Consider the following 72089-nt stretch of genomic DNA (forward strand, 5'->3'; position numbering starts at 1 on the left):
AACTGTGCAGCTTGCCACGAAACCTCAGCACGGTGAATAACGCGTGAAATAATATTACCCTTTGGTCCCTATCACGTTGATCTCTACCGACAGCCACCTAGCCCACCACGGGGGTTTGACGATCTGAGCCCTTAGGGGGACAATGAACTCAGCCACGTGCCTTTTATGTGCACGAAGTGAATGCTAGTTCAGTCCCTACTGCGAGCGACGTAGAGCACCGCACAACGAGAAGGCATTCAGTACCATTTATTAGCGCAAAAAAGGCGTTTATTATACGTCTATATTGGCATTGACTGACTGCTACATCCTCACGGTGAGCATGAGCCTAAGCTCCCGCCATACGACGGTCACACCAAAGACAGATACAGGGAGGGGAGGAAGGGTCATCAGCTCCTCCCCTTCGAGTTTCGTATAGATGTTTCGTTATTAATGGTAGGTCTTGCCCTGTTACAAAAATTAGTATATAAGAAGCCAACAAACACTGACACCAAGGACAACATAGGGGAAATTACTTGTGCTTAATAAATGAAATGAAGAAACGATAAGTTAATGGAAATTAAAGTGGATGAAAAAACAACTTGCCGCAGGTGGGAACCGAACCCACAACCTTCGCATCTCGCGTGCGATGCTCTACCAATTGAGCTACCGCGGCGCTGTTTCCCCGTTCACTTTCTTGGGTATTTATGTGTCCTAGTAGAACCCTGGGAGTGGGTTCGGTTCCCACCTGCGGCAAGTTGTTTTTTCATCCACTTTGATTTCCAATAATTTATCGTTTCTTCATTTCATTTATAAGCCCAAGTAATTTCCCCTATGTTGTCCTTGGTGTTAGTGTTTGTTGGCTTCTTATGATATGACTAATAAAAATCGGGCCCCTCGGTTAACCCCCTTTCTTCTCGTTTATATATATATATATATATATATATATATATATATATATTGTACGAATGCGCCTGCCCAAGCTGGTTATATATGTGTGATACTTGTGAAAATAAGTTATTTTTGGACGTAAAAACAGCGCTTCGTCTACGTATGTCAGCATCGTCTCTTTGTACTTGGTGAACTAAAGGCTGAAATATAAATTGCAGTTTCTAACTTTCAGTCGATAGCAATTAAATAAGCCAGCAATCAGGATTTTCCTCAGTGACCTCCCTTAGTTAAAATAAAAGCACGCGACGACATTTACGCTTCCGAAAAAAGCTTCTGGGGTGTTGCGTGCTTAAACCACATTATAATTATGATGCACGCTGCAGTGCGGAATTCTAGAATAGTTTTGACCACCTAGGGTTCTTTAACACATGCACCCAAATCTGCAGTATACGGGCGTTTGTCTTTGTTTCTTCTTCCATTTCGCGATCATCAAAATGTGGCTGCCATGGCCGGGATTTGATCCCGCATCCTAGAGCTCTGGCTTAGCAGCACAACGCTAAAGCCACTACGTCACCACGGCGGGCATGCTTCTGAACGATGAAGAAGGACAGTTTGTGCTAAACACCGCGACGATGTTTGTTACCTCTGTAGTGTTACGTCAAAGTATTCTGAATCGTTGGAAGAACACTTTGGAACTTATTTTCGGATGAATGTATAGCTGGGGGCCACACTACCCTCTCACAGTCGTTGGTACCCTGCTCAGAATGTCAAGATTTTTGCCATTTGAAGAGTGGTGACGTCACGGCATCTTTGGCAGGAAACTTTGGGGCTTGTTTTCGGACACTTCTCGCAGGTTCGGATGACGTATCAAGCGGTGCATGTAAAAGTAGGTATACTCTCGTCGAATATGAAAGGGAACACCTCATCTATGTTCGAACCGATATTTTTTCTAATGCTCAAGCCAGAACTTCACCCATTGCTATTTGTTCTGTTCTGCTGTTGAAGATTGCTGCTCATGGAACTTTTCCTCATTACAAGCGCGCACGTGGCTAATTCGTTGTCAGCTTTCATATTGAACGACCCTGTGCAAACGATAGAGAGCTGGCCCTCCCCCGCCTTATGACACAAGTCAAAATAGCTCAAAGGTTATGCAGTGTCCAGCCTGAAGCAACTCCTTAGCCAGCATGAACAGCTGCCAAAAACAACCTTTGTGATCTCAACAGAAAAAAACACAGATTGCAGTAACAAGAGAAAAATATTGAGACAGAAGCCGGCAAGTACAGTAACAAATATTTTACTGGCTCAGTCAACACAGCGTGCAAACATGAGTCGAAAGCACATTTTGCTCCCAGAGCCACCCGTGACGTTTCAAAAGAAACCACATTACACTATGGTGGGTTGGAAATGGGCCAAGGCTAACTCTCACTTACAAAATTCATTTGCTCGACCAAAGGCGCACTCCCCTGCATGCATTTCCTCGAGGCTGCTGCTTCGCTGCCTCTGAGATTTTCCGCTGCCTGTTGTTGCAGGCGGCCAGTGTTAGACTAATTCATGCAGCAACACGAGAGGGCCACGTGCCGCAACGCCCCATTTATAACAGAACGACGTCACATTCAGGGTGCACAGACCCTGCGTTACGCTCCAGATCTTTACTAGAAGTCCATACAAGTAAACAGCCGTGCCGACTTAAGGACCGGCGCCTTTTATCTTACCAAGTTCATGCTTTTGTCGCTCTGTGGATAGCAGAAGAAAAGGCTGCTTGCTCATTTGTGTGGTATCCCGGCTCGTAGCGCAAATGCCTTCTGTTACCTAGAGCCGGGCTTGGCAGCAACGCTTGCAGCGCTTGCAAAACGTTGCAGCGCTGAAACTTCGCACGCCAACGTCAGCGTCGTAACACGCAGCCTAGTGAGTGGAGGAAGCAGGTTTCTGATAGTACACCCGTGAGAAGAAGTATACGGACCGCACGGTCTCCGAAAAAAACTAAATTTATTTGCAATTCGCATGGATAAACTTAAATTTACCAGTAGACCGGAAAGTTCACCATGCCAAGCTTGGACTGCAGTCCTCAATATCAAGTTGCATTCACAGGCTCAGGGAAAAAAATCGGCTTTATCGCGCAATCCCTGGTCCGCATACTTTTTCTCACGGGTGTACATGGTGCGATTTCGTGTCATCAAGTTTACCACTCATCTTGAGGCGCATGTGTCCAGGTCCCGACCTGACTACAAGCACCGGTCATGCTAAGACATAGGAGCGCATGCGCTTCTTGCAGCTCGCGTGACCCTGGACAGAGCTTGACTCATGGAGGAATGAAATAAACGATAGGAGGGATAACCAGGACACTGTCAAATTCCGCCTTATTGTCAAATTATGCAATGGCGGCATTTTAAACCAATCAGAGAAGCCAAGAGGGCTGCTACGGCCTCTCTGATTGGTTCAAAATGCTGCCATTACCAAATTCGACAAGATGGCGGAATTTGGCTATGTCCAGAAAAGCACCTTCGGAAGGAGCATCACCTCAAGCAACCAGCGTTCGCAAGTCAACTCACCGTGAAGCCATTCCCTTTGCCTTTCCTTCTTCAAAAGGTAGGCCCAACATGTGACCCTCCTCACCGGACCCGGCCCAGTGTGCTTGGTTCTTGGCGGGATTTAATGCCCACCGATCTTTATAGTACATGCCACATGGGCCCACTCTGCGTATGTCATAAACAAAAACTTCAGTGTAACCTCCAAATGGATATTTTAGAGTAAATAAACCTGTCATTAATCCATTAAATAAAAGAACGTGTCATTATCGATTAGCCTGCGATTTTCTTGGACCCCTCCCCTCCTATTCCGCCGCCCAGTGCTGTGCACCGGGTCACTCTCCTCATTGTGGCAGGAAGCTTCCATGTCAGGCGTCGTGTTAAGGCACACAGAACACTAATATTTACTTGAGAATTCAAAGAGGCAAATGATATGCGTGTTCACAGCAGTTCAGCTTCCGTTGTTTGCGTGGTGTCGGCCGCGATAGCTTAGCGATGGCAGAGTAGGCCCAGGGTGCACGTACTGTAAATGTCTCTTTCCAGCGCCGCGGTGAAAGTCACGAAAACTTATCGCGACATGACCACGTGTTGGGCCGGCTTCCTTCCCCTCAATTGTGTTGCGCGTTGCTAGCTCCTAGACCCCTCTTTCCTCCATGGTTTCTCTAACGCATCGGGCTAAAGCAAACGTTAATACAGGAGCGATACTGTTATTGTTCGAAGAGTCGCACCATTTTCCTGGCATATTTTAGTTCCGCACTCAAACGGCCGTAGCGCCTTCTGGCCAGTGCTCTTTAATCATATACAGCTGTGAGACGCTACATAGGTTTTTCTTACCTTCGATTTTATTGATGAAGTTGAGAATGCGCTTTGATCCGTGCAATTAAACCGGTCGACGACACATTTCAGAGGAGTGACGCACTCGTAAACGTGCTGACACAGCATGAGCAGGGAAGGAATGGCTATTTTCATTGCTATGTATTGAAAAACATGAAAGAGTTGAGAGTGCTGCAGGACCCCTCCTTGGCGCTCTTAGTTGCTTGAGCGCTCGCTTGGGATGACAAAAATATTCGGCGACTCAGTATCAGTTACCGCACTGTACAACCAAGAAAAATATTCTTCTTGTTTTTAATTAGTACCTGTTGCTCATGCTTTTAGCCGCTCCGTGATCGCAACGGCCCGTCAGTCATGTTTTGTGCGTGTTCACACATGAGAAACGTACGTGTATGTGTGTGCATACGGTGGCTCGCCAGTCATGTTTGATAATTCGTATGTGTGTACGAGGGTCATCTACCACGCGAAGCTTTTCCACTGTGTGCTCTCACCGTAGCCTAATAACTTTAACCTGCTGGCTGATAAGTACCGGTACCGCATATAAGCGAACGCGGAATATATAATACTGCGTACACCGTGCAGTCTGTCGTGTCTCTTCTTCATCCCAATGTTCGTTGCTGCTCGCTGCGGAAGATCGGGGACCTCCGGCTTCATGGCCGCATCACGGCGTGTCTATTATCATTACGCAGCCGTAAAACATCCGGACAACTCGGTATCTAATCATTAAGCGCCGTCTCGGCGAGTGAAAACGCGATGTTCGATAAAGCGGCAACGACATGTATACGTTTCGGTCGCATTTTCCGGCGATGCATCTTCCTTATGCGATGCACTACGCTCGCACCGAAATCACTGTCGTCGAAATTAATTGCACGCAATTTTCGCTTTAAGGTACCATCCCACGAGGCCCATTTCGGCGGTACAAACTCGGGGAAGCATACTCTACGTGATCATCAGCACCTCAAGCGCAATCATCGCATCGTTTCCTTCATTTCTGTCTGCGTGAATCTCGAGTAGAAAGCCGGAACTTGACGCCCATCAGTTTGATTTCCCTAGAGACTTTCTGCCCGATAACCTCTCCCTCTCTCTTGGTCGTAATTCCGGCGAGGGAAGCGTACTGCGCAACGAGTCATAGAACTGAAAATGAGAAGCCGGCGTAGCGTTGATATATAGAAAGGCACGACAGTGTGTATTAGATAACAAAAGATCTCATGTGGTATCTTTGATGACATTAACTTTCCACCACTCGACACTTTGCCTCTACTACAGAAGTTATCATTAGTGACCTAAAGTGGTAACTACGGTTCTATAGTATTCTATGGCGATTCCCGAGTGAAAATTTTATAACCATGCACTCCTATCACCTGTTAGAAGAAAAAAACATGGTTTAAAGCGTCGCTCTCAAGTAGCTCCTCGTCGTCATTAGGAATTGCCAGGTAGCGTCGTTCAGGAGCAGTGTTTTCTTGAGTCGATGGGCAGCTTGTATTTCTAGCACACTGTAGCGCTGTGCTGCACTCGGTAACGTGCTACTTGGTAGGTTCGAAAAAAGCTTCGGAGTCGAGCACCGTTAGCGAATACGCGGCTAAGACGAACAATTGGGGTTAGGTAGGTCGAGCAGTGTGCATAACAGATAACTGGTGGTCGATTACAGTAAATGAAATGTGTGCCGAAGAAATGAAAACACAGTCGAGTGCGACGAATTGGATGGAAGCATGTGATTTGAAATGTTCAGCCATAGGATGGAGCCAGTCTGCGCAGGACAGAGAAAATTGGGGGTTGCTGCAGGGTACGGGCCAGCGTCCTACAGCGAATAATAAATATGGTTGCGGTGGTTGGCGGTGACTACGACGACGGCGACGACGATGATGATAATGAAGGCGATGACGACGGTGGTGGTCACAAAAAAAAAAAAACAACGCTAGAACACTGGACACGACAGAAAGGTACGCACAGTCACCGTGATGTTTCTGTATGTGAGGTGACGATGGTTACCTCGCGACGTAATGTAGACGCGGCCGAAAACACGGCCGAAAACACTCTCGACGGGTTTACAACGGGGCTACGCCTGCTCCTCATCGTCGAGCTCCTCGTCGACGGAGATCTTCTCCTCGCGTATGGTGCGGCACCCTCCTGCGTGGCTGCTCTCCTCGCTGCTGGGGATGGTGCCGCCCGATTGGCTGGCGCCGTCGGCGCGCGAGTCGGCAGCCGAGTTGCTCTCCGAGCCGGCGTCGTCGCCGGAGCTCGGCACAACGGCAGCGGCTGCGGGCGGCCGGGGCTTGAACGAACGCATCAGCTTCCGCAGCCTCTGCCGCAGCGTGAGGCCCTCGCTCTCGGCCAGGGAGTCCCAGGAACCACGACTCCGCTTGTCCTGCTCGTGCTCGTACAGGGCCTTCACTTTATCTAGGGCTGCAGGGTGGAAGTGGGGCGTGCTAGGATTGAAGGGACTTGGAGCCCGTGCGATATCATGTCTATAGTCAAAGCAAAAGAAGTTGTTCTTCAAATATATAGTTTTAGCACAAAGGCATTACAATAATTAATTTGCCCTTGAGTTAAGAAGAAAGTACACTTTCAACTTAAGGTCAATAAAGATTTTTATATCACACAAAGAGAGAGAAAGCAAGAAGAGGAAAAGTGGGAATGTCAATGAGACGTGTGTGCGGTTTGATACCGTGCACTAAAGGTAAGGAAAACGGACAACAGAAATTTTAAAACGTGGAGAGAGTCATCACTTGTCGCATACAACAGTAAGTACAGCAGAACTCCAGGCAGTCACTCAGGCCGGTGCGCTTCAAGAAACCACAAACTTGCACAGCCGGTTATCAGGGACACTGCAGAATAGAGCTAACGTTTTATTACTGTGTCTAAGTCTAACATTTAGTAGTTATCACGCCTTTGCAATTCGCAACCATAAGAATGCAGTCGAGGTACAGGTATACTAATGGCGGGGAAATGAGAAACACATTAAGTTTTGCTTCAGGTTCTCTCCGGTGTTCACCTTATCACACTCGTTTTAGGCTATTAAGTCTTTAGATTAAATCTATGGTATAGCTAAAAGCAACGTGCGTTGCTGGACATTATTTATGTACTGCACGTATTCAGCGCGACGTCAGAATTTCATCCTGATGTTAACACTTGACCGTTATACGTTTTAAAGGACACCTGCATTTGTTTCCCCGAAAAACTACACTAAATAAAACAAGAGTAGCATTTGATCGGCTTAAAGTCCTACCAGAAACGAACGGATGATAAACTTTCTAATGTCATCGCAAGAAAGGCGGACACGACGGATTTACTTCAAGTTGGATGTAAAGTAAGCGTCCAGCAACCCTATACACAAACTTCATGCTTCTAAATGTCAACATACATATCAATCAAGTTTACGAAAGGAAGGCTATGCTTACCTAGTTTAAATTCGACTTCTTCGACGGGAACTTTGTTCAGATGCTTCCTAAAGACTTGGGTGAGCTTCTTCCGATGGAAGTCTGCCTCTATTTCTTGCTTCGTTCTCGGAATACGGCATTTCATGAAGCAGCACATCACCACCACTGAAAGTAAAGAAAATGCATGGATGTCAGATGAGCGTATTGCCGTTCATTTCGAAATACCGGTTTCGATTACTATCCCCTGCAGAGTCTGATTTTTCATTTAGGCAGCAGAAACAAATGTTTGCGAAATATGCGACGTCTTGTCCATTATTCAAAAACATCCAGCCATAACAGCATTTCTACATTTTCAAAAGTAAACTTGGCCGTACTGATAAAACTTCTATTAACGAAGGGGCTTCTTCCTTGGCAGATAGATAAGCATATGCTAGCAGTACATCTGATGACGCCTTTTCTATCTCTTTTTTCTTTCGCCACTGCAGAGTCCCTCTCCATGAGCACGCACGATGCCAGTGTCGTCAGAGCATCATAGGGCACAGAAAACATTGACGCTGTGTGCTCCATGTAGTCTTAATGAAAACGTGTGAGACACCTAAAACCTTATCTCTGCGCAAAAGTAATATTCATAACCTTCTTTTTATTTTCTTTATTTGTACCACACTGCAACTTGAATGCCTAGCAAGAAGGTAGGGCTGATGATGAAACTGACAAAAATGCAAGAAACCAAATGGTATCTAGATATGGCATTGATGAAAAGTCAGTAGACTCGACCGAGTCCTCCACCTATGAACACGTTTACTGTGAGCAGCAGCTACTCCCTAGACTTCCCCAATCACATCGAGCTTTGTTAACAGCCCCTGCAAATGATTCCGTGGAAAATTCGTCGACTTTGTAAAACGACTAACACGGCGGAGATGACGGGGAAGACGACCGCGAATGAGCCTGACCCGGTGTACCTGTGACTATAGGGGTACATTTCTGAACACGAAGTAGCCAGTTCGATCCCAGACGCAACGGCTACATTCCGATAGGGCTGGAATGCAAAAACCATCGCGTACTTAGATTTATGTACGCATTAATGAACTACGACGCGTCGAAAGTAATCCGCAGCCTCTCCCCCCCCCCTTCCCTTCCTTACTACGGCGTCTCTCGCAAAACATCTGTTACTTCGACACGTTAAAACCCCGTAATTGCTTATATTTTCTCATTCCAGATCGGCCTTTCTCTTCAAAAAATATAAAAACTCAATTTGTGATCGGCAAGAGTGTTTCACTGCAGGCATACCCTTTAACAGGTGAAGCCACACAATATCTCGCAGGGGAAAGAGGTCCGCGTGCAGAGGTTATGAATGCTCGAAACTTCAAAAGCGACACTGCTCTGTCAACAATAAATAAGTCTGCCGCAGATCAGAAATTTCAAAGATTGTTTCGCGAAATGTGAAATTACACTGATCTTTATTATTGGCTACATCTTTTCCTCAAATCAGAATCCGAGCGCGTGTATCGTAACAATTTATTTCTGCTTGCTTGAGACAAAAGTGCACTGATGCTCTGAGCTACTGTCGCTGCTTCGTATGGTCGCTCCGCGGCTACTAAACACGCTTTAAGGTATTCGTTAATGTGCGATCCCGCTTGAGAGCTTCGTAACCAGTACTTCAAACGCAGTCAACAGCTACATTTCCTACATGAAAGCTACATGAAAGCGAACGTCACTGCCAATTAGGCGCGGTGGAAATGTTGAACAAAAATCCCCTTCGGTCGCACAGGGTAGCCTGATGACTCCAAGATAGCTTGAAATTTAAACCCGCGCATACAGTCGTTAAGTGCCGTTCTATTTTACTTTCGTGCAATGGCAGCCACGGTGTCCTTGTCTCCCATCTCGCTACCCACAGCAGGGACTTAAAGAAACAGCGCAAGAAGAGTCTTACTGACGACGATGAGGCCTCCGAGAGAGAGGAACATGAGCTGCCATACTCGGAAGCCGGCGATGACGTCTTGCTCCAGCCAGTCTGCCGTGTCCTCCACGTGCAGAGAGGGGACGCACTCCTGCGAAAGCGGAAATGCCATCGTACACGTTTGAGTCACCACAGATGCCACGAAAGACATAACACGACTGCTAACGATGAGTCGCGGTCAATGCATCTAGCAAGTCGCTCTTGCAGTATCTGCATGAAATGGGCATTCATGCTTACATACAGTTTCGTTCCAACATTATCCCGCGTGGCAGCACATGCGAATGAAAAGAACCTCATTCGATAACACTTAAAAGAAAAAAGACTGCCTCGCCCAGCTTGAGCAGAACCTGCAAAGGCGCGACGCCAGCGTGAAGTACATGTACCGAAAGACAATTTGTGCTGAACTTGGGACAAAAAGTGATTCTTCTGCGAAATGTTCCGCAGAAACAGCATGTCTTGCTTGCGACTCTCTTTTTCTTGATTTATCCCCTTCCCTAAGTGATGGTTATAAATCCAGATGTGTGTCTGGTGAACCCTTCTGCCTCTTCTTGCTTCTCTCTCTGTCTCTTTATCGGTGCATAAAAATGGCAAAGGCAGCACAGCGGACTTATTAAACTCACGAATTTAGTCCGATGTTATGACTAAGACCGCTCCGCAATGCGCGCTTTACGATTGCTAGGTGAGAAAACACGGGCCGAATACTTTGAATGTTTGAAGGCAAAACGGCGGCGGATGCGACGGGTTTCTTTATTGTCTGTTTCTTTGTTTCTATTTTTATATACGTTGGAATGTGCGAAATATTTTATCATTTTGATGGCATCAGTGTAGAGCAACGTGGCGTCCCGCCCTGTGCACAAAGTCAATTTTGTCGCAACGACGGCACCTGTTTGACGTCGCGTCGTTATCACAAGACCATTTGTCACATGACGCAAGGGAACTTAATCACTGTGAACAAACATCAAACTGTACGGACGAGGTCCTTTCTGCGCGTTTTTCGGCATTGTCTGTTTTCTTCTACTGACCTGTAATTTTATTGGGAATGACAGATGTGGTCTCAGATAGAAATCACAAGCGTATAAAATAGATATTTCGACAAGGTCGTGTTCCTTTCCTTAGCATTTTTTTCCTGTCTTTTTTTTTATCTATACCTTCGAGGCAAACGCGGGAACTCTTCGCAGATATGTAGATTCTTTTTCAAACATGCGTCGTTTCATGTAGCTTTTCCAAATCTGTCTGAAATTGACTATATGCCTTGTGAATCGTCTCAGGCCTGGGAATAATAAAAGCTAAAGTAAGACAAAGTAAGGCAAGGAAATCTTCACGTTGAAAAAAAAAGGACTCTCGATAAAGTGGTTCCAAAGTAAGCTTCGACAGAATGACAGAGTCTGACCGGAAGCAAAATGTGCAAGGCGCGATGTGGCCCGGGTGACAGCGAACGAGGCCGAGTCTCTGCAGGATGCCGCTGGGCGTTGGCCCTTGAGCGTGGCCATTTTTTTGTGCGTTATACGTAGCTGCCTCTATCCTTGATCAGCTCGACGGGACACAGTCGCGTTCATTCCTATTGTATGTGCCAAACCGCTCTTCCGGATGAAGCATGGGACAAGGGCCTGCGGTGGCGTCGTGCGCCGCCGAGCCAAAACCAGAGGTCAACAACAACAGCAGCTGCGTTGTTCCAGTGTGACTAGTTTCAGGGCCGACTGCGTCCTCGAAGGGCGTGGCACCGACGCGGTGTGCGCGAGTGCTACGGACGCGCGCGAAGTCTTCAGGCATACGCAGCGCGATAAGAGCGAAGAAACTACGCACGACAGCGAAAGAGATAAGGGTAATCGGCAGCGGTCTCGGCGGCTTAACGTTCGGGTGCTTGGAATTCACGGCTAAACGCGTAAAACTACTAGAGAACATGCGAGAGGTTCCCCGTTTCTCGTTAAAATTAATGCGGGAACAAGAAGCTGCAATTTCGCTTACGTGTATACAACCAAGTTGTAAACAGACGTAATTCTATAGGGATATGAAACAAGTGGTGGTTCGCCATCCGGTAAGCTAATGCTATAATAGCAAGGTTCGCCAGATGGTTTAATTTTTTTTAAATATATTTTCACTGGTCCGGCACTGTTCTGGGGTGATTGCTTGACCACGCAGGAGATGAAAAGTTGCGAGACCTGCTTGCGAGACCACTTTCACCGGACCGGACCAGGGAGCAAAGTCCCAAAAGCCGCCACGGGGACTGATGACAACTCCCAGGAATCTACCAGCTACGAACTAAGGGTTCGTCACCTCTAAGGGGAATTCTGCTACTCAAACGCCGATCCCTCGCCCAGAGGCTGCTGGCTCCCACTCGTCGGGATCTTCCTCCCCCGCCAGAGATTCTGTTATGATTGGCGTCTGGCACCACGTGCAGAAAGGGATTTCACCCGACCTTCTCTCACCATGCCTCGTCGAAATGAGGCGCGACTGCTCCTGCTACGGTTGGCGTCCCGCACCACGTGCAGAAAGAAATTTCTCTCACCCGACCTTCACAGACCTTGCCTTGTCGAAATGAAGCGTAAGTTCCTAATTCACCATGACCATTTCGAGTGTCTGCCGGTCTGGCGGAAGCCCCACAGTGTTTACATGCCTCTTTTGTGTGTGCGTGTGTGTGTGTGTGTGTGTGTGTGCGTGTGTGTGTGTGTCTACAGGAGAACTTCCACGAAACAGCAACGCGCAAAAGAGACGGACAAGCGTCAACAATTCCAGGAGGCGGGACGGCCTCCTCCTTGCAGCAGGCTTTCTGTGCCGGTCACGTGACGTCGACGGAAGCAGGATCCCTCCCACGATTGTAGAGAGCCTATTTAAGGGGCTCCGAAATGTACTTTTGAACACTTCATTCTCTTCATTTTTCACCAACCTTTGAATAAACCGCGCAAGTTTCGCACTAGAAATCGTCTCGCCCTTGCTTGGTCGCCATGGTCTACTGGAAGCCTGCAGCCCGCCGACAACGCCACGCTACCCAATAAGTAACTTCGGTCGAGCTTCGATAGGCAGGCGCCGCTACAACTCGGCAGCAGTACGCTACGCTACCCTTGTTAGGAATGGCCTGCCAAGGTGGCAACGTGAAAGTTATTTCAGCCCGCTGCACATGTTTCGATCCAACCGGGGTGGTGGCGCACTTCAGAGAGCGGCGGATAACCGGCAGCCACGCGGCGAGGGGTCAGCTCAGGGGAGTTCTCGAGGGGAGGTAATTGGCGGAACCTCCCCATGCTCTTTTCGAGACACCAGACAATGTGCAGCGGCGGAAGCCACTGTGCGAGGTCCGCTCTGGAATTTAGAGGCGACGGCTGTTCTGCAAAGGTCATCGGTCCTCAGAAAGCAGTGAAACCTGTGCGGCATGTGTGTGTGTAAACCCCCTACCCCCTTCTCTCAAAGGCTGCCACGAGGACTTTCTATGATGACGTCGAACGATGACGTCGAACGGAGTGGTTATAAGCGGCTGTTGTCGGCTGCTAGTGGGGTGCTCGTTGTCGTGCTCGAAATGTGCTCGTGAGCTGTGTGCTCATTTGCTGTATGCTTTGGCTTGCGGGCTCCATTTGGGAGTCACGCTAGACTGTCGGTGTATGTCTTGTTTAAACTGTAAATAATGTAAATAAATCCTGCTCGCCTAGTTCTTCCCAAGTTCCTCTCTACGACCTTCAACTCCTACACCTGGTTGACAGCGGTGGGGTCGTGCGACAAATCTAATAACTGAATGGCAGCAGAGGGATCGGCCTACGGCTCGTAGATCGGTCTACGACTCGGAGACAGCAACGGCAGCTGACGGACGTTGGCACATGGTGACCGACCGGTATCCTGATCAAGTTGGAGGCGACTTGAGGCCTCTTGCAACTGACTGAATACGGCGGAGAAGGACTGGTGATCTGGTGCTGCTTCAGTGGGTAAGCGTTTGGTTTTGGCTGTAAGATTTACCAGGCTTCAATTTCTCTGTGTTTTGGATTTGATTCGCTGGGGATCTTTTACTTGTATTTTGATTTACGTGGGTATCGCAGCAAGTACTGTGTGACAGCAGAGCCGAAGCCTAAAGTAGCGACCATGGTCCTAATGTGTTTAACGAGTGCAGACCTGTTGTGGTTGTGTGAAGAGATTGAGGTAAACGTAGAGGAGTACCTGACGGAATCAGAAATTCTTAAGGCCATTCTGCAAAGTGGCAATGATTTGAAATTAATCGAACATCTAGGTAAACGAATTCTAAGCAAAAGAAAGGAACAGGAATCAATTAGGCAAGAACGCCAAGAGCGCGAGCGAAAACGCCAAGAGCGTGAGCAAAAACAACAAGAGCTTGAAAAAGAAATGGCAGCAGTGAACAAAGAGATACAAGATTCGCAGCAGTTAAACGCAGGAAGTCAACAGCGGCTTGAGAAATCTGTAGGCTGGACGCAGCGAAAGTGGGAGGAAGTAGATAACAGATTTTGCTCAAAAGCCGAGAAAAGGAGTAGCACCTGCGAGATTAGCAGCACGTTCATAAGTAAACTCGAAGTGCTAGCAGCTAACGATGCCTTAGTGGCAACAGAGACCGTTAAAGGCCAGAGTGAGAGCGACGAGGTGCTGTGCCAACAGAGGACTGTAGAGACAGCTAGGCCAGCTGCGAAGAAATTGGCACAGTTACCGCGCGTGTGCGTCGCATCTAATGTTAACGAAGTCGTTAGCGAGGTACAGAGTACTGTTGACCCGACAGACGCGAGCACCCATGTCGAGTCATATCTGCGTGCCGAAGTGCAGTGCCAGCTGGACGATGCAGTTGAGGGCAGCTCTCAGGATTGCGAGCTGCATAGCTCAAGAGAAAACAACTGCATTGTTCAGGGGTCGGTGCAGCTCTCCGCCAGTCAAGGTAGCCAGGAGATGGATGATTTAGTTAAGAATCATTCGGACTGTGCGGATAAGAGACCGATCTTGGCCGAAGAGATGTGTACCGGCCAGCACGAGGCGCGAGAGAGCGGCATGAAAGCGAGTTCGAAGAGAAAGCGCGGTAAAAATCGGGAAGCCGTAAATAAGGTAGCGCAGCCAAACACGGCGACAGAGGCAAAAAGCCAAGGTGCGAGGAGAAGAAAGGTGCGGTCGTCGTTGACGACGTTGGCGCCTCAAACACGTTCGAGCCACCGGTCTAAAAGAGACCGAGAAGCATGTTCTAAACGGACGCGGACAAAGGGCACGGGGCAGTTATGTTCCTCGTCGTTCCGTCGTTGTTTTCGGAGTGCAGCATGTAGTGTGAACGAGCGCAAGGTGGCAAGACGAGACCAGGTGGTGAGGAGGCGCGACGCGGTCAGTCGAGTTCTTGAGGAAAGAGGGGCGCCAGGACGCAAATTGGCAGGAGACTATAACGTCTTGAAGGAGCTGATTGTGTGTCATCCCTTTTGTTGTTCCTCGGTAGCCAGAGCAGCTTTTAAACCGCGACCAGGTAAAGGAAGAAGAAGAAGTGTATCTGTTCGGTCGCTGTTTTTGTGCGGTGCTCTGAGTTTTCTGGTTTTTGGACATTTACTGTTACCATTGACGACGACTGATTAACAAGACGTCGGGCGAAGGTTCAATGAGCCAGGCGCCTTACAGGTACGACACTTCTTTTTCTAAGGACCTGGCCATTACCCTGCCGCTACGGTGGTCGGAAGCCGAGAACATCGTCACGAGCCTTATGCTCGTCCAAACGTGACAAGCCATGTGAATGATGCTACGGGCCGTAATGAAAAGCCTGGGGCCTTGCAAGCGTCACAAAGCTTCATAAAGCCAGCACGTTTGGTTCTCCACAACTCGGAATCAACTTCAGCGAATTCAGGAATAATGGCTGACGGTGAAGCCGAGAGCAAGAAGCCTCGCCTAGAAGACAGCAAGTACGATGACACAACATCGAATTATGAGCTAAGTGATGAAGAAGAGATGGGTGAAGATGCACCATTTACTTTGGTCACGTACAAGAAAAAGCGAGCCGAAGGCATTCCGGTTGTCTTTCGCCCAAGTGAAGGTACTACTTTTTGGCAAGTAAATCCAAACCGAGTGTCTGCCGAAATAGTTACCGCTGCCAAAGAAAAAGTACAGTCTTTCAGGACGAACAGAGATGGAAGTTTCAGTGTCAGCGTTGCTTCCTTAGCGTCGGCGAAACGCCTTTTGATGCTCTCAAGTGTAGGCGGCCTGGAAGTCAAGCCCTTCATCCCTGAGTCATACACGCGAAACGTTGGGAAAGTAAAACATGTGCCTCTGCAGTATACAGACGAACAACTCCTAGACTTCTTGAAAGACGCAGGAGTTATATCGGCACGCAGACAGATAAGGTATTCCCGCCAAGAAGATGGAGCAGTACAGTCTCATCCACTTCACACGGTAATTCTGACTTTCAGAGACGATCGCCCTATTCCAGGAAGAATTTACTTGGGTTTCACCAGTCACCCTGTCGAGGAATACCTAGGACTAGCACTTCGCTGCTATAACTGCCAGAGATTTGGGCACATGGCGAAAACCTGCCGCAGCACACGTCGATGCAAAATCTGCTCAGAAGATCATGACCACAAGGAGTGCAAGTCAGTTCTTCAACCTAAATGTGCAAACTGTGCGGGGAACCATGCTGCCTCCTTCTCAGGCTGCCCTCAGAAAAAAGCAGCTGCACAAATGCGTCGACATGAACTAATCCATGGAAGACAACCGCGACGCCATGAACCCGCCCCAAACCTTGAGATTGTCCATCCAGTGCCAGATCACCCACCTCAGCGGGCACCGGAACCACCACAGCCAAGAGCACCAACAAGCTATTCCTCCTCTAGAGAACAACCAACAGTGCAATCAAGAGACCAATCAAGAGGATCACAGTCAAGTGCGCAGTCTTACGCATCAGTGCTACGGAAACCCAGACGACAACAGGCAGAAAGTAACACACAAGAAAGCTCCAGTACTCGCACACATTTCTCTCAGCGACCTTACTCATCTACTGCAGAAGTAACACCAGCTAATAGCGAGCATACCACAGCATCGGTGACACAACTGATTTTGCCAATGCTTTTCGCAGCTCTTAAGGCAATCCTATCTGCTCTGCCGGAAGCAAACAACCTACCAGAAGTGAAAGCCTTGTTGCCTCTAGAAGCACTATTGTGTCAACAATCCGGGTCGAAACTGCGGCAGGCAGTACATGAATAACCGCTACAAAAATGTCTCCGTATTTCAGTGGAATGCCAACAGTCGTCGAAGGAAGTGTGCTGACTTTCGTAAACTGCTTGTGCAATACAACTTCCCAATACTTTGCATTCAAGAGGCGGGAATCAATGACGACTTTCGCCTCTCAAATTATGTGATATACAAGACTTCTCGTCAAGGTGCTGTTAGCAGAGTGCTCCTGTGCGTCAGAAAGGACCTACCATCGTATCAAATTCTGTCCAGTGATTCAGATTTCCCGGAATTCATCGCATGTAAAGGATCCTTTGGCAAGCTCTGTATAACAGTGATTAATTTATACCTACAACCTTCAAACCGGATTTCAGTAGAAGCGCTAGTGGATATCTTCAAAATAGCTCATTCTAATGTATTTATATGTGGCGACTTCAATGCACACAACACCATCTGGGGCAGTGATCATTGTGATGCACGGGGTAACGTTATTGAGTGCGCCATAGATAAATGCAACTTGACTGTTTTAAACGATGGGTCGCCAACATTCCTTCGTGGATATAATTACTCAAGCTGCATAGATGTTACCCTGTGTTCACATGATCTAGTGAATGGTGTGGGATGGACGACAGATATGGAAACGCGCGGAAGTGATCATTTTCCCATCCTTGTTAACCACCCTAGCATGCACTGTGATATCAGGCGTTACAGCAGACTAACCAACTGGCAAGCTTTTCGGTACCGCCTAACGGATCAAATTAATCAACATGCAACAGTGGAAAAATTTACAGAACTTTTGCAGGACAATATGAACATATGCACAAAGAGGGTCCCAATTCCAAAAAATTACGCTGCAGTTGACGGAGAATATGAACACCTAAGAGCCATCCGACGCCGATCCGAAAGAGCTTACCGACGGAGCGGAAGTTTAGAAGCATACAGAAACGCTCAGAAAATACACAATGTAATGCGTAGACGAATGGAAAATTTAGGCAAACGGCGCTGGCGCGATTTCTGCGGCACGCTGTCTCCTCACACGGCTGTCCCACGAATTTTTCTAGTAATTCGTTCTTTAAGTGGACCTGTAACACAGAGCTTCCTATTTCGTGCTCTCGCTGTAGCACGGGACACGTGTGAAATAATAGTTGCAGATGAATTTTGTGAGCTTATTTCCAGACCTGCTTTCTCATCGCAATGTGCAGAGTTTGATGTTTCAGTAGTGTTGGCTAAGCGAAAAATTACGGCTTGCTACTGGGCCCAACATCCTCAATTAGATCATACTTTCACATTAAGCGAGCTTCAATGTGCAATTGCATCATGTCGCCAAAAGTCCGCTGCTGGGCCGGACGGCATTACGTACAATATGCTAAGAAACCTCGGACCGACAGGTACAAATGCTCTCTTAGACATCTATAATAACTTATGGATAGAGGAAACGGTACCTGACTCTTGGAAAGTCGCTCGAATCATACCAATTTTAAAACCTGGTAAGACGCCCTTGTGCCTTGAATCCTTCCGCCCTGTTAGTTTGACAAGTTGTTTATGCAAAGTAATGGAGAAAATGATTGACGCGCGACTTCAGTGGTGGTGTAATGAAACGAATGTGCTGTCCAACTACTTAGTAGGTTTTAGAAAACATAGATGCACAATGGATGCAATATTAGATATAGTAACCTGTGTGGAGCACGAGCGTGCACGTGGGAACATGACTATAGCAGTATTCCTAGACATCAAGAGGGCATTTGACACTGTTAGTCACGTTCATGTTTTGCTAAGCATGTTGGAACTTGGTCTGTCTGGCAGGTCCTTGCGATGGATTTCTGAATTTCTATCAGGTCGCAAAATATTTGTTCAGACGGGTGAAGGAAAGAGTGCTGAACATCTAGTCAAGCAGGGAGTACCACAGGGAAGCGTACTCAGCCCCTTCCTTTTTAACTGCGTCATGGCTGATTTAACCAGAAGGCTGCCATCACAGTTAAAATTTTCACTGTATGCAGATGATGTGTGTATTTGGACATCTGGGTCTAATGCTCAACTACTTCAAACGGCATTGCAAGACGGCATAAATATAATCAACAAATTTTTGAGAGAGAGAGGAATGGTACTATCACACGCAAAGACAACTGTATTGCCCTTCACTCGAAGGCGGTTAAAAAATTTCACTCTTAGTCTGGAAGGACACCCTCTAATGATTGTCACACAACATCGATTTCTAGGCATAATACTTGATAGGCAGCTATCCTGGGCAGCCCACATAAAGAAACTCGAAAACGAGGTCAATGCCGTAGTGACTATACTTCGCAGACTTGCAGGCACATCATGGGGCGGATCAGTATCGTCCATGCTAACTGTATACAATGCATTAATACGACAAAAAGTAGCGTATTCCGCGCCCATCTTACATGGACTTTCCCACACGTCAGAAGAGCAACTTCAAAGACTTTTAGCTAGAGGACTACGCCTATGTCTAGGAGTTCCACGAGCGACTTCTAGTTCTCTTGTAATAGCTGAGGCTCGCCAATCACCATTTCCAGTTATGCGAACAACAGAAACATGCCGGCATTATTTCCGTCTTCAAACCCAGCATAAAAACCACCCATTGGCTCTAGACATAATGAAACGAGATAGAAGTTATGTTCATATAGAAATTAGAGAACATCTTCACATATTGCCAAGAAATGAATTTTGGAACTCAGACATCGAATATCCTCCATGGCTGCTTACAGTTCCAAAAATCGAATTGTCAGTAGATGGGATATTCAGAAAAAGAGATATGTTCATTCGAGCTGCTCAACAACTAGCGCTGTACCAGATATATATGCGGTATTCAGGATACACACACGTCTATACAGATGGCTCCAGTACAGCAACCTCTTCAACTTCATCATTCATTATACCGCACCTCAACAAACAAGAATCATTTAAATTATCTCGTGCGACTTCGTCTACAACGGCTGAACTGTTCGCAATCCTATGTGCGATAAAATTTATATTGTCAGTAAGAGATGCGCAAAAATGGGTAATTTTCAGCGATTCACAGGCGGCTCTAACATCACTCTGCAACACAAAGGGGAAAACATTCAGTGACAGTATAATATATGAAACACTTAATAACCTCACAAAGGCAAGCGAAGCGAAACATGCAATATCATTCCAGTGGATACCAGGGCAATGCGACATTCCTGGCAACACAGCAGCCGATGAAGCAGCACGACAAGCGCACCTAAAAGATGATACGGCTCCGCTCCCAATATCAAAGGATGAATTACGCTGCATTATAAGGACAACGTCTCTCAAATTATCTAGAAACACTTGGTTTGACCAGAATTCTAAGAGCTCGGACTTATACCATATTGATCCATTTATTGAATTCAAATTTTCATTGTCGTTAGATAGAACTATGGAAACCCTTATTCATCGATTAAGGCTAGGCACTGCTTACACAAAGCATTTCTTGCACAGAATTGGCCGTGCGGAAACCCCCGAATGTGATTGTGGATTTGTAGACGAAGATATATATCACCTCCTTCTAGATTGCCCACATCACGACACACCGAGAAGCCTACTTAAATCAGCGCTAATTAAATTAGACCGCAGACCTTTCAGTTTAAGGAAACTTTTGGGCCCTTGGCCAACAACGGCCTCGCAGAAGAGTGCTTTAAAAGCACTAAAGACTTTTCCTGAAGACAGCGGCATTGCTGGACGTTATTAGCGCTTTTATTTTTCCCTTCATTTCATTGTCACTGTATATATCCATCTGTTTGTGAATTATGTTATGTTGACTGTTCTGTTGAGACTGTATGTGATAATGCATTTACACGATGTATCTACCACCCGCTGACTAGACAATGTGTTTTTAGGCGACAATATCTTTTGTACTTTTGAGACTTTCATCTACATAAGTGTGGAGACATTTACATTATATATTGTATGTACCATGTGTTCCTTACGTCATAGTCTTCCTGTGGAAACGTTGCGTGATAAGTCCTGGTGCTTGTGTGAAAAGACTGTTTGATATGTAACCTTGAACCCTGTACGATGTATGACGGAACCACTCAAGAGATGAGGAGTAGCCGGCGCCTTAAATTGTGCGCCAACATCTCCTTATATCATATCAATAAAAAAAAAACCGCGACCACCTCGGGTACGGCTCAAAATTATGAGTCAGTCAAAAATGCTTGGAACGGGAGGCCAAGAGAGCTTCCATAGAAGTAAAGCATGTTGTTTTTTTTTCTTTTTTTTTTTGAGCAACGGAAAATTTTCGCGATTTAAGACTAAGATTTCTTTCAATAAGTAAGGTATGAGCTGTATGTTTTGTTCGAGAAGCTCGAAAATTTGAAAGAGGCGCTTCGTGTAAACTTTTAATTTCGCGAGGAGTTAATTAATGAGTAGATAGGCTTTCTTTTTTGTGCGCGTGAGTAACCTGAAGGTCAAGGTTATCGTTGAAAGGCCTATCGTAACGCGCGTGTGTATTAGTTAACCTTCTTTTTTATGTGTTTTTTATTTTCTAAGTTTAAGCGCGTAGGTTTTCAATAAGTGCGTAATTTGCATTGAAAAGCGTTTTTAGTTCCTTTAGCGCGTGTCCGTGCGGACGGAGGGAAGCAGATTGTTAACGACTGGGTTGCTCGTGTGTGTTGAGAGCAGCCGTATTCTGACTTCTCTAGTGAGCGTGCGTGGAACGAGTTATTGGCAGACGCATTTTTAAGGGTTCTGCAGAGTGCGTATGTTAGGCAAGCTTAGTTGTTCTTTTAAGTTACGTGTCCTGTAGGGACTAAAGGAAGAAACGTGAGTAAATGTAATGAAACGTTTGCGTGCGACGCAAGCACGTGTTCAGAATAGGGACCACAAGGCTTGCGCGATTGTGATTGCGTGCCTGTGGAGTTGGCCAGACGGTTCAGTGGCGACCGTACATGAGATAAGTACGCCACTGTGATATCATCAGAACAGACTGTTCGTGAAGCTAGGCTGCTTAAGTTCTGTTCGGGTATTGGTGGTTAAGAGCCTTCACTTTAATTCTGCGTAAACCTTTACTATTTTGCAGCGCGACGGTCGGGTTTAGTCGAACTCAAGAGGAACGTCAACGCTCGCTTTGGCGGCACAAATTTTTGGGGCAAAATTTGGGATTCCCAGTTGAGTGGCTTGCATTGAAATTTTGATAGGAAGCCTGGTGGGTTAACAGCTGATTACGGGCGTTTGCACGCTGAGTGGTATTGTGTTGCCGGGATCGACTCTTCTGTGCCAGTTGTTGTGAGATGGTTGAAGGCATTCCAAGTGCGCAGGGGTTGCAGAGAGCAACGCCATCTTCTTGCTCGCCAGCCATTCTCTTCCTGCCCAGCGGTTGCCAGCACTGGCCAGGCGAGATTTCCCGGGCCATGGAGGAGCTGTTAGGAATGGCCTGCCAAGGTGGCAACGTGCAAGTTATTTCAGCCCGGTGCACGTGTTTCGATCCAACCGGGGTGGTGGCGCACTTCAGAGAACGGCGGATAACCGGCAGCCACGCGGCGAGCGGTCAGCTCAGGGGAGTTCTCGAGGGGAGGTAATTGGCGGAACCTCCCCATGCGCTTTTCGAGACACCAGACAATGTGCAGCGGCGGAGGCCACTGTGCGAGGTCCGCTCTGGAATTTAGAGGCGACGGCTGTTCTGCAAAGGTCATCGGTCCTCGGAGAAAGCACTGAAACCTGTGCGGCATGTGTGTGTGTAAACCCCCTACCCCCTTCTCTCAAAGGCTGCCACGAGGACTTTTTACGATGACGTCGAACGATGACGTCGAACGGAGTGGTTATAAGCGGCTGTTGTCGGCTGCTAGTGGGGTGCTCGTTGTCGTGCTCGAAATGTACTCGTGAGCTGTGTGCTCGTTTGCTGTATGCTTTGTCTTGCGGGCTCCATTTGGGAGTCACGCTAGACTGTCGATGTATGTCTTGTTTAAACTGTACATAATGTAAATAAATCCTGCTCGCCTAGTCCTGTCGCCCCAAGTTCCTCCGATCGTCCTACAAGCCCGACTCCAAATCTAATACCCTGGAGTACGCAACACAGTGTGGTCGATCTATGTCGGCAGCGGACAAATAAGCCTGAGCGAGGAAGTAACGGGCGCATAAAGGCAGATTGTTACAATGCGGTCGGCTATTACGGGCGCTCCTACCGCGCTTCGCCGGAAAGCATGCAGGTACGTAGAATGGAACGGTTCCCAACGAGCTTCGACGAGGCGACCCGCCCACGTTTACGCCGATACAGCGAAGACATGAACGAAGACCACGTGTGCGGCGCAGCGCCACTGCACAGAGTGGATGCCGCGTCTAACGCTGATAGATGCGCGCGGGAATTTTCCCGACGTCCACATAATGGAAAGCGCATGCATGATTAACGAGGGCGGAGAATTTACGGGTCAGTCGTCGAGGCGTTCGGTGCGGGGGCCACCCTCGGATGTCGTCCAATTATATTAGTACATGTTGATTAATGTGTTCCAAATGGGGACCGTGGGTGAGTTTGGAAGAGAAAAAAGTAAAAAAGACAGCACGTACGTCCATTGATCGCCATTATCGTATTGTTCGACTTCGTCAAATTGCGCCGTAGGACCAGTCTGTCGCTGTTAGAAATATTAGAGATCTTCTCCCTCTGTTTCTTCTGGACTAGGTAGACAAAAGAAAGCGCGAACAGGGGACTCGAAATTTGACAGGGCACGCTCAGTGACCGTACTGTTCCTCGTGATGTAATGTCGCTATTCTTGATCCGGGAGCTGAATTGGCGAAGCTGTTAAATCGTAAGATTTGTTTGCCGTCGGTTTACCTGCCTTTTGTAATAATAAATTATACATACATACTAATACATACATCACTGTCGGGATTGAGCGGTGTCTGTTCTTACTAACCGTTTTCGCATACGAACGGCTTTGTGACTGTGGTCCACGACTGCTGATGTCATTGGTACGTAAAATGACATTCTGAGGATGAGTGCCAGTCAAGTGCGATAATGAACGAAATATCGGCGAGAACGTTAGCTGATGGCAGAGACGTTGAAGCCCTATCCAGTATGTTGCGACAGGTCATAATAATAATTGTAACACCAATTTGCCCCACTGTTTGTAACAAATAATTTGTAACAAGTAATTCGTTATAGGGTGGCAGCCTTGAGGCTGCCAGCCTGTTAGAAATTAATTGTTTCAAAGAAAATGGTTTATGGTAGCGCTTAAGCACTGACGCCAGGTGTTGATGTTTCGTATACGAAACATCATGGACACAACGCAATTCAGTCACTAAAGTCGTTCGTAAGAACAGACACGTAGGAAAGGCTAGAGTCTGTGGTAATCTTATTACTCAGTGGTTTTCTTATTGGCAAAGACAGAATTGTTTTTACGAAAGGAAACTATTGTAAATTCGGTCCCTGGTCAATATATTCAAAAGAATGCCGCTTCTGGCCTACTGGGAATGTCAGCTTGCTAGCTTGGCTTTTCATGAAAATAGGCAAAGCTTACAATGCAAGTTTGACGCACAACTTTCGGAGACAAGCCTTCGGCGGATCTAAGTGTCGCGCTAACTGTGATACCAAGTCAACAAGCAAAAAAATAAAATAAAGCAGTGTGGGTCACTATGTAACACACGCTCTGAAGTCATTGAATATTCCAGGCAACCCACGAGGACGTGTCAAATCAATAAAACAACTGCATTTAATTTTACAAAAAGAAAACACAAAAGGCTCTGGTCACGAGGAAATTGAAACATTACATATCTACAGCTGTGTCCACTGAAGTGAAAAAGTGCTTGTTTCTGTTGTTTGTTGCTCGCGGCTAGTCACTAGACATTGCTGCACATGTTGCAAATATCTGCACGTATTGACGAAGCTCTGCTCGAGCACTTCCCTCAAAACGATGACGTTGGACATTTGCTTGCCGTGCCTTTGTCACGTCTCTCTCTCTCTCTCTCTCTCTCTCTCTCTCTCTCTCTCTCTCTCTCTCTCTCTATATATATATATATATATATATATATATATATATATATATATATATATATATATATATATATATATATATATATATATATATATATATATATATATATATATATGGCATTTTGGTCGCGTGTTTTAGTGCTCAAACACCTTTTAGTAGTTCGCAAAAATGTTGCCAGGTGTGTCCGATTGATCTAGTAAGTTATTAGATACAATACTGACGTCTCGTGCAGGACTTAGGGAAAACTTTTTTTTTTTTTTACGCCCACGTCAGACGTTTCAAGTTCCAACGGTGAACCAGATACTTCGAAAGCGTAGAACTCTTCTCAAAAAGGCCTGTGCAACTTGTACGCTCCGCCATTAGCGGCCCCTTTCTGCGAAAAAAAAAGAAAGGTCGATAACCACTAAATCTGCCGCTTTTGCCGTTAAGGCACATGGCCTGCGCGAAACTACGCCCCTCACTCAATGGCTGTAATTCCCAGAACCACCACCAGGGCTCAGCTGTGAACTAGGCTTTTCAGGAAAACATGGCATCGCGTGCTCAAGGACGCGACACACTAAACAACCACAAGTGAGTCGCAGTGGCAATGAACTAGCAGCTATCGAGCAGCGACTGTTGTTGCTGCCGTTTACTCTGTGATTGCAAGACGGAGACGGCTGTAGGATACTTTAGCGCCGCATTCTGAGAGGCTTATCTCTAACGTGCAACAATGCGAACAAACGAAGTAGCGATCGATTAGATAGGCTACTTGTAAGTTGCAACACAAACGGTATACGATAAATCAAGCGGGCTCACTGGTGGATTGCTCTAAATCTTAGCTACCTTGTCAGCTTGAGCCAGCAGCTGAGATTTACGAGTGTGAGTGATTTACTTGGCTGACACTGGAAATGTTGGGAGCTATTGCGCCACCGACTTCTCCACAAACAATAAATTGTCCAGTTATTCAGGATGACAACACAAGGTGGCATGAAAAGAAAAAGAAAAGAACGTTCCAGTGAAGCTGTATTCAGAACGACGGGAGAGGAAGGCGGCATAGCCGAAACGGGGTCCAGAATTGTTGTTTCTAGCAATTCTTGACATTTTACATTAGCGCAGGAGTCAAACACTAACAAAATAATAAGAACAATAAAGATTACGGAACACGGCACTTCGCATGCATAGGACTTTACTCAATGCACGGCTGACTATTTGATTGCACAGCCTTGTATACACAAATGTATAACTTAACTCCTAAGCGTTATGTATAGAGAGAGAGAGAAGATAGGAAACGCAGGGAGGTTAGCCAGACAAACGTCCGTTTTGCTACCCAAACGTGCGTTATGTATATATACAACTTGGCTTCGGAGAATAAACAGCGCCTGCGTAACGCATAACGGCAAGCGTTGAGACGAAAAGTTGTGCTCAACGTATTTTTTTTCTTTCGCGCTTCTTTCCGACCCTGTCCAAACCGCGTGTGTTCGTTTTTTTCTTCTTCTCCTTTTCTTTTCTTGCCTTGTAATCACGATACACTTGCAGCGAAAAAGACATTTAGTGTTAAATGCTACAGTTAAATATTCTCTACTGAGCGCAAACGAAACTGTTCACACCTTACGGAAAGCGCCAACGAGCACGTCAGCACATGCAGCTGGCCGCTACCTGGGTTCTCCCCGTTCTCTATTTGGGGGGTCGCGCAACCAGCCAAGGCCATCGATCGATCTCGCGGATATCTGAAGCAAATGGGCCGCGAGGTACAGCGGTTAAAGCTATGGCAATTCACCTCGGCGGCCAACTATGCAGCGGTAGAGAGGGAGATTAAAGATGTACACCGTCCAGGTTACTCAGGAGCTGGCGCAAACGCTTTCACCGGACTACGTGTACAGGTAAAAAACGTAGTCCGGAGAACGCAATTTTTTTTTAGTTTACGACATATACAGTGTGTAGTGCTTTTCGTATTTTATTTTCACAGAGCTACGAGTGCTACTAAATTAAACCCTGCTTGCCTCATTCGCGCACACGATATATCACGTTCTCCTCGCGCCAACATTCTTGGTTCATTCGTGACATTCACTTCATGATATACTTTAGCTTAGTCGGGGAAGGGTCGGCGGTGCTTGCGGTAAGTTCTAGAACACTCATGTTAGTCGCCGGCTGATCCGAAATTTGCCTTGGTGCCGGGTCTAGGTGTAAGCTAATGTCTGCAGGTGCAAGCTATATGGCATATGGCGTTATGTGTAGCGGTCAGCGGTAAGAGCCTGCCGGCGGGCTCACCGCCGCCGACTTGTTTCTTTGTTAAGCTCGCACAAGTTACCTTCTCGGACAACATTTTTGAGACAGCATCATGGGAAATTGAGATAGCCGAGAGACCGCTAATAGTAGCACTTCGGTTGCTTTCTTTTATTTCTTTTTATGTCCCTCTCAATCTACGAACCTTAAATTGAATCCGGTGGTCAGAATGTTTTTTTTTATTTCCTTTACTGCCAGCCAAGTGGTCGGATATGTAGAGCACCGCGTCCTGTTTTTTCCAATACACGTGATATTGGCTAGACAAGAACACAGCATGCAATTAAGTGAACGCGAGACCTGTTTCAGGGAAACTCCGCTAGCTCTTCAGAGAGGACAAAACGCAGCGCGAAAAAAAAAAAGGGGGGGGGGGCGCAGACCACGACGCGCAGAGTGAAAGGAGGTCGCGGCCCCTCATTTCCCGCAGCCAAGTACGGGCGCCGCCTCGCTCCCTCCCCAATGCCGCAGCTGCATTATAAATGAGGAGAGTTCTCGCATCGCACAAATCCGAAGCGCTTGGCCTGTTGTGGGAGCTTCACCCTTATCATTATTATCCTCGTTCCTTCCTATACTCTGTCCTTTCTGTCTCTCTGTCTTTCTTTTTTCACCTAATACTCCCCTTTCCGCGAGACCTGTCAACCTGGTCTCGGGACTCGAAAACGAATGGGCATTCCCCATTACGGCTGCCAGCACGAGGCCGAGCTCAGAGCAGGGACGTCGGGTGGTGTGCGCGTCGTCGGCGTGTATCGCTCAGCAAGATAGATGTAAGCCCCAATGCACGTGTGGCGTGGCGCTCGTTGGCGGCTGGTCGCGGATAACGGCGAAAGGTTCGACCGGATTTTGCTTCGATTTCTTGCATTCTAAGTATCCCGGGCTTTTACGTTATTCCGACTTATAGCCGGTCTTTGCAGGGGCAAAGTGAGAGCGAGACAGCAGTGCTCGTTTTTTTTTTTTTTTTCTGAGCACGCTTATTTCGACACATCACTACGCATGTTCTGTATTGTAGGACATCCGTCTTTTGTTGAACTCTTTGTACATAGTCGCACGGAAAACGCCATCTTTGTCTCTACATCACAGAGCGAGGAGAGGACGATATTGGGTCTCTATTGTCCCACTTTCCTAGCTAACGCCGCTAAATCTACGTCCTCGTCACAACTAGCTCTTCGTTTTGTCCTTTATCGCAGGGCCTAACCCAATGGTTCAGGCGTAATACTTTGCTTCAAATCAAGTCTGTCTGTCTATCTATCTATCTATCTATCTATCTATCTATCTATCTATCTATCTATCTATCTATCTATCTATCTATCTATCTATCTATCTATCTATCTATCTATCTATCTATCTATCTATCTATCTATCTATCTATCTATCTATCTATCTATCTATCTATCTATCTATCTATATATGTATCTATCTATCTATCTATCTATCTATCTATCTATCTATCTATCTATCTATCTATCTATCTATCTATCTATCTATCTATCTATCTATCTATCTATCTATCTATCTATCTATCTATCTATTGCGACTAGCGAAGTTCTCACCTTTAGCATTTCTTCTTGCAGGGCACAAAAATCAGTACTGCCTTCAACATTCGAGTCTCTCTCTATGCACTACTTATAATTTAATTACAATGTCTCTTTGTTTTATACTTGCATCGCTATTCAGAGCACGTGTCTCCCAGTCCTTGCTTTCAAGGCCTTGCTGAAGATTCTACATATTTTACTGATCATCCCTATCTCGTGAAACATCTATTGTCATCGGAGAAACGATCAATAACTGTCATTTTTAATATGTAGATATTCTTATTTTACGCACTTTAGAGCGAATAAATTTTAGGTCGTTTTACATCTTCATTGCACCACATGCATATTTTGCACTTTTTAGTGAATATTTTAGGCCACTATACAGCCGTGTTTTATTACTCCTCGCAATTAACACTCACATATCATTGAGAAGCACTGATCTTCGACTTGGCGCTCTTTGGCCACATCTGGCCCTTGCGCCAATAAACATTACTAATCTATCTATCTTGCATCGCTATTCGCTGCTGTCGGCATATATCTGAGGAGGTTTAAACACCTGCCTGAATTTCGTCAGCGCAACTTCGCCCAGCTGAGATATCCCGCGTTAAAGACATGGAGCGTAGCAGGAACCTATTAGCACCCCCGAGCGCCGTGACTGAACAAGCACAGATTTAATGCCCTAATATTACTAATGGGCGCTGGCTGCTTCTTTCCGAATGAATCCGGGTCGACAAAACTACAGCGACGCCGTTGCTGTACCCTGTCTACGTCTGATGCCACGTCAGCGCACATACGTGTACGGACCAGACGTACCAGCGCGAGCAGTACGGTGACATACAAGCGCGCGTTCTTGTGTACGGGTGCATACAAGTGGTGAGCTAATCTGCGAGAGCACGTTCCGAGGAAAGAGCGCATATATTATGCACACCGAGCGGAATGCACAGAAGAGCTTGCTGGCAAAAATGAAAGCGTCGTATTAGTTGTTTGGTGGCCATCCTGCGTTTGCATGTATTTACCAGTGCCAGTTCTAATATTGCAATCTGGACTTTTGTAGTTCCTGTGTTGGATTAAAAGATGTGGTTTGTCGAAGAAGTAAGTCACATATTATGCGCCTTGCCTCAGTGGATATGGCATTGCATATGTTATGTGCATTATGTGGTGCGCGCGTGTGCATATGTATGTGTGTGTTCTTTCAAGGCGAAGTGGCTCGTCGCAATGGCCCCAACACACACAAAAAAAGCGGCGTCTAGGTTAAAAAAAAAATCTCATCACCAAGTCGAGTGATTTAAAACCAGTTGACGAGTGGTACAAAAAATATCATCATCAGCAATGACTCATACCCGAAAAAAATTACATAATCTGGAATGGCTCACACCCCAGTAAGCAAGCAAAGTTGCAATGGCTGCATATGAATGAATACACGAAAGAAAAGAAAAAACGAAGGAAAGAAAGGAAACATCAACATCAGGAATGGCTCATACTCCTGTAAGCAGTCAGATATTCACTGGTTCAATATGAAAGAAGAAACGAAGAAAAAAAAAGAACGAAAGAAGTAACGAAATAAATAAAGAACAAAGAAAGAACGAAAAAAAAGAAAGAGAGGAAGAGAAAAGACAGAAAGAAAGAACGAAAGAACCTCTATATAGGGCATTAGGTACTCGCATGCATCGTTAAGGAAGTCGACTCAAGCGCAATAAGTTTACTTCACCCTGCGGCTCGTTGTGTCTTGAAATAAGTATGACCCCTCCGATTGGATAACTTAATGCGTTACCACGCGTGCAGCAGGCTATCGCCTTCACGTGTTACAGGAGTCTAACATGCTGCCGGTTTTTACTTTTGCGCTTCTAGCGCTACATTTTCCTACAAAATAGCGGCAGGAAAGTTTGGGGATGCGACCGTACAGCCGTTATGACACGTCGAAAATTGTGGAATAATCTATGATTTGGCATGGATCCACCGATATAGTATGCTGCGGCTTTCCTCATTGTGTGGGTTTTCTTTTCTATTTTTGTTTCTTTTTTTCCCCTTTTTTTCAGTTCTATTGCGTGGCATGTTACGCTCTTATCGTTTCCTTAAAGCGAAGCTTTCTTGACAAACGATCCCGGAACGTTGCTGACTGTAGCTGCTCCTGCTGCTGCTGCTATAGTGCGGTCTAGCCGAACCACTCACGCACAAAAACATAAAAGAAATATACGTGTCTGATGTCGGTATGAAACCTCGGTGTCCAACAACAGTCCGATGCTCCAACCACTATGCCCGGAGCGAAGGCGTACTTCTCTCGTGCCAAAGCCATGAACCCCTTTGAGACGATTGACGCGTGCTCCAGGTCACGTAAAAAGGTGAGCGCAGAGAGCACGATCGTGCAGAAAATGCACGCGCCAGTTTTTATAAGACGCACGTTCTCTCGCGCGAGAGTTTTGTAGCGTACGAAAATTTAGCTTATCTCCTGCAGTCGGTTTGGACGCTATGTCTTCTTTTATCGCTACCCTGGCGGACGGTTGCGGTCACCGTTCATCGCGGAAGTCTGCTGCGTGTCCATTATCGAGATGCATGCTCCGTCTTAAAGCGACAGCGTTAAGAAGCCCGTGCGGCAGAAAATCCGGCATCCGGCGTCGGTTGTCGCATCGGCAAAAAAGAGTTGCGACCTCATTCCGACCCACGCATACCCAACGACTTCTCTGCCACCAAAGTTGCTCGTATCTTGTCTTTCATTCTTTACAAAGCCATTCCTCGGAATTTCGAGAACAGCGGCCTACAAACAAATGTAACGAAGAAAAAAAAACACCGACAGCGCATGTCCTTTATGTTAGCTCTTCTCAGAATGAAATATTCAAAGTGCGAAACAATAACGGGAGATCGACCCACGCAAGAGGCCGCGTTTCTACCAGAAAGCTCGTCTTCGTGCCTAGCGTTCGCAGCCAGCGTTCCCCGGTAAAAGTTGTGTGTGTATGTGTAAAAACATTTATTGTCCGTAAGGGGTGACAGCTGAGCTCCGGTACCGCTCGTAGGCGTCCAGGGAGCCCGATGTCACCCTAAGGGGCAGGGGTTAGTAGACGAAGTGGTTTGCCGCTTCGGCTGCCAGACGGACAATTTTGACCTGTGCCGCCGGGTCTTCGCTATGAATGAAGGACGAAGAAGCGCGTGCTTCTTCGTCCTTCAATAAATTATATCCCGGGGAGTAGTTGCACTCCCATAGGATATGTCTTAGAGTTCCTATTTTATCGCGGGATCTGCAGAATTGGTCCTCCGGATTTCCCGTTTGCGTAAGGTATCTCCATCTGGCAGACATGTAGTTCTTGGCTTGCAGGCGTCGCCATGTGGCTGCCTCTGTGGACGTGAGGGACCTATCCGGGAGTGGATATTTCCGGCGACCTAATCTTTAGTGCTCTATGACCTTGTGGTAGATCGTGAGCGCCTCGACCTTAAAGTTAGGTTGAAGCCGTCCTTCCCTCCCCCCCCCCCCCCCCTCGGGTAAAGAGCGCTCGGGCGAGGTCGTTGGCGGATTCGTTTCCTAGTATGATGGAGTGAGGGTAGCACCAGGTTAGAGTGATCCCTCTGTCTATGTTGCCTTTCGATATCATGCTGTACGCGTAGTCTGATATTTTGCCTTTGCAGAAATTTCTTACTGCCGATTTGCTGTAGCAAAAGATCACCCTCGCATCCGTGCTAACGCACGCTAGGGCGATCGCCGTTTCCTCCGCTGCCGTGGCGTCTACTCCACTTGTATATATCGCGCCCTGTTCTACTCTGGACCGGTCGACTACTACTGAGATGGAGCTTCCGTCTCCGCCAAGGGCGGCGTCTGTGAAGGCAACCGTATCGGGTGGCATTCTGCTTAGCTTTGTTGCCAAGTGTTTGGCTCTGTGCTGGCGTCTTTCCTGATCGTGTTGTGAGTGCATGTTCTTAGGTACCGGTGTGACTGTGAGGGCTTTTCTAATTTTGGACTCTATGTGGAATGTCTGGTATTTGGTTCCTCTGTTCCCTTGTAGTCCTAGCCAGTTTAGGATCTGCTGTCCTGTCTTGGTTAGACTCAGGCGTTCGAGTTGTGCCGTTCTCGTCGCTCCCGCTAACTCCTGCCATGTGTTATGCACCCCCATTCCCTCTAGTACCTCGGTTGAGGTCGAAATTGGTAGTCCCAGTGCATGTTTCATGCCTTTCCTTATAATTACATCTAAAAGTTGCGGTTACATAAGCTGCATTTGTCGGGAAGCATGAAAAGCATCAGTAAGGTGTCTTAGAACGCTAGCGCATTCCACTTTTAAAAGCGAAGCTTATGCGTCCTCCAAATTTTCGCCTTTCCGGTTTATCATATAATTTGGCTCACATCTATTCCCATGGTGTGCGTAATCTTCGTGATCTTTTTTACTGTAGTTTCGTGTTTAGGGACACAATTATTTCATTTCATCACGTAATTCTCAGCGCGTCTAAAGGGACAACTATAAGAAGAGGTTTAAATAAGGCTCCATTACATTCGCCTGCCAATTGTTCTGCCCTTGCCGTCATCGATCTGAGCAAAATTTTGTCCGTCACGTGAAGCAGTCACACAAGCACCTGGTAGTGCTCGCAAAAGGGGCTGGTGAGATGAACGTAGCGCCGGGCGAAAAGCAATGGTGAATCCTGTGCACTGAAGACGCCTGGCTCTGCGTGACATTTGAGGGTAGACTGAACTTGCCGTCTGAATCAAGGGCATGCTTGTTCAGTCATAATGAGCCATGTATGTCGCCGTAAAGACCCAGCACATTTTCTGAAGCGAAGGGCGCTGAACATTTTTTATAGGAAGTGTCGGCAGGCAGCCACTGTCGGAGGGCGCTGTCCTCGGCCTGTTACTAAAGCGGCGAAGAAAGCAATTCCTTTAAAGAACTTTTTTCCTGTCAAAAAAGGGGCAGACCTACAACATATGGTTTGGGCTTGTCCTCGGACACCCACACAGAATAAAATGAACAAGATCGGAGAGCAGTGGGAGACCGCTTTGCTCAGCTGTGCATCGGAAGACCAACTCAAGGCAATCCAGCAGGCCGAAGATGCCGCCAGGGCCCAAGGGCTCGAGGCAGTCATCTAGGTAGAGAGGCCTGGGTCTCAAATCTGCTGTCCACAAATAAAGTTTATTCTTCCTCCCCTTCCTCCTCCTCCTGTGCCGCCTAAAGAGCGCACGCTCGGGCAGTTCCCATGCATGACACGGAAACTAGAAGCGCGGATCCAGTAGGGCCATTGTGTAATAGGCATCCAATATATTCTAGTTCTTCACCATCATTTCTCATTGGCATTGCTGCGCACCTGCCGCAGCTAAGGTCGGCTCTCCGGCTTTCCGGTAAATAAAATATCTGTCTCTTGCCAGCCATTCACTCCGTGCGTTCCGCTCTTTTCGTTGCAGGCGAGCTTCTTTCACTTCGCCGTTTCTCTATCGTCGATCTACGGATAGTGACGCTCTTAAAAGCGACGCTTTCTTCGCCTCTTTCCTTTATTTTTCAATCGCCAGTAATCGCTCGTCACGTCTCTAGAGAAGCCCGTGGCGGAGAAACCACCGCATGCGGGCAGCGCATGTGCCGTTGATCCCGTGACAGCACGACGGCGCCGGTGGTGCGAGCGCATTTCGACTGTCCGTGTAATTGCTGTGGCAATGATACGCTCGTGCATTTCGATTTAGGTGCACTATAAACAACACCGGAATTAATACGGAGCCACCTGTAACTACGGCGTCCGTCGTAGCCCCACTGTGCATTTTCAGGACGTTATAGCCCCATTATTTAACGTTATTATTCCTTTTTTCGCGACACCCTTACGTAACTGCCGTTCCCGATTGGGCATCACCGCGCGTGTGTTTACGTTATCATGCCGGTCCATAGCATCAGTATCCCGCCGAGCGCCAGATAATGACGCTACGCTCCGAACGCCAATCAATTCTTGCTTAAAATATATTTTGCGAATACTAACCTTGAGATTAAAATTGTGACACCACCGGTGCACAAACCGCAGTTGGCGAAGAGTTTTTTTGTAAATTCAGATCGCGATGGACATTTAAGTATTTTTCCCCGGCGTATAACAAATTCGTCTGATAATTTGCAACACAACATGCCTTAACGCTGGCACGCATTTGAATGCATGGTCCTACTGCTTTGGATTGGCAAGCTACAATTTTCACAGAGTATTCCTCAACACAACGCTCAACAAGCACGTAACTATTTAAAGCGAAACTTTCTTCGCCTATTTGGCTCATACCGATCTATATAAAGCATGCAGAACTTTTAATAGGACAGCGCATGATATCCACCCGCTTCTTTGATTTTCTCAAATTTATTATTCTTGAAAACCTTCTTATTGGGCACTGGATACGTTCCTATATATATGCTTGACCAATCTTCCAGAATGAGCGCCTGCCAGTGTGACACAACGGGTACAGAATCCTTACATGCACTTACATGTGTGTTGTACTTTTCTGTACGTACACCTCTCGTCCCCATTCTGCCCTCGACAAGCCTCACACGTTGCCTACGTCCTCGTGACGTATCTGCGTCGCGTCGCGGTGCGTATCCACCTGCGCTGGAGTTTGCATTTCTGTGTAGCTGACACGTTAAAGAACCCCGGGTGGTCCAAATTATTCCGTAGTCCTCCACAGCGGCGTGCCTCATAACCAGATCATGGTTTTGGCACGTAAAACAACATAATTTAATTTTTTTTTTCTGTGTAGCTCGCCTAAATTTTTCTTTTTTGAAAATAAAGTTTCCTTTCCTTCCTTCCTTCCTTCCTTCCTTCCTTCCTTCCTTCCTTCCTTCCTTCCTTCCTTCCTTCCTTCCTTCCTTGTCTACGGTGCAGTGCATACATATAAACGTTGCATGAGGTTAACGCTGTGACACGTACTGTGTGTAAACATAACCGCTGCATGACATTACACGTTTCATTGGATGAAATTAAACACGATGGCAAGAATCGCGTTTACTTGTAAAGCATTTCCACTTCGCCGAAACTTCGTTTCACATGGATTCCAACATGTGCGTTGGAGCTGCATATTGTTTGTCCACCTATATGGATAATGATTCTTTTTTAAATACTGCCTACAGAAGTGCACGTGCAACTGACTCTTTACGACCATAAATGTTAAGGTAATAAACTTACGCATTGTAAAATGCATTGCTCGCCGCAGGAGCTGTAAAGGAGAACCGGCAGAAACGAGCCGCTGCCCCACTTGGATGCAACCTTCCTCTTGAAGAGTAGCGCTTATCTCGCACGTCCCCCCCCCCCCCTTCCCAACGACTGCTTCCTCGTACCTTCTTTATCTAATCATCGCGGGTTCTTACCCATGCCGTCCTGCTCGACGAAAAGTCACGAAGGTCGCGTTTACGGCATAGTTTTCCCGTGGTAAGCAATGTTGCACCTCTTACGCAGAAGTGTGCTAGTTGAAACCTGTTGCGCGGACCTATCATCATCAGCAGCAGCAGTAGCACCAACCTATTTTTATGCCCACTGCAGCATGAAGGCCTCCCCCAGCGATTACTAATTCACCCTGCCTTGCGCTAGGTGATTTCAACTTGCGCCTGCAAATTTCCTCATTTCATCACCCCACCTAATTAACTTTCTGCCGTCCTCGACTGCCCTTCCCTTCCGTTCGCACCCATTCTTTAACTGTAGTGGTCCAGCGGTTATCTACTCTACGCATTGCATGGCCTGCCCAGCTTCATGTTTTTTTTCTCTTAATGTCACAGTATCGACTATCCCCGTTTTCTCTCTCATCCCCAGCGCTCTCTTCCTGTCTCTTAACGTTACACCTAACATTTTTTTTTTCGTTGCATCGCTCTTTGCGCGCTCCTTAACTTATTCTCGAGGTTCTTTGTTAACCTCCAAGTTTCTGCCCCATATGTTAGCAGCGGTGGAATGCAATGATTGTACACTTTTTTTTTCAACGACACCGGCAAGCTCCGAGTCGAGATTTGGTAATGCCTGCTGTACGCACTCTAACAAATTTTTAATTATTGCATAAGTTTCTTTCTCACGATCCCGCAGACCTATGTGTTAATTTAAAGCTGCTACATTTCTGTGCGTCGCCACTGTTTATCATAAACTTAGCAAAAAAAAAGTCACGCTACAATTTTACCTGAATTTAGCATGAAGTATATCCCGCTCGCGCGCGGTGACAACGCGAGAGCGCAGATACATTATACGGATATTTCGCGCACGCGGGATGTTACAAACTTTTCTTTTTTTGTTGTTTTCGTCCCTTGCACAACAACCTCTCGCGCGCGGAGACGCCCCCTCTCCCCAAAGAAAAAAAAATCCGCCGCATTAACTCCCCCCATTAATCCCCCCCCCTCGGTGCCGCATGCATGTATCAACACGTTAAGACACCAGTGATCGCAATCACTGGTACAATCCGAGAAACTTGCCACAGTTGATCAGTTGAGTGCTAACATACACTGACTAAAGCGGGAGAGAAAAAAAAACTAAGAAAACAGGCAAACACTGCGGAACGTTTTAAGAAGCAGCTCACAAACAATGGCTGAGCCTAACGGGTGACGTCAGTGAGATAAATTAGCGTCAGTAATATTACCATTGAATAGGTACTTTAATATACGAAAAGACGAAAACATTACGTCACTGCTCCTTGTCCAGTGACTGTTGGCTTGCCTCTTAAAGAAGAAATGAGTGCGTTTCAGCGCCCACGAAGCCGGGGAAAACTAATAAAACCAACAAATGCGCCACACGGCGCCCGCGTGGGCGACCACACCGCACCGGGCCACGCACGGTCGGGCACTCCGCGCTGACTAGCACCGCATGGTCGCGGAGTCCGCGCGCGTGCTACCACCACTGGCGGCCGGCGACGTGGGGCTACATGTTCGGATTGCCGGTGGTGTGGTTGGCGCGTCCCGAGTAGTCGACCGTGTAGCCGTAAACGTCGAGTAGGTAGTAGGCGAGCCCGCCGATCGCGTAGAAGAACACGTACAGGCCGCCCACCACGAAAACGACGATCCAGCGGTCGTTCTGCTGCTGCGCGCTGAACGCAACGTCGGCGGCGGCCCCGTGGGGGTCTCGCTGCGCGCGGCGCAACCGCTCGAACATGTCACCGGTTTCGGAGCGGCCTACCTCGGGGCTCGCGTCGGACGTCCTGCCGAAGGCGCTTGAGGAGAGTTCTTCCTTGGAGACGCTCAGCAGCAGGGCATCGTCCGAGGGCCCGGTGCCACCGGCCGCGCTCTCGTCGGCGCCCTTGACGCCGAAACCGCCGCTCACACCGCCGCCTCCGTCACCAGTGACGTCGCCACCGAGATCGTCCGATCCTACAGGGCCACCTGCCGCATGCTGGCCGGGCGCGAGGCCTTCGTTGCCGCCGCCGCCGCCGCCGAGGTCGTCGACGTTGCGATCGTCCGCCATATTGAAGGCGCCGACGGTCTTCTGCTCGAGGGACCGACCGAGGTCTTCGCGGCGGCCTCGCTATTAGGAGCCCGACGACAGCGATCGAAGCGCACGTCCTGGGTGGCGATGGAGCGACAGGGAGTAATCGGTCCACTCGTGGTCGCGGTCGTCGTCACCCGGAGCAAGAAGGCTGAGAGCGACTGGGGACTGGCCTTGGCCGTGCTCCTGGCTGAGTGGGTTTCTGCCGCGGCTGTTACTGCTGCTGCTGGGGGTGGTGCACGTAGTAGAAGCGGAGCCGTTCGAACCACCGGTGCCACCGTCCGTCACGAGCTGCTCGAGCTCCTCGCGACCAGTTTCGTCTTCGCCTGACCTGAGCGAGATCGCGCGCCCGAGTCACGCGACATTCGCCACTGCTTTCTTCTTTCTTTTTTCTTTCGCATGAAAAATCTTGCTGATTGTTAAAATTAATCGTCCGTGTTGACGAGCCGGTCGAGTTCATCTGTATAGCTCCGAGGTTTCATGGACACGCAGATTTGCCTTCTTTGAGTCAAGGGTGAATGTGCTTCCCTCGCCTTGTAACACATCTTCCGATTGTGGCTCGAGACTAAGCAACGCGTCTGGTTAGATGCCCACATAGACTAACAGAACCATATCTCTTCTTTCTTTCTTTTTAAAGAGCAGAACAAACCTCTATATGTCACGTGACATTCACAGAAAATTGCGTTCATCGGGACTTGCCAGCCATCGTTGAGTTGACAACCAGCGGTCGCTGACTTTTTCACGTTCCCGACGGGGCACAACGAGCTTGTGTTCTACAAGGCTTCCCTGAGGTTCTATGCACGCTTTACGGTCGTACACAGGAGAGCCCCCGTCTTCGCGTACTGATAAAGAATACGACAAGGGGTCTGGCTCAAGAAAGAAAAGCAAGAGCTTCAAAAAAGAAAAAAAAAAGATAAGGCACTTGAGAACGCAGGTATAGCCTATATCGCTTCCTTTAGCTCTCGTTCTTTCTGTCAAAGATTTACTTCTGCATTGCGCCATGTGATAACTTATCACAGGAGATATATCTTACTGTACGGGTTGCCTGGAGTTGCCCTTGAAGCACGGCCTGTTTATGGTCATCACAGCGTGTTCGCACGCTCCGCAGTTTGTTTTGTTGTTTTGTTTTTGCCACGTACCATCTCAAAAAGGGAAATGGCGAAAAATTTCGTACTTCACGTATCCACGTCGAGTCGTCGCGGAAGAAAGTAAGCAGAGGTGTCGCCGTGGGCCCTTTAACGTCAGTCGACAACGGCTACTATTTCAGCCAGTGGGTACTGGCTGAAATAGTAAAATTAATTAAAGTGTGGGATTATACCTGCCATAACCAGGATTTGATTATGAGGCACGCCGTATTGGTGTCGCCTTGTTCTGCTAAGCAACCAAATCTTTACGTAGCACTTGAAGTGCCGGATCAAGTTACGGTCGGTGGACCAACCGGAATTGTTGGACAAAGATAACCGCCAAGTTGTCCTTCTCACCTTTCTGAATACGCTTGGTCCTCTGAAAAAAGAAAAAAAGATATATATATATATATATGTGTGTGTGTGTGTGTGTGTGCGTGCGTGCGTGCGCGTGCGTGCGTGCGTGCGTGTGTGTGTGCGTGCGTGCGCGTGCGTGCGTGCGTGCGTGTGTGCGTGTGTGTGTGCGTGTGCGTGTGCGTGTGCGTGCGTGTGCGTGTGCGTGTGCGTGCGTGTGCGTGTGCGTGTGCGTGCGTGTGCGTGCGCGTGCGCGTGTGCGTGCGCGTGCGCGTGCGCGTGTGTGTGCGCGTGCGCGTGTGTGCGTGTGTGTGCGCGTGTGTGCGCGTGCGTGCGCGTGCGTGCGCGTGCGTGCGCGTGCGTGCGCGTGCGCGTGTGTGTGCGTGCGTGTGCGTGCGTGTGCGTGCGTGCGTGTGCGTGCGTGCGTGCGTGTGCGTGTGCGTGTGCGTGCGCGTGCGTGTGCGCGTGCGTGTGTGTGTGTGTGTGTGTGTGTGTGTGTGTGTGTGTGTGTGTGTGTGTGTGTGTGTGTGTGTGTGTGTGTGTGTGTGTGTGTGTGTGTGTGTGTGTGTGTGCAACCCACGGTTTGCCTTCTCGTTCATTCTTTTTCTCGTTCTCATTTACTTATTAAACCATCATAGGGGCTAGAGGACATCACCCTGCAAATACGAGGGCGAATCAGACAGTCATTGCCCCTATTTATTCCAGCCAAATTACGGCTGCAAATGCGAAGTCAACATATCCATTCCCAGCCGTGGACCTTTCTTGGATCGCCCCGGCCTTATTTGCAGGTATCTCCGTGGCACAGCGCTGCTGTCAGTTGTTGAAGATGGCTGTTGTGCTTCACACGTCCAAGCCGTCCGAGTAACGAAGTGTGATTCGTTTTCTACATGGAGCAAGAGACGAACGTCCATCGACATTCACAGGGAAATGCAGCCCACGTATGGGGAAACGTGTCTCGCTTTGAGAAATGTGAGGTGGTGGTGTTTTGAGTTCGCAAAAGGCCGTGTTGCAAAAGGCCGTGTTCACAAAAGGCCGTTAATGCATGCGTCGCTGACTGACGACAGTTCCGGTCATTTCACTGGGAGAGTCTGGGCCGCGCACCATACCTCACCCCTAGCGATTTCTACGTTATCGGTCCGCTGAAGAAGGTCCTGGCAGGACAGCGACTCACGTGCAGGGACGAAGCCAAGACAGTAGTCCGACAGGACGGTGGTTCCACAGTCAACGTGACGAATTCTACCACAGGAATATCTCAAACTTAGTGCTCCGATGGGACAAATGTCTGAATCGGTGTGGGGACTATATATAAATATAGTGTAAGGTACGTGGAATAGTACGTATATTTGTAATTACATGTATGTAGCTTATTTTGGCTAATAAAAAATAGGGGCAAAGAGTTTCTGTTTCGCCCTCCTACAACGACAAAAAAGCAACATACTATTCAAACAAATTTCTAATGATGTTTGGATCTGTAGTAGAGGCGATGAGGTGAAGAAATGGTTGCAATCTTTACATGTTTGATGAATGAATGAGATAAAGCGTTGCTTTGCAGGACAACGAGAAACGGATACCTTGTGACGATGATCTTTTCGGGATGATGTAAATGAAAGATAAATAAGTAACCCACTTTTAGAATGCGTATTGTGATTACATATCTTATGAAATCGGAACATACGTGTTGTTCTTCCGCGCGGATAAAGACACGAAAGGTGTAACGCTCTTTCCATACTGTAGGTGATAGGTTGGAAAGACTGGAGCCCTTCTATAAGGCTAAGTGTGCGCTACGGTCCTGTAAATAGCTGGTGATTGTGTAAGCACAACCACATGAAGCGGAGAGATAATGAAGCCAAGGAAAGCACAGAGGTATTTATTTGTAGCTTTTAATTGAACTGTAGAACTGATACGCTTAGACGGTAATGGGTTCGGATACCACCGGCGGCAAGTTGTTTATTTTCGTCCACTTTCATTTCCCCTTTGGTTTACCTCTTCAGATCATTTTTTAAAAAACACAAATAACTTGCCGTACGCTTTTCTTTGCTTGATTATCTGCTGGCTTCATGTGGTTTGGGCCTAACGAAAATTCCGCTCCTGGGTCCCCCTTCTTCTGGCGAGAGTTTCACTCCTTTAGTCACGGTGCCCACATTTAGTGGGTGTAAAAAACCGTTTGACAGTTGTGTCAGAGACAAAGAAAAAACGAAGCCAGAGAAATTGAGCTCCGCGAGCCGATTGATCCCTCTCTGCTCACCCAGCGTAGCTCCAATTCCCTTCAGAGTATTGCTACACGTGACCCTAAAGGTGCTATGCCTTGTTGCACGTGCCACGTTCCGTCAGCAATATGTGCGTGCGTGCGTGCGCGCGCGCGCGCGCGTGCGTGTGTGCGTGTGTGTGTGTGTGCGTGTGTTCAGACCTGCACTTTTTTTCGTTTCCTCGGGCAATAATTAACTTGTACGTGCGGTTTGGACCAGCGATTAAATTCTTCTTAGTGAAAAAAAAAAGATTCGACAGTATTTACTGTACATTTAGTCAAAATGTAATTATTCGTTAATTACTATAAAACTGACTAGAAAGTGCAGAAATGATCTTCCTGCCACCTTTTCTTTTCTTTTGCAGAGTCTTGAGCAGCTCAGAATAAAATTATGAGACTTGAGGGCATTTATTGACAGTCCATCGTATTTCGTGGCTGAAGGGATTAGACGCTTAGTTCCCACGTGTCAGACGCATAGTATTGTTTGGAGCGAATAGTGGTTTTCTAGAGAAAGATCGCGAGAGTAGAATGGCCACAGAAGAAGTTTCAGTGTGTGTGTCTAAGCACATGGTTAACCTTATAAAAATTGCGATCCACACTGTAATCTGGCTCAAACTCAAACGCAAGGCCCAAGCCATCAGTGATAAACAAGATAACGCAGTGGTAGATAAAGCATTAGCCGATATTCAAAAGAGCCTAGCAGAAATACAAAAGTCAAATGAAAAACGGGACGCAATGATGACTGAAATGGCTAAGGCAATAGCAGCAATTATGAGTAGATTAGACATCCTAGAGGCAAACCAGTCACCAGGTAATGGACTCCCCTCTGTTGCGTCAGAAGCACCACAATCCTTACCCACTTCACAACCACCTAATTATATAAGATCAGCTTCTCTCCAACCTCCCGTCTCCCTCCCATGGTCGCACCCGAAATGAGGCGCGCTAAAGAAGGGTTCAGGATATGGCAGTGGAATTGTAGAAGTTACTAAAACAAAAAGTCAGTTTTGCAGCAGTATTTGAAAGACAAGGATACACCGGACGTCATTATTCTGCAGGAAACACACGGGATTGCAAAGCTAGCAGGATACAGATCTTTTGGCTATGCCGAAGGGGACACCAGGGCATTAACTACGCTGGTAAAAAGAAACATAACTTGCATGCAGCACAACACAGGCATAACGCACATTGACAATATTCTATTGGAACTCATCCCACAAAAAAAAGACAGGACGTAGCTTATTTATTCTCAACATTTATAGTAACCCCATGCTACATAAACACAAATTCAAGAACCTATTCCAGAAAACACTCAGACTTGCTGGAGAAAATCCGGTAGTTATAGGAGGAGACTTTAATGCCCCACACACCACGTGGGGATACTTATATACCAGAGCAAAAGGAAGGGACTTATGGAACGACTCGCAAGAATTAGGCCTCACGCTTGTCACAGACCCCGCCACTCCAACCAGAGTAGGCACGGCGCTAAACAGGGACACAACCCCAGACCTAACCTTTACCAAGAATATTGAAAAGGCGACGTGGCACAACACACTGGAAGATTTGGGTAGTGACCACCGCATATTGGAGTTACACGTCAGAGAAGGGCCGAATAGACCCAAGGAACGACAGATCAAATTAGTAAACTGGGACCTATTTCGTAGAACGCGAGAGAAGACACATCAACGATCAATCGCAGACATAGAACAATGGACTATGGAGCTCAGTGATGACGTCAAAGCTGCCACAAAAATAGCACCACCTGAATCTAACTTGGATAAATGCGACAGCAGACTTCTCCACATGTGGGAAGCTAAGCAGTCGCTTCAGAATAGACTTAGCGGTCAGAAGCATAACAGAAAGTTAAGAAAGCGCATAGCACTCCTCAACAAAAAAATAGAAGAACATGCTAAGCAATTGACCAAGCAACAATGGGACGAGATATGTAATTCCATGGACGGACAATTAAGCACCGGCAAAACCTGGCACATGCTCAGGTTCCTGCTTGACCATGACAATAACAAGAAAATCACATGCAAGCCATTAATAAGTTAATACACGCATATGAGGGTACAGAAGAGGAATTTCTCAATGAATTACAGCAGAAATACTTAACACAGGCACCCCCTTGCATCTATCCTAGCTACAACGGGAATACAAACGCAAAATTAGACGAGGAACTCACGGAGGCAGAAATCCGCGCGGCCCTACAAAAGTTAAACACCAAATCCACCCCAGGCCCGGACGGTATAACCAACAAGACTCTCAGGAACCTGGATGATGAATCGATAGCCAAACTAACAGAATACATAAACGAGTGTTGGGTAAAAGGAGAAGTGCCAGCTCAATGGAAGAAAGCGACGATAACGCTTATTCCAAGACCTGGTAAGAAGCTTGAGATAGACAACCTCAGACCAATCGCCCTAACATCCTGCGTCGGAAAATTAATGGAACATGTAATTTTAAACAGAGTAGACAACTTCTTAGAGGATAATACCATATACCCAGATACAATGATAGGATTTCGCAAAAATCTTTCGACACAAGATGCGATGCTCCAACTTAAGCATCAGATAATCGATTATAACACGCGCTCGACAAGGGCCATCTTGGGCCTTGATCTTAAAAAAGCTTTCGATAATGCCAACCACGCAACCATATTGGAAAACATCGAACGAATAGGACTAGGGCAACGGACGTATAACTACATCAAGAGCTTCCTATCAGATAGAAAAGCAGTCATCTCCGTCGGAGGGCTCAAGTCGCCCGAGATCGACATAGGAGGGGCCGGCACGCCGCAAGGCGCTGTCATCTCGCCGATGCTGTTTAATCTCGTCTTGATGGGACTCCCCGAAAAATTAAATCACATAGAGTCCCTGAATCACACAATCTACGCGGACGATATTACTATCTGGACCTGTGATGGCAGCGACGGATCAATAGAACAACGACTCCAGACAGCAATTAACACAGTAGAGGAACACCTCATAGGAACAGGCCTCACATGCTCTGCAGAGAAATCTGAACTTCTATTGTACCGCCCCACACTTAGAGGCAGGCCTCCCAAAGGATACGACAGAAACAAGGCTCATGAGGAAATCAAGCTACACACCAAGAACGGGCGGAATATCCCAATAGTCAACCAGCTCAAAGTGCTGGGTCTGGTAATCGAGAACAAAGGCACAAATACGGAAACCGTAAAGAAGTTAGACACAAAGGTAACAAACACCATGAGATTAATCAAACGAATTACTAACAAGCACCAAGGTATGAAGGAAGAAAATATCATACGGCTGATACAATCATTCGTAATCAGTCAGATCACATACATAGCAGCCTTCCACAATTGGTTTGCAGCTGAAAAGCGTAAAATTAACAACATGATAAAAAAGGCATACAAACTAGCGCTAGGGGTTCCCATCAGTACGAGCACGGATCTCTTGCTAAAGTTAGGACTCCACAACACACTGGACGAACTCATAGAAGCACAACAAACATCTCAAGCAGAGCGACTAACCAAAACCAAAACGGGACGGCATATACTAAGCAAACTAGGAATGAATTATCACAATCTATAAGGGGAAAAGAGCACGATAACGAGAGAAATTCGTGACAAACTCCTAGTACCAAATATACCCAAGAACATGCATCCAGGTTACAATGACGGCAGACGCAAGAGTAGAGCAGAGAAAATTATCCGAAGCTTTGGGTCAGACGACAGAGCAACCTTCGTAGACGCGGCTGAATACCCAGACAGAAATAGCTATGTAGCAGTAATCGTAGATCACACCCAAAAACCCCTTACAAGCGTATCAGTTAATACCAAACATTCCGAGACCGCAGAGGAGGTAGCCATTGCACTAGCATTGGTCTCCACGAATGCTCAGTACATCATTAGCGATTCTCAAGCGGCCATTAGAAATTATGCAAAGGGTAGGATCTCTCCTGAGGCATGGCACATCATCAGAGTCAATGAAGCAAAGTTCTCCAATGCAGAGAAGAACGGCAGGCAATTGATCTGGTTCCCAGCGCATACGACTCCAGACATTCCCGCAGTCAACCTCAACGAGGTAGCACACCGCGAAGCTCGAGGTCTTACTCGCCGAGCTGAGCAAAGAGTGACTTCCATCGGTCAGGAGAACGCGGAGGAGGAAATCTGGAGAGAAAAAGATGTATTAACAAGATTTAGTGATATTACCAAATTCTATCAAAATCGGAGGCGGGTATTACCACCGCCTCACACTAAACTGAACAGAGCTGAGTCCGTTACTTGGAGGCGACTACAAACAGAAACTTATACGAGTCCCGTGCAACTAAAAACTTTCTACCCCGATATACACGAGAGCGATATGTGCAAGCTATGCAAGTCTGTTAGAGCCACCCTTCAACACATGTTGTGGGGATGTGAAATATACCAAAATAAAATGGCAGTCTCCCCAGAAAATCTACGGGCGCGGTGGTCGGCCGTGCTGCTCAGCTCAGAACTCGAAGACCAACTTTGGGCCGTCCAGCGAGCCAACGAAGCCGCACGGGAGCAGCAGCTCCCAGTGGCCATCTAGGCGGCCCCAGGCCCGGGCCTCCCAATCGCCGGATTCCAAATAAAGTTATCACACACACACACACACACACACACACACTGTAATCTGGCTTACGCCAACATTTTAATTAAAAGTTCCGCACCATTCTTACATAACACCACGAATTCTGAGTGCTTACGTTAAAAGCCTTCACCTACAAACGAAAAAAAGAGAGATAGAGAGATGATATAACATCAAAATGTCAGGTGGTACTTTATTATTGTTATAGTGATTCACGGTAGGCAGCTGTCTCCTGTCAGTGTTCATCTCCGAACACACTGCGTCAATGAGCAGGCGGACGCTGAAGCAGAGATAGCCTTGGAATATTCCTCTGAAGTACGGATTTTTGGCCTCGCAATGGGATACAAACGCGCTACTTCGTTGAACCATGCGAAACCCTGTATGTTTGAGCACTGGACTCGACCGGACAGGCGTCACAGGCGTCTGCATAAGGTGGACTCAGAAATGTACTTCCATGTGCACCGTAAGCTGAAACGCAAGTCATACAAGCAGGACGCACGGGTTCGCCTTGGTGTCGCGTTCACCGGACGGTATAGACGCCTCACAGGTTGCCGTGACACTGGTCCGAATTGGGAACATTATCAGGAGCCAGAAACACTTACGCACGCGTTGTGCTTATGTCCTGCGTACGCAAGAGAACGGCATAAAAGGTCTGACTTTTTTTTCAGTCGCACACGTCGATAGCATTATCTGATCAGTTCATTATCGGTCCGTGGCATGATGCAAACAGTGCACTCATAATTATAATGACAGTTCTCGCTTTTCTTTTTTTGAACACAGTAGACCAAACACGTAGCTTTAGAGACGCTTCGACTTGATGGACTTGGTTTTGTTTGGTTTAGTTGGGTTTCTCTCCAGTGAATGACGCATACCCTCCATAAGGATAGTCAGGTGCAATGAGAAAGAAAGACGTTCAGGTCTGACTAGAAAACAACGGGAATATTTGTGGAAGAATCAAAAGAATGGGGAGTGACATAATGCAATTATATTTAACAAAAAAAGAATGCGTTGAAACAAGCTGAATTTTCTTCAACGACTGAGCAACTATCCCCGGGTGAGTTTGTATAAACGCTGTTTTATCTTTATAATCAGCCTCATTATTCATTTTATTCTCCGTCCCCAGTGTCTCTCTGTAAATAAATTATCATTGTTTATTGTGCGCGTAATGTATGGAATCGCATTTGTCATCTCTCTGGCACCTGTCGACATTCCTTATGTGAATTGAAATTATCTTGCCTTACAGTCCCACACGGTACAACAGGAGCCAGGTTTTTCTTATAAAAAATACTTACGCTTGCCTGTTGGGTGACACTTATACAGAACTTCTCTTAGCACCACCAACGGGAAGGGTTCTCTTCATTCACCAACCATAATGTTTCTAGAATATATGCGAGCAAATGTGAAACCAGGTTAGGCCGTTTCCCAGTCTATTTGCTGGCTGTCGATGTTCCGCAACGTTTTCGGAACGCTGTTTTCATAACATCTATTTCCTATTACCGTTTGCTTCTTTTAGGGGAGGGGGACTTCCGGAATGTCGTAGTAACATCTCGTGTTACCACCAACAATTTACAGTTTGTGCAAAAGTAGGTGACGAAATAGCTTCCAGAATTTGCATTTACATGCAAATTAATAGATGGTGGTCGCACGAATCACACGGCTACAGTCCCCGTGATACAAGCCCTTGCAAGCAACACTTTAAGCAATTTTTCGTTTGACAGCATGAGTAACCGAAGAAGAGAGTGCCTCTTCGGCCAACCGAGTTTATGCTTATTCCGTAGTGCATTTTGCCTATCCAACTCGGCCATCACGGACAGCACACACATAACCAACGTGCAGTATACAGAAGATGGGCAGTTTGCCTATTCGTCTTACCATTAAAATTAATTTGCAGCTAATTATAGACATTCCGGTTTCGTGACTTTCGCGTCGTGTCTGTCAGTTTTGCTTTCAACCTTGCTTGTCAAGAACGAAGGCCGCTGCATCGCTCGACCCCAAAACAGAGGCGAGTGTCGAAAAATTATCGAATTTCGACTTAGTCACTTCGTTCGGACATCATCGAGAGAAAAGGACGGCTCAGACGTACGCGTAACGAACTATATGTAATTAATTACTTGTGACCTATTACACCTCTTGGTATCTTTTTTAAGGATTACGTTCCTTACTAGGTAACGCTCACTGTAATTCGGTAACATGTTTTTTTCAGTAACCAATTATATGTAATTAATTACTTTACTAGTGAGACACGCTGTAATAGTTGACGCAATTTTGGGAAAGTGAATTTGACGGAAACTACAGTAGAACGCCCGAGATAGCGCCATGCGGCAGCTAGTTGAGACAGGATACAACCCGGGAGCTCAATGTTTGTTTTCTCATGTAAAGCGCTCCACCAGTTTTCGGCCGAAAATTTCAACCGGTGCTTGTATGTCTCGATATCGAAGGACACTTGGAACGTTAACGCCGGGACATCACCTAAAGACGATTTTTTGTACAGTTTTTAATTGGCCCAACAGGAAATGGTCTTCAAGTCGCAACATCAATGACGCGGCGCGCGTCACAGAGGAACCAGATGCTGGGTAATTCTTGTGCTCAAGATGTCCGTACATTACAACACCACCGAGGTTCGATCCCACCGCCGTCGGTCACGTAATTCAATGCTGTTGTTTTTTGTATTTTGTTCTCTTCTTTTTTAAGTACGTGAGCTATTCTACAAGACATGAGCACCCAGCAAGCCATCGGTCAGGAAAGTGCGCGAGGGTACGCGCAAGGAAAAGTTTCGCCTTAAAACAAGGGAAAAGTAAACTTCGTTCTCCCTCACCATGGTTGTCGTCAAGTCCTCGCGGATCTCTGGCGGTGAGTCGTCGGCCGCGGTGCGTCGCGCATGCTTCATCGGCGTCGTCCGTGCTTCTCACAGCGTTCCGCCGCCCGCCGCCACTCATGACCTCCTCGCGGTGCTCGCGCCACCGTCGAAGCAGCAGCGGCACACTTGAACCGAGCGCGCGAGAAATGCACGGCTGCGGACGGCCGGGAACCACGCAGCGGCAGGGAAACCCACTCTCGCGGGACGCCTCCCCTGCGCCACCCGAGAGGAACGACGACGGGGACTCCGAGCGCGCATGTACGGCGAACAGCTGCGTCGACGCCAACCTCCTCCGCCGTGGTCCTAACCCGGCTCTGCCCGAGTGCCTCGAACCGCCCCGATCCACGTACGTTCGTTTTGATACCTCTTTCCCGAACGCACGTTGTTCCCTTTCCTCCACCTGGTCCTCGGGGAGAGGACTTCGACGGGGCAAAAAAAAAAAAAAAAAAAGGAATGGAAAAGTCGCCGTAACTGCAAAAGACGGCCATCGCGCCATTGGCTGAAGGGGTCGTGACGTAACGATATGGCGCTTTCATTGGGTGTGGTGGCCCCCTTTAAGAGAGGCGACGACGGGCGAAAAGTGGACCCCCCGATCAATGTACGCGCTCCGTCGGCCGTGGAGTCTCGAAGTACGCCGTGCTTGCACGGCGGAGTGCTCGGTCGCGTGGCGAATATGCGGGTCTCTAGGTGACGCCGTTCTTCTTTCTTTTTTCTTTAAATTTTTTTTTTCTTAACTGGTTGTGTCGTAACTTTTTTTCTGACTTTTGTCTTAAGAATTTAATAGCTCTAAGAGTGACGGTCAAGACCAAGTGCGCTTACAATTCAATGCGCGCGGCAGCTACGCGATGAAAAGGCAAAATGCGGGACGCAGTGAAAAGGCAGGAAACAGAAAAAAAAAAGAGAAGTTTTCAACATGATTACTCTGTTGCAGAAACTCTGCGACGTTTGCGGCCGACACCTTGTTTGTAACCAAGCGCGTCGCTATATTTCAGTATATTTTTTTCATACTTCTTTTATCACTCGTTTAAAATTGTCACTTCTCTGAAACTAGTAAATCATCACTGATCCGTTTTATCTTTGCCCATTTTAATTTCTTGGAGGCATAAAATATGGACAAAAAACACAGGAAATAACATATACAATTATTTTTTCAGTTCATGAAATGAACGCTTTGCAGAGTGGTGCCCGTGTGGTTACTCGCATTGGCGTTTACCGCGTTTTGTGGTGAGCTAATCCATTTCATTTCTCCTTCTTTCTCTTCCCTCACACAGTGTAAGGTAGCAAACTTATAGAACAACCTGGTTATTCTCCTTCTGTTTCCTTGCCTCCTTCTCAGTCTAATGGAGGTTTAGGCGTTTACCATGGGCGTGCTTGCATTTGTTCACATTCGGTTCTTCAACTGTTGTTGACGCTCTTCGAATGAATTTCGAGCACGTTCTCGCCACTCGGGGACAGTCTCTCATATGCGACGACCGTATCGAACGCATTACGGACGCATTACGGTGTGGCGCCAGCAGACCCAATTTCCGCTGCACCGTGATTGTGCGGTATATACTGCCAGCCAAAATTCGTTTTACGTATAAGGTTCTCAACTACGGCAGAAACCCCCGAGTCTTTCTGACTTAATAGCAGCAAAGTTTTCGTGTAGTGTGGAGTGAACGCGCCCACGCGGGCCTGCGCTTCACCGGAAATATATGCCAGAAATACGTTTCTTGCGGTTTCCACATTAAAAGAGAGCACACATGCGCGAACTTGCGCATGCTAACGCGGGGCGGTTCCGAACGCAGCATTTCTGCGCAAGATTTGGTCGTCTTCCACCGTTTTCCTCTCGACGCAGAATTCAGCATTAGAAGAAAAAGATGAGCGCATGTTTAGAGGTACATGCGACAGAAATTCGTTAGCATTGCGTCGCACCTCTTTGGGCTTCTGGATCCATGGTGTGAACCACATTCACCGCATTCAGTGTTGTTCAGTAGCTCACTCGACACACGTCCTGCCCTTTCGAGAAATATATATATATATATATATATATATATATATATATATATATATATATGTGTGTGTGTGTGTGTGTGTGTGTGTGTGTGTGTGTGTGTGTGTGTGTGTGTGTGTGTGTGTGTGTGTGTGTGTGTTTACGGCAGCAGCGTGCACAAGTGGTGACGAGATGATCGCCTTCCGTTGGTCGCTTACTATAATGTTGTTATGAGACATCAGTGGCGGTGATTATGACACGTGACGATTATAATGACAATGATGACAAACATCTACGAAGATGGCGCTGCAGTAATATCGCACTGCCCAATTCTTGTCCCTTATTTCAGTAGTCATTTTGAGCTGCCGTCGAACAAGAAGGGCTGCGGTATCGGTTATGTCAGCGAATTTTATCAGCATACCTGATAAAAACAGCTCGTATTCACGAAAGCTCTCCTACAGTAGAATTGTTACTAAGATCAAACGTCTGCCAATACCGATACCAGGTATAATATTAGCGAAGATTACCAGCCAAATGGCAAAGAACACTTGCGAACGAAGAGCTTTGTGAATTCGGCTAAAGTTTCGCCTTTTTTTCTATATACGACTTCGTGTTTCCTTAGCTTGCTGCCTTTTTTGCAATGTTCGTGAACCAGTGCGTAGGGAACTCTGAAGGAATGCTTTAGAGCAAGATGAAACGGAATGTGCTTACAGGCGAGGACGTTCTCAAAGAAGATAAAGTTTATTTGAAATAGCAATTAGAAACCAGCTACTGTACGTGAATTGAGGGGAGGGGGTGAGAGCGAAGGGATACTGCAATTGTTCTTAGTTCATTCATGATACGTGAGAACATGCGCGTCCCTAATGACACCCGTGGCACACCTCACAGTACGGAAGTTAGCAGCATGATGGAGACTTAAACTGGCTCTGACACGAGGGGAAGCCCTGACGAAGTGAAGTCAGGACCAGCCAGAGTTAGCCGTAAGTAGCAGAGGTGCCATATATGAGGGACGCTCCTGGCAGCTACGGCAGTGATCAGACATTCGCGCACCTGTCTTATATCTGTCCACGTTACGTTGAAGAGAGGCAACGAGGTGCATTGCGCTTTAGAGACTGGACAATCGCCCACTCTTAGCACAGACAATAATAACACGGTAGTCGTCTGAACTGACGCATCTGGCAGGGGCGGATAGTTCGTTCTCTTCTTCTTTTTTTTCTTTTTTTTTCGGTCAATGGGTCTGCTAGATAAGCTGTACGAGTGAATCGTGCCAACGCTAATTTTTGCGCGTGATTGAGGTCCTTATCTTTCCCACTTGCCCTCTCTTTACATGCCTATGTCCCCTACAGAAGCCGTGTTAGGCAAATGGCTATGGCATGTGCTACTGAGCGCGAGGTACCAGGTTCGACTACCAGCCACGGCGACCGCACTTTAGTAATGGTAAAAAAAATTATGGGGTTTTACGTGCCAAAACCACTTTGTGATTATGAGGCACGCCGTAGTGGAGGACTCCGGAAATTTCGGACACCTGGGGTTCTTTAACGGGCACCTAAATCTAAGTACACGGGTGTTTTCGCATTTCGCCCCCATCGATCTGCGGCCGCCGTGGCAGGGATTCGATCCCGCGACCTCGTGCTCAGCAGCCTAACACCATAGCCACTGAGCAACCACGGCGGGTCTTTAATGATGTTAGGATCCAAACTCTCTTTGTGCGTTGAGAATTGGGTGCACGTTGAAGAAACGTAGATGATCGGAACAAGCCCGCAGCCCTCGACTACAACGTTCTTCGTAGGCTATGTCCCTTCAGAACGTTACATACCCTTAATGAAAACTTACTTCCCGTTTTCCGCCAGGCAGGGATATCAACGGGACTTCTTTCTATAGACAACCTCTCTACCTTTTACTCCTTTCTTCCTAACTGCCTCTCCAATGTGTTTATTAATGCGATAGCGTTAAGGGCCCCGTGTGGCAGAAAATTGCGTGTCTGTGTCGACGGAGTTGTCCGCGAGCGAAAATTTCCACATATATTTAGGTATATGTATATGTGCCACGCCTTGCAATATGACATGCGGTACATGCGGGTTATGTTGCCACACTATTCTGTCACTAGAGTTGCTCAAACATTGTCGTACATTCTTGACAAAGCTATTCCTCGGAATCTTGAGTATGACAGTCCACAAACAAATGTCACGAAACAAAACACTGACAGCGCGTTCCTTTTACGTTAAATATTCTCAGACTGAAATATCAACAGTGCGAAACAATAACAGAAACCTGAAAATTATGTAATTTTTGGCACGGCTGTGCAATACCTCAGGGATTCGCCCGCGCAAGAGGCCGCGTTTCAACCAGAAAGCTCACCTTCGTGCATAGCGTTTGCCGTCAGCGTTTCCCGGTAAACATAAGCTGCAGTTGCCGGGAAGCGTGATAAGCAGCCAGGGATCTTTGAATGTTATCGCGCTCCACTCTTAAAGGCGAAGCTTAAGCGTCCTCCAAGTTTCGTGATTAAAAACTTATTATCGCAGCGTTTCGCCACAACCTTCAGCCAATTATCGATAATCGAAAGCCGAGAACAATAGTCTGAGCGTTGTATTGTGCATGGCTTACACCAAATAGTAGAAATAACACTTCGTCGACGAAGATAAGTGGCATTTCAGCGTCACTCCTCGGAAACTTTGCATGTATTTGAGGCAAATTTTTTGCAAAATAAACATGCATTTTCCAATACCGCCGTCCATGAGTTTGTATTACATACATCATACAATATATCATCACAGGGGGCATTATTTAATTACCTTGATTGCCTACACTCTAAGAGCATTCCTTCGCAATACAAACGGACCGTCCCTCTATGCAGTGTTCTTTCTTTTCTTTTTTTTACTTCGAACAAACTAAAAGAAAGGCCCAGCAAAGTTACTTGGATCACGCCCTCACAGATTATTTACGTGACCAGGCGAGCATAATTCGGAAGAACAAAAAAAAAAAAAAATTCATTGCCTAGGTAAACAACATACATGGACTTCCTAGTTACATACATTACGCCATATATATATATATATATATATATATATATATATATATATATATATATATATAGATTGGAAAGTTGAAGCGAATCGCCCACAAATGTCAAGTTCCGATTCTTTAACATTTAAAAACGGCCACGTAAACCGAAATAACTTTGCTTTAAATTAGTCGTTGAACTTACCTGGTTGCGCACGTAGCCATGCGAAGGGCGGATACCGGTGCAATCCTTCCGTAACGTGTAGAGCGGCGTTAAACGTAGCTCGACTACGCGGTGCGATAAAGCTGGCTGCCTATACTCCGCTGCTGAAGCAACTGTGCATCCAATCCGCAGTTACGCCCGGCGTCAAGCGAAATAAAATCGCGGGGAGAGGGCACTGCGGTCCTAGCTTCGCTTTATGCCGCTCTGCTACGTCACAGGAGCGTCGCACTGGTTGCGCCGTGGGCCGCACTGCTGTCTGCGAAATCGGGCGAACTCGACGACTAATTTGAAGCAAATTATTTCGGTTTACGCTGCCGCTCTTCAATGTTGAAGCGCAGAACTGTACTTTTATGACGATTCTCTTCAACCTTCCAACATAGATATGTGCCGTAAGGTTTGTAACTAGGAAGGTAATCAATGTAATTCGTTTATTTATTGAATAGATTGCCTCGACTTTTCTTGCAAATGATATCTGCCTGGACGGATATTTAATCTGCAGTGACGTTATTTGAGTAACTGCTGCGGGCTTTTAAAAAATAATGCGCTCGAAATAAAAAAAATATATATATAGATAATGATTATTGCGCATTTACTGTTCACGTTGACTCGCCTGCTACTATTAGAGAACTGCTCACTTGGTCGACAAGTACGGGAAACTATTAAAACTATGATAATGACGATGGTGCTCATTGTGATGATGGTAGTGGTGATGATGATGATGAAGAACTCGAACTATGGCGCATATTCACTAAGAAGGATTGGCCAAGAATCGAATGATGCAGGCAAAAATGTATTAATCGAAATTACTTCTAAATCTTAAAAAAAAAACTGAATTGAAGAAGCACAGAAAACGAACCGCGTAGTTTTACACTCGGAAGCGGGTGATATAATACCTGTGCTTCAAATAAAATACTTACATAGCACCCCACAACAACGTATAGAAATACTTCTTCTCTAACTTCGACGTTCAATTTTGAAATGATTTTGTTAATTTTTCTTTTGCTGACATAAATACATTACCGTGAACCTCTCACAGATTTATTTAATTAGATTACTGAATGGCCGTGTTGAGAACAACATAACGTGATTAACATACTTTTAAATTACCAACTGCGGAAGCTGATGTCAGTGAAATGGCAGCCATGGTGGCTGTGGTGACCACCTGACCTGGGCTAGCTGCAGCGCGTCCTCCAGACAGTGGGACATGCTGCTTCAAGCCTGTGCAACGTCGAAGTCGTCCACCTACATTACAGCACGCCCAGGTGATACAGTATCCTTTGGCAGAGTTGCGATTTAAGGGAAAACAGTTTTTGATGTCGAGGTCCCTAGGCACGCTGAAAATTTCAGCGCTAGTTAACAAATTTGGTGGTTTCTGTCTATCCACAGGGCAGTTTAGGCACAGTGGTGTCAAAGTCATTGCCACAGTGACGCATGTTGGTAGTGAGCCGACCTGGTTAGCGAGTAAACAGCCATATAAGACCAAACGCAGTACATGTACCCTAAGCTCGTCATTTGGACGCCGCTATGTATGTTCGGGTGCTCATCGCATTCGAAGTGAAGTCGCCACTGTCATGTTTTACGGAAGTTTTCTGTTCTTGTGATCTGTCAGATAGCTCAGCCGTCCAAGTGTGACAAGACACACCCAATATGCTCCCGACAGGATTTATTGTCAATAGCTTTCGCTCGTTAACACGAAATGAACCTCAATAACGCTAAATCAGCGGTCACATTTTCGCTTTCAAAGGCTTCTCAAGACTTTGAAGCAGATACGAGATGAGCAAACATACATTGGGCAGAAGCATCAGATGTTCATCATGTGTTCCTTGAACTTAGCTTCTGTCAGCTCACGCCTCACAGAACTCTTCTTGTCGCGCAGTGGAAAGCGGAGGGAGGTAGACCCTCCTCGATGGTATGCGTCCTCCCGGATGACTGGTCATCAGGAGCTCATTCCCCCTGCGTGCGATCGCCACGGCGCCTGCGATCAGGGAATGTAACGTCGTCGCCGGGCTGTGAACACTACACACTCCGTGCTGTGTCATGACACGACATCCCTTAGACGGTCCTCGTACAAGCGGCCAAATGAGAGCGGCAGCATGCTGACGACGTGTAGCTTTGCGTGCCTTTTGCTTCTGCTGCAGCTCACGGAATGTTCACCCACTGCTTACGACCTCAGCAGCTCCGAGCAACCGCTGGCAAGGGAAAAGCTACAGCTAGAGCAGCAGCAGCCGCCGCAGCAGCAACAGCAGCAACAGCAGCAGCAACAGCAACAACAGCAGCAGCAGCAGCAGTCGCAGCCGCCTTCATTCAAGCCCGGCCGCAGGACCAACTACGGCCTGCTCAAGTCCGAGCCGTGCAGCTCGGACCAGACGTGCAGCATGCGGGATCCGGCTTCCCGCTGCCTGGAACAGTTCTGCGTCTGCCAACACGGGTTCACGGACCAGTTCGGCGACCGCTGCAAGAAACTCGTGCCGCTGGGCGAGGTCTGCTCCGAGAACCTGGTCTGCTCCGGCGACGCCGTCCAGTGCTCAGACGAGCGATGCGTTTGCGAACGAGGCTTCGCCGAGGACGAGGGAGCCTGCGTCAAGGTACTTCGGGCACGCATTCGACGGGTAGCTTTCGAACGTTTCGGAGCGCTGTCGCGGTTCGGTTTACGTTTGGCTGGTCGAAATAGAGTGCTCGGAACGAATTAGTACGGCTCCTTCAGAGCGCCGCATGTATGCGCTTTCACCTTCGAGCTTCCCATTCGAACCAGTCGAATGTACGAAAAGCCATGCCCTGGAGCTCATTCATGGTGCAACCATTTGAGAAAAAAAAATAAACTAATTTTGGATGATTTGTCGGTTTCCCACAAAAGCGAGTGTTTGCATCGAGTTACGGCTTGCAGTATAATTTCCGTACGGCTGGTACGAACCACTTGGTTGCCCATGCATACTGGCTTGCGTGTGTGATTGCGACAGCCGCACGTCAGGCGTCTCTATATATAAAGCATTTAGCTCAGAGTTTGTAAATGCTTGTTTCTGGGCGCCTAATTAAGCGGAATGTGCTTCGTTTTCGGTGTCGATGTCAGGGCACTGGCGAACGGCATCCAGATACATTGCACCTATTTTGTGTGCCATTACCGCCAAGCGGGAGGTATCGGTGGTGCAGCAGCTAATATCATCCAGGGAAAGCCGCAGACATATTCAAGCGTTGGTGATACTCCATTTTACGCCTCCCGCGCTGTTATCCGCCATTTTGTAATCTGCGCTTTCCTGGTTCCGATTCTATCTATCGCTATCCAGGAGGTAGCTGCGCCAGCATGGCGTTCTCAAGCTTCCGCAATACGCAAAATACGTTTCCAGTTCATGCGCATGCGCAACTCTGGCCCGCAGGACATTCGCATTTAACTGACTCAAGGTACGCCGAAGGTGGCTGTTGTCGCACGTCGTTTTATGCCAGGTATCCTGGTACACAGAAATCTCGGGGGAGAGACAGACCGCTGCCTTGGCTCCGGCAGAGCCGATTGAGTAGACCATGACGGTGCGTTCACGTGACTTTGTCGCTTTCGCAGCCAAACGCACTGCGCGTCCCTGGAAACCTTCCACGTGCGGTCCACGCATGCGCGGCAATACCGTGACAGCACGATGGTGGCACCGAAGGCGCGAATGTTCCTCAAGTCGTCGTCGTCATCATCATCATATTATTTTTTTAATGTCCACTGCCGGGAGGAAAGTCTCGCTTAGCGATCTCCAATTTACCTCATCTTGCGCTAGGTGATCCCAACCTTCGCTTGCATGTTTCCCAACTTCATCACCCCACCTAGATTTCTTCCATCCTCAACTGCATTTCCTTTCCTCGAATCGGGCCTGCGCCTATCCCACGCCTCCGGACCATGCCATCGAGCTCTGGCGAGCAGTGTTGTTGTTCCTCCAGGACCCGGAGGCATCACCGGTCGGTGATCGGCTCCGCGACAGCCACAAGAATCATGCGGCCCCCACTTAGCTGCCTCCAAGACGTTCGTTAATAAAACGGAGGCAGCCTCACCCTTCCCCTTTTTCAATAATACCCCCTCCCTTTCCACCGCAGCGCCCTCGGCGCATTCTAACGTGGAATAAACGTGGTTTCATTCATTCCTCGAATATGTCGCATTAAGCTGCCAGGGTACAAACGTTTAAAGGATTCACGCTCGTCACTCATGTTCGCAGGTGGACCCATCGCGGGCCTCCAGCCGCATCCTGCTGTACGTGGTGTGCGCCGCGACTGTGCTGTTTGTGGTGGGCGGAATGTCGTCCATGCTCTACTCGCAGGTCAGGCAGCGCCACTTCAAGGACCAGGCCTGCGACAACTGCTTCCTCGCACAATGCACGATTCTCTGAACTGTCGTTGCAGTCTCACGAGAACGCTCCTTCCCAAACAGCGGCTGGCGGCGTGATCGCTGTCGCCATCGAACAAGCGTCGCCGAAGTGCGCTTCTGAGACATGGACGGCCCGGCGGTCAAAACGACCGCTAGACGCTGCCGATGATGCTAGTTAATAGCAGGCCGTATCAAAATGCAACTTAACTCTAGAGCGACGAGCTTTACCTGTTTAATTTGAAGCCATGCAGATGACAGGGACTGACTGACGTCGTGCTCCCTATTAAGCGCACTGCTTCTGATGTGCCACGTGAAATGTTCCTGTCGTTTGCGTGACTTGTAAAAACATGTTTTACGCACAAGTCACCCGTGTTTACGGTATTCGATTGAACAAATCCTGCTCGTCCTGCCTTCTGTTATGAAAGCTACTTGCTTTGCCAGTTTTATGTTTTATTATACCTGAGCACACATGCACCCTATCAAAACACAGCGTTCCGGCTTCCTCGCCACCCTCTAATGACGGCAGTGCTTTTAGAGACTACCAGCTGGGTCTTGGAATTGCAATGCCAGCTCTGCGGCTACCAGCACACGCCCCCTAGCACCGGTTACTGTGCAGTCGTGTTCAATATGAGTTGCAACAATGCCCGTATTACAACGGGCCCCAGAGCGCACGGCGCGCCGAAGTATGAAAAATTGAAGAGCTTTACGCCGCTTCAAATAGTGGACTTATTAAACCGATTTTTCTGTATTGTGACACCGCTATACAATCGTGGAGCTCTTTCGACCAGGGGGACCGTGTCGCAGCTCATATTGAACGTGAGTGTACGTTTGTGTCATTACTCCAAGCTTTTGTCGAAACTATAGTCTATTCTGCTTAGCGGTAATGCAGTGTATAGTAGCGAAGCTTGCTTTATTATCTTAAGTTTAATCACACATACACATAAGAAAAACACCAAAACCGGACAGTTCTCGCACCGTTTTCTATGATAATCGCATACAAAGTAGTTCACCTTAGTATCCTGCTAAAGTTTATCAGCGATGATAAACCAAGAGGTTCAACTGCCCAGCTAAAGACCCACAGGCTCGGCCAGACTAATATTAATCCACATTTCAATTTCTAAAGCCACGGTCACGGGAGAATAGCCCGCAAGATGACGCGCATGAAGCATTCGACGCTTGATACGCAGGGAGGCAACGAAAAAGCAGCATATAGGTCACCACAAGGGGACTGCAATAGCATTGGATACGGAACGTACATGATGTGTATCACAGTATCGAGCCACCAAAAGCAACTTCCTGGTCACGGTCCATGTCAGCTCCAGGACGCATAAAGCGCAACGAGGCGTTCAGCAGCAAAACGAGCACACATTGATACCTTGCCGGCTCCTCGCAACGTACGCTGGCCACGGAACGACTCCATAGTGAAGGGCTCCTGAGAGACGTAAAATTTCTTGATTCAACTATATATCGAGCTATATATGTATATGAAGCGCGCGAGACAAGAAGCCGCCGCAGTTTAAAGGATGACGCAGGTGACGATGAAGGCTCCCTTGAGTTCGTCGTTGAGGTCGTATCGCTTCTGACAGAACGTGTAAAAGAGAACGAAGCCTATGGCGAACACCGTGACGGCGATCGTCGTGTATATCATCATCAAGTTTAGAGTGCTTCGAGGGCTCTTGTCGCCGCAGTCGTCGTCCCGTTCGCCGATATCCCTGCTGCACTCGCAGACGCCCTCGCTGCAGGTCATGCTGTTTCCGCGGCACACCACCTGAGGCCCGCAGCGCTGGTAGCGGCCCACGCGTTTGATGCACTGCGCGTCTTCCAGCGTGAACGTGGGCGCGCAGATGCAGACGCCGCCCTCGCACAGGGACACCGGGTCGGTCGCGGCGCACACTTCGTCGCTGGCGCACGCCTGACCGAGCACCAGCCTGCTCGGCGTGCTCCGCCAAGGGCGACCCACCGGGCGGGGCCGACCTACGCAAAACAACAACAACAACGGTAGCGGTAGCGTTCATCTCACAGCGGGAGCTTCGAGCTCTATCGCGAATTCCGAGCGTGCGCGCCCACCATAGAGTGCAGATCATGACCCGAAAGCGATGCCGGACCACCGGCGTCTCTAAGAAAGGGGGAGGGGGTACGATAAAGCATTAGCTTATATGACGTGGTAAAAACAAACCATTTTCATGTACTTCCTACGAGTTTAGGGTGACTGATTTTGCCGTACGGATGGTACTGGTCAACGTGTATCGTTGTGTTACCGATTTCAGTGCAATACCTTAACGTGTTGAGAAATTTTATTGCAGATCACGTCATCGTTGCTCAGCCGAAGGTAATACTTTTGTCGGGAACAACTAGCCTTTATTTTCTAATTAACCTAGTATTTACTATAACAGAGCAAAATCACCTGATCTGTGAGCCGACACCAGCCGACAAGGCTCTATTTCAGAAGCGAAGTAGGGACAAACGGTGGTCTCGCTTCTAATGACAAGCAGCTGCGGGAGCTTGCCCTTCAGATTATTATAATGCGTTAGCAATACGAGTGTCAAAGTGGGAAAAAATAATGCGGCGATTCAGCGGTAAATTCGAGAGAAATGCGATAGTGTTAAGTCGCACCTCTTTGTGGTCACGGATCCATCCTTTAAACCGTGTTCACCACATTGTAAGGTGTTGTGCAGTAGCTCGCTCGACACGCGTCCTGCCTCTTCGAGGAGCGAAGTGCATCTGGCGGTGGTTCAGAGAAGACCACGGTGAGTTGCACACTTTGTACTATGATGGGTGTCCCACGTAACATGAGCCAAACTTTAGAAATATGTAAATGCCACGTAGCTGGGCAGAACCACTCTTGTTTAGCGTCACTTGGAGATACTGGAGATAGATTTTTTTTATTTCTGCCTGATAACGTAATTAGCTTTAGTTAATTAAAAACTTGTTCAATATTATAATTAGATGAACGACGTCAATGAGAAAATTGTAGAGCAATACGAAAAACTCCCGATACAGCTTTGTGCCCAGGTTTCATATACAGCTTCGTGTTCGGCTTTCAATACAGCTTTCAGCGTTCACCCCACTTCGCAATGTGGTGAACGCGGTTTAAATCTTGGATCCGGGACCTGAAAGAGGCGCGACGTATTGTTAACCCATTTCTCTCGCATTTACCGCTAAATCACGACTGAAGTTTCTTTATGCGAAGTATAGGGAGCTCTCAGCAAGGTCGCGCAAGTTTTATTTTCCATTTTTCGTTCCACCTTTAAAAAAATCTGTTTTACTATCACAACTCCGGAAAAATAATGCAACAGACTTAAACTACACCTAATAATGCACATAAAACCGAAAAATCATGAGGCTATATGCAGTAGTTAATTATTAAAATATAAGGTAAAACTACCTTTCTTCGTTTTGTGAGGCGTGTGAAGTGACAAGCTAGCTTCGGGGTTTGAAAATAGCCATCTGTATTATTTATGTAGTCAGGGTTCTCTTAAGGTGAGTCACGTGATCTTACAATAATTTGGGGTTCCTGGGTCGTCTGGGCACGAAGGCCACGTCACCTGCAACAATGTCCAAAGCTCCGCTCCCTTCACGCGCTAGAGGCGCAGCAACCACGCAACTGGCGCGCATCTACCGCACAGACGTGCGCTCATTGGTGCAATGATTGAACACCAGGCGCCACTCTCCACAGCTGCTCCTGATCTCGCGAGTACTGCAAACATACCTCGACCAAAGCAGGTGAGCGTCGCCTCTACGTCATGCGCCAGAACAGCTACGGACAGGTAGCGCTGCTCTAATCGAACGGAACAGAAGCGAGAACGTTTAGCTAGAAGACGTGCAAATGCAGTTACTTACAGGGGACCCTGATCATGAGAATAAAATTGACAGAATAAAAATTGTTATAAGTAAGGCATATTCGAAACTATAAGGTGGGAAAGATTGAAGAAGCAGTAGAAAACGGCCGCAGCATGAAATCAGTGAGAAGAAAACTTGGCATAGGACATAGCAAGATGCATGCACTGAAAGATGAGCAGGATAATGTCGTCAACAATTTCGATGATATAGTAAAAGCAGCAGAACAATTCTACACCGACCTTGCACAGTACTCAGAGTAGCCCCGCTACCTTAATTCATAGCGATGGACAGGATGCAGAGGCTCCTTCTATAACTAGCAGTGAAGTTAGAAAGTACTTGTAAGACATTACCCGGGAAAAGGCGGACGGAGACGATAGAATAACAGTCGACTTAAACAAAAATTGAGGCGATATTGTGCTTGAAAATCTTGTGGCCTTTTATACGCAATGCCTCACGAATTCAAATGCACCAGAGAGCTGGATGATTGGCAACATTATACATACCAAGGAAGACGGTAAATAATTGAAAAGTTATAGGCCCATTCGCTTGCTTTCGGTATTGTATAAAATATTCACCAAGATAATTTCCTATAGAATCAGCACAACACTTGACCTCAATCAACCAAGAGAACAGGCTGGCTTCAGGAAGAGATATTCTGCAATGGATAACATCCATGTCATCAAACGGGTAATCGAGAAATCTGCGGAGCACAATCAACATCTCGATATGGCTTTTATATATTATGAAAAGGTATTTGATTCAGTAGAAATATCAGCAGTGATAGAGGCATTGCGTAAGACAGGTGTACAAAAGGCATACGCGAATATTTTGGAAAATGTCTACATAGATTCCACAGCTAACTGGGTTCTCTATAAGAAAAGTATAACGTTACCTACCAAGAAAGGGGACAGGGCAAGGAAACACAATCTCCCTGATCCTATCCACTGCAGCTATTGGGATGGGAAGGCTTAGGTGCGAAAATCAAACCTTCGATTTGCAGATGGCGTTGTCTTGCTCGGAAACCCTGGGGTTGAACTACAACAAATGATATAGGACCTTAACCGAGAAAGTGCAAGAGTGAGGTTGACGATTAATATCCATAGCACGAAGATAATGTTCAATAGCCTGCAAAAGGAACAAAAATCAGCTAGTCTGTAGAGGAGCGCGTTTATCCAGGTCAATTACTCGCAGGGGACTCCGATCATGAAAAGAAAATTTACAGCAGAATAAAAATGGGTTGGAGCGCATACGACAGGCGTTACCAAATCCTCACTGCGAGCTTACCTCTGTCGCTGAAAGAAAAGTGTATAATCATTGCGTTCTACCAGTGCTAACATACGGAGCACAAACTTGGTGGTTAAGAAAGAAACTTGAGAGCAAGTTGAGGACCGCGCAAAGAGCGGTGGAACGAGGAATGTTAGGCGTAAAGTTGATGAAGAGAGCGGTGGGGATCAGAGCACAAACGGCCATAGCCGATATTCTAGCTGACATTAAAAGGGAAATATGGAGCTAGGCAGGACATGTAACGCGTAGGGTAGATAGCCGGTGGACCATTAGATTTACAGAATTGGTGCCAAGAGAAAAGCGCAGTAGAGGACTGCGGAAAATTAGGTGGGGTGATGAAATTAGGAAATCTGCGGGCGCAAGTTGGAATCACCTAGCGCAATGTAGGGGGACTTGGGGATCGATGGGAGAGGCCTTTTTCCTGCAGTTAACATAAAAAGGACGATTACGATTATGATGATGATGATGATGTAACGCTTCGCACCACGATAATTCCCCTTAAGGGACTTTCGACCCTAATTTTGTACGCTGTCTTGGCGCCCGCTCCCCATTGTCGAGGAAAACAAGTAGGGGAGTGCGCTATGGTTGTTGGGAAGAAGCAGCGCAGATGTGGTGGTGAAATACGGAGGTGCGGGCATTTTCTAGTGGATAGCACGTGCTGGACTCGAACAGCAGTGTACAAGTTATTGTAGCAGGCCGGACGTAAGCCCGCTCAAGTTGACGGAGGTCGTCTGGCTTCTGCTGCTCCAAAGTGTCGGACGCAAGTCGCCATGCGGTTCAACTACATCACATGCTGACCCGAGCAGCGCGCCTGCACCTTTAAGACCGGGCGCCAACTTATACAGCTGTGCTGCTTCTTTATATGTTTGCTGTATTTTAAATGCGATGGCATTTCTGTGGCTACCACTCGGGTGAAATTTCCTCGTTTTGCAACGATGAACAAAGACGATAAACAAAGACAAAAATGGCCAGTGTGAAACTTGACGTCACACATAGGCAAGAAGCACTGCCGTCCTTTCAAAGCCGACCAGATGCTGGTGATAATAGAGATTTAGCCAACACAAGTTCATGCTTTGCTTCATGTACAAAGAAAATGAGAAGTAGATGGAAGTTGAACGAAGTGCCTCGAGGCTCAAAGTTTGCCACGTGACCATGAATGATAAAAAAATTAGGCACCACTAATTTAGGTTGGTTACCTTCCGAATGTGATAGCATTTGTATGTAATTCATTATTGGGCAGCGCATATAAAAACAAAACACTAGAAAGCACACAGGACAAGCGCTTGTCCTGTATCCTTTCTCGTGTTTCGTTTTTTATATACCCAAGAATGGATAGGTTCCAACTCGTCCGTTTTTTCAGTCCTTCTGCAGCTCTTTGTAATTCGTCTGCCGCTTTGATATAAACTCTGCAATAGAGGGGCTAAACGTGTCCGACAAAGTCGAACATGGTCAAAATGTACGACGCTTAAATACTGCCACATATCGGAGCAAATCAATGCGGATGAATGCTGCTTGAGTATTTAGAAGAATTCGCCGCGTGTAACGGTGGAGAACGCTAGGCTGCTGTGAGAACACGCTTGATGATGATGAAAACAAGAACTGCTATTGAGAACAACATTTGAAAACACGAAAAACACATTTTAAGTAGCCCGCTCCAGACGTTTTCATGTAATCAAAGAACGCGCGCCTTGTAAATGTGCACAAAGAGTTTAATGACTACTTCCACTAAGGAAGATTATCGCTGCAGCTGATTTCAGCCCTGCTAACTTTTGATGCGCGCGCGTCAACCATTAACCATGTTAGCTCGTCTTCTGCATACGCAAAGTAAATCAAATTAAGGGGTTTATAACGCCCCGAAAATGCACAGTGGGGTATGAGCGACGGCGTAGTGGGGAACTCAAAAAAATAATTTTGACCACTTGGCGTTCTTTAACATGCCAACAAAGTTCGGTCCACGGGCGTTCTCTTATTGCTTTTTTGCTCTGCTTTCTTTTTTTAGCATTCAACTTCCATAAGAATGCGGCCACCACGGCCGGAAATTGCTCCCGCGACCTTGTGGTCGGCAGCAGAACGCCATAACCAATGATCCGTGAATACACTTATGTGTGTTCCGGTACGTGTGTTCGCACAACTGACCATGGTTGAATATAAATGTTACAAACACCGACCGGCCAACACGAGGTGTACGCCCTTGGACTTCCAATGTCACGATGAGGTTTAAGCAAAGACGCGATACGCATTGTTCCCATATAGCTTTTCGCCGTCTTCATTTCACTGTATGGGCTGGCGGTACCCTTTCCTGACGTCACAGCTCGGAGCACCTGATGTCTTTATTTTACCTAGTATGTCAATTATGTGAAGCCCTTAAGAGGCGGCTGGAAACTTTAACTAGCACTCGACTTAATGCGACAGCAGTGCAGCACAAGCTCCAACATAAGCATTTGACTGAGGCAGCTATAATATAAGGGTCCTCTTCACTCGATCGTACTCCTTTCTTATCCACCGCCTTATCCAAGCGCAAAAAGGAAAGAAAAACAGTAGTAGCATATAGTTACATTTTCCCGGCCCAGGAGTCTATACTTTTGCGCCGCAGGACTCGGCAGTGCATTCTGTAACACTGCGAGTTTCACCACGCTGCACTGGGCACGGACTTGGTTTCGCCAATATATATTCTGCCTCGTGTGCGATCGAAACATTGGCGTGTCCACGCCCCCCCCCCCCTCCCCTGCTCACGCGAATGCATACCACTCACTTTCAAACGACAGCGCCGCTGGCACGAGTTCTGGGCGCGTTAGCGGGTCGCGGCCAGAGGCCGCTGTCGAGTCGGTTCCTCGGCGACTGCCGGCAGTCACACGCACTTCGAACCGCAGCTCGTCCACGACCACGCCTTCCACAATTATTCGGCAAGAGTACACTCCCGCGTGCGCCGCGCGGCAACGACCCATGTCCAAGGTGCTGTAATGTGTCGCGCGCGGGTGGCGGCCACCTTGTCGCACGACAACGACCTTGTACCGATAGAGTCCTGGGCGGGGATCCGAGGGTATAGCGAGGCCGTTGAAGAGCCAGGCAAAGGTGGCGTTGAGCGGCGAGGCAACGGCGCTGTCGCACCGCAACCGCAGTACGTCTCCCGCCTTCAGCGACAGGGCGCGAAGCGGCCGACGCTCTGGGGGGACGACGGCGGTGGAAAGGTGCTTCGGCCCAGCAACGTCGCCTCCCGTCGCCAAAAACCACGTCGCGTTTACGACAGTGATCCAGTGAAGGTTCGTCATGACGATGATGACAGCCGCAACGACGAAAAGAAAATTCGCGTCTCGTTCGCGTCTTCGCTGAATTGCGGGCACGCACTCGCTATGATGCAAAACGTGTTGCAGAATATCAGCAGTTTTGCAGCGCTTTATTAACCACTTCGCATAGATTCCAACATGTACGTTGAACACGTCTTAGTCTTTCTTTTGCTTTCTTAAAGTGAAGCTTTCATTGCTACTTCCCCCTATACTTTACGGGCGCTGTCCTTTTTTTTTTTTCATTGCTCTGCGGCATAGATGTTTGTCTAAATAAAGGCGCGTATGTCATGCTCAAGTGTAAACCACATTAGTGGCTTAACGAACTTATCGGTGCCGTCCTGCCGAATAGACAACAACTTGCGACACTGGGTACGTGCCCGAACGTCGACAACTTTAGCCACCAGGTATGCGCTGTCGAATATGTGCCCGAATAGGCAACTTGGCCCACTGGGTGTGGGCAAGCTGGGTATGCGCCACTGGGGATGTGGCCTATACTCTGAATGCTCCAGAATGGGTATGCGCCACGGGAGGTGTCCGAATAGACGAGAGGTAAGCAGTGAAGAAGTCAGCAGCAGAAAATTAAAGTGACGAAGTGGGCAGCAGAAGCAGCCGAGTGGAGAAAGAGGTGAACAAAATGGTTCCACATATGCATGCAGCGGCTGACCTCAACTATCCACACAAAGTATCCCGTATGCTGAAACAGTGTTGTGCTGCAGTGGGTGCCGGCCAAGTTGAAGGCGCAAGTTGGAATCAGTTGGCGCAGGACAGGGGTCACTGAAGATCGCAGGGAGATGCCTTCGTCCTGGGCAGTGAACATTAAGATATTATTATTATTATTATTATTATTATTATTATTATTATTATTATTATTATTATTATTATTATTATTATTATTATTATTATTATTATTATTATTATTGTTGTTGTTGTTGTTGTTGTATGCTGATGATGATGATGGTGGTGGTGGTGGTGGTGGTGGATACCGGCCGACGGTGGCATAAAGGAAAACGCAAGAGGCGATTGTTGTGTTGGAACTGCCCACAGTAGCTCCACCCCTGCCAATCTGCATATAGTTCATTCGACATGACGCTGCTACTCTTCAGCCAGCTGTTGCGTGGCGCTCCGACGTTAATTCTCTGCGGAGAGCTGAGGAACGCCGGAGCGGGCCTCTTCACAATACTGACCCGAATTGCGACTTTCGCGTGCTGCGTAACCTCCACAGGAGTGATCGCGCGTGTATGCACCGCATTCGGCTGAATGTCGCTTTGTCGCGCAGTATGGGATCGTCTTCATTTTGACGCGGCACAAGAGTTTAGGCGTGTAGGCCAAGTCTAAGCGTACACGATGGAGGAGCGTTTCGAATGTGCGGTCAATAACTTGGTTCATCGAGAACCAAGGGACTGGTTCAACTCTGCATGGGACCGAAGACGTTGAGTGTTCGTCGAACCATATGCCATTGCGAAGAGCGTTCTTGGCGTCCTATACGGAAAATGTAGCAGGAATTAAAGTACTTAATCCGCGTGCTCGAAGAGGTACTCTGTCTGCTACCTCATTCCCGTGCTATATACACCCATCAATCCCATATACAGCTTCGTCGTCTTCGATGTATCAGTTACTCAGATTGTCATACATTTGTGACAGCGTTTTATTTTATTTTATTTTTATAATTGGCATCTGTACATTATGAACCTCAATAAACTAGCCTGACTCGCCATCTTATTAGTTTATTTTTTCACCTTTTGACGATAGAGAAGCTGAGGAGGAAGGGTTGGCATGACAACACAATAACTACGACGGCTTGACGACGGAAGTATAACGAATAGGACAAACAGACACGGCAAGCCCACCTCCTAGCTTATCACTTATGTCGCAGCAAGTGAAGTGATCGTTGGCGTAGTCCTCATTACGGAACGGGCACAGAGAACAGGAGGCCAGCCTATGCAGTAAGTGTTCAGGAAGAGAATCCGTCAGTATAATTTATGATCGAACTTGCTTTAGGTTATCACTTGCTTTTGGGACGTGATGTGAGGCTATGTTCATAATTGTAAATGCGTGCTTCCATTATTTCCTCACTGCATTGATTCGCGTGTTTGCCATGTTATTCTCATTACTTATTTTCATTTCTGTTATGTTACCCCATATGATCGAGGAATATCTTTGAACAGGAGGCTCAATTCCTACGCACTTGTAGATTCTTGGTTTTATGTACGCCCTTCTGCACTGTCCCTCCATGAAACCAACGGACGACGGTAATAAGAAAGCGTGCATGTCGAAGCGATGACCAATGTTGGTTGCTCGTTTCATGCATGCTCTTCTACGATCCTCTATACGTATACGACAATACTAAGTGATACTTGGCTCATTGATCTTCGCATCCGGGGATTACTGTTTATAAGATCTGATTGTCTTGAAGAGCAAGTGTTGTCCCTTTCAATCACGGTGTACTCGTTCGTGTAAGCCAGTTATGTTTGCAAGTTCTGCATAGTAGTGACAATAAAATATAAAAACACGCACACAGGGACATTAAGCTTCGGATAAATTGAATGTTCGGTTTTCCCAATGTCATTCCATTTCGATTCAGTCTGCTGAGTACCTCCACACACGATCAAATCACAAGCATGTTCGACGGGGCTTTCGACGTGCCGCATTCAATCAGCAATATCGAAGGATTAGTTTTTAATCCCTCGCAATGCCTGCAGCCAGTTGTGCGTCTGCTTTGATGCTTTGATCGTGTGATTCAATGTTTTTTATGAAAGAAAAAAACGGCGCATGGTTGACTGGGTAATAAAGCCCTATTTAACCGCTTTCTAATGACGAAGAGAAACATTAAAATGCGCAAAAAATAGCCCTGCCACCTTGACTTTCATTCAATAAAGCCTGCCACACCTTGGAATAAAATTACGTAACTTTGGCACACCAGTCCACCATAATTCATCAATAAATGGGTTACTTTTAAAACGACTGCAACATAAGGCGAAGATCATGATAATGACGACGGTCCTCGACTACGGAATAAAATTATAAAACTTTGGCACACAGACCAGCATAATTCATGAATAAATGGGTTACTTTTAAAACGACTGCAACATAAGGTTAAGATGATGATAATGACGACGGTCCTCGACTACTGCACGTACCCACTACTTAAGATAGGCCATCATATTTCAATTCTCAAGGCCCTATCCTGCATGTTTGAGAGTGTGTGAATCACTTAAAGCTATGTAAACTGGTACAAGCGCATATGGGCGGCTAGTCAAGAATCATGTGCCATGAAGTTACATCTCTGCACCGTCACGGTCCGCCAGCGGCAATCGAAAGTGTGGAAAATGAATAAGCAATATGGCTTTTCGCCATTTGTCCACCCAGCCTAGAGATCTACTCTACGTTCATCTGGCCTCAGAACTCAATTATGGATTATTCTGGCTTTTTTTTTTTCGAGTATCCAATTGGTAACTTTTTTTTTCTTGTCGTAGAGTTATTCTATTATTAGTTTACTTTTACCACCCGATTCTTGTCTCGTCTCCCTGCTTGGTACGTGTCAGGCATGTATGTTTAACGGTCTTCAACTTGGTTACTGATCTCAGTATATCTACGATCTCGAATTTGAAGTGTCAGTATTGGGCAGTCGTTTAGAGGTATACGTACTTCATTAGTACTCAGTGTATTACCAAAAAATGATGAATTATTTTATTTCCCCTTTCCTATGCTTTGTCGATGACAATCAAATTTGTAAAAGAAACCAAAACCTGGCTTTTCTTTTATCACTACCAAATCGGGCCAGTGTTAACTAAATCATCCCGCGTGGTGAATTTCCTAGAGCCTTCTTTTCATATTTTTAATTAACATTTCCTACAAGGACGAGTACGCGTTACGAAGTAAGAAATAAATCTAAATAGATATAATACATGCCAAAACTAGAACCTGAATATGAGATAAGCCGGATTAATTTTGACCACCTGGGATTCCTGGACGTGCAGCTAAATCTGAGTCGACCAGCGTTTTCTCACTTTACGCCGCGGACAGACTCGAACCCGCGACCTCGATTTCAGCCGCGCTACGTCATAAGCACTGAGCTACCGTAGCGGGGTCTTACAGACTCATTTTGGGCCTAATTCATAAAGTTTGTACGTTGTTCTATATGAAGCACTGAATTCAGTACATGTGTAAACAATAGGCATGTCATAGAGGTTGGCGTACGCCTACTCTTACGAGCCGCACTGGCGCACTAATTGCTTCGTGGATGCGGGCCTTGCCTTCTGAAATTTCTCCTTTATTTTCTGTCATTTTTTTTCCATAGCCTTCATCACCGTTCGTCCCGAGTGGGTTCGTGGCGTAATCTGGGAGCAACAGCAGCAACAATGTGCAGCCTCCCGCTGCGGGCGTTACGCGGCACAGCTGTGGCGGACGTAGAAGAAAACGATGATGAGCTTCGCCACGACGCCGTTTCTCGTTGCCGGCCGACACTGCGGCCCGATGCAATTCCGATGCCCCGTTCACAGCCTGTGGCTGGTACAAGCGGTGGCACCGCTGATTTACCACCACTGCTCCGCCGCCGATGAAGCCCCGACGACCGTTTCCGGAGCAGCGCGGCTCACCACGTCCAGTCCTCAGGCGACGCTGGGTTCGGTCGTCCGGTTCACTTGCGCGGCGCCCGTGTCCTGGGCGGCCACCTTCCAGTGGTACGCGAACGACGCGCTCGTCGAGGCGGATCAGTTCGCTCCCGGACGGCCGTTCCGCGTCGGCCTTCGCCGCGGCGAGGACCGCGCACTGATGCCCGAAGAGCTCGCGTACACCGTGCTCGAGGTGCGCGCCGAAGAACCGAAAGTGGGCAGCGTCAGCTGCCTCGTCACCACCAACGACACTCGCGTCAAGCGGCCGCGAATGAGGATGTCTTCGCCGTACATCGTAAGCTCGGACGGTGGTCGCCAGCTTCACTATTCGCACAACGCCACCTGCGGCCGCAAGCGAAGGTGCGTGGACGGGAATTCCAGCTGCTACGCCGATCTCGCCGCACAGGTATGCGCCAAGAGTAGGCGGCGGGGCACCGAAAGCGGCACGAATTCAACGGTCATACGATAGCAATGTTCAAGATGATAGAGTATAAAAGTCGCGTTTCCACAGATACGAGAAGAAGCGAATAAAAAACCAAAGCTCAACCTCTCAGCGGACGAGTACAACAAACTGTACCTCGAAAAT

At 47.3% G+C, this 72089-nt stretch overlaps 3 protein-coding genes across 3 annotated transcripts in view; 2 read left to right on the top strand and 1 right to left on the bottom strand.

The window, feature by feature from the left end:
• Positions 1 to 5007: 5007 nt before the first annotated feature.
• Positions 5008 to 49040, bottom strand: LOC142572689 (uncharacterized). The gene is made up of 4 exons (XM_075681986.1): positions 48916 to 49040; positions 9531 to 9648; positions 7622 to 7765; positions 5008 to 6626 (listed from the first exon to the last, which is right to left on the bottom strand). Exons 1-4 carry the CDS (start codon positions 48985 to 48987, stop codon positions 6280 to 6282), a joined length of 681 nt encoding a protein of 226 aa, XP_075538101.1. The 5' UTR covers positions 48988 to 49040; the 3' UTR covers positions 5008 to 6279.
• Positions 49041 to 49188: 148 nt separating this feature from the next.
• LOC142572690 (uncharacterized) lies at positions 49189 to 58985 on the top strand. The gene is made up of 3 exons (XM_075681987.1): positions 49189 to 49303; positions 56029 to 56737; positions 58337 to 58985. The coding sequence occupies exons 2-3, from the start codon at positions 56246 to 56248 to the stop codon at positions 58505 to 58507; spliced, it is 663 nt and encodes a 220-aa protein (XP_075538102.1). The 5' UTR covers positions 49189 to 49303; positions 56029 to 56245; the 3' UTR covers positions 58508 to 58985.
• A 12348-nt stretch (positions 58986 to 71333) lies between these two features.
• Positions 71334 to 72089, top strand: part of LOC142570981 (uncharacterized) — a 3071-nt gene continuing 2315 nt past the window's right edge. The window contains exon 1 of the mRNA XM_075679276.1: positions 71334 to 71909. Coding sequence (XP_075535391.1) covers positions 71367 to 71909 — 543 coding nt within the window. The 5' untranslated portion in view covers positions 71334 to 71366. The remainder of the gene's footprint in view (positions 71910 to 72089) is intronic.

The sequence above is a fragment of the Dermacentor variabilis genome, chromosome 2 (assembly GCF_050947875.1).
Source record: "Dermacentor variabilis isolate Ectoservices chromosome 2, ASM5094787v1, whole genome shotgun sequence".
In the NCBI taxonomy this organism is placed as follows: domain Eukaryota; kingdom Metazoa; phylum Arthropoda; class Arachnida; order Ixodida; family Ixodidae; genus Dermacentor; species Dermacentor variabilis.

Bases quoted from the DNA above. Each gene is read 5' to 3' on its own strand.
- LOC142572690 (XM_075681987.1), top strand. From the start codon at position 56,246: ATGCTGACGACGTGTAGCTTTGCGTGCCTTTTGCTTCTGCTGCAGCTC. The intron at 56,738-58,336 runs GTACTTCGGGCA...TCATGTTCGCAG, and splicing joins ACGAGGGAGCCTGCGTCAAG to GTGGACCCATCGCGGGCCTC.
- LOC142572689 (XM_075681986.1), bottom strand. From the start codon at position 48,987: ATGAAGCATGCGCGACGCACCGCGGCCGACGACTCACCGCCAGAGATC. The intron at 9,649-48,915 runs GTGAGGGAGAAC...CCGCTTTCGCAG, and splicing joins AGGACTTGACGACAACCATG to GAGTGCGTCCCCTCTCTGCA. The intron at 6,627-7,621 runs GTAAGCATAGCC...TCCACCCTGCAG, and splicing joins AGAAGTCGAATTTAAACTAG to CCCTAGATAAAGTGAAGGCC.